This window comes from Trichosurus vulpecula, chromosome 5 (assembly GCF_011100635.1).
Source record: "Trichosurus vulpecula isolate mTriVul1 chromosome 5, mTriVul1.pri, whole genome shotgun sequence".
Lineage (NCBI taxonomy): Eukaryota > Metazoa > Chordata > Mammalia > Diprotodontia > Phalangeridae > Trichosurus > Trichosurus vulpecula.
In genome coordinates, this window is record NC_050577.1 from 267883036 (window position 1) to 267955124 (window position 72089).

Consider the following 72089-nt stretch of genomic DNA (forward strand, 5'->3'; position numbering starts at 1 on the left):
TTGAATTTAGAGTTCAGAGGACATAGTGACTTTCCTTTTTTTAAAAAAAATAATTTATGGAATAAAACAATCAATTCCATAATATAGTACAATAAAAAGATAATTACACATGAAACTGCAAATCTGCTATGCACACCTTGCTATTCCTTTCAAATATACAACAAAATTTTAATGCAAATTTATTATTTTTCCTTTTGCTCTTCCCTATCCCCCCACCCTAGAGATGGTTACAATTATACACAAATACGGATATGTGTATGTATGTATGTGTATGTGTATATATTGGGGATTATTGAGATCAATAGAAAGCAGAATCACTGAGTCACATGGAATCTTGCCATCGACCACCTGAACTATATTCTATTGGCTGTCTCTTCTCCAGCAGGAGAATGTGTGGCTAATTCTCAGACTTGTGTTTGCCTCCTTTGGTAAAGAAAACTCTATAATAACCAAGGATGTTAGCAGCATTAATTACATGTCAATCTATTTTTGTCTCAATTCTTTCAGTACACAAACTGATGGGATGATCCCCATTCCTTTCTTCTTCCATGCCTTCATAAGAATCTTTTGACTGAGAGTTGCTAGGAATCTTAGAGGCAGAGGTGTGTCAGGGTCAGCTTATACAGTCTCAAGAGAGCTTGCTGTTAAATTTTCAGAATGTATATTTATACCTCGAGAAAAGGCAAATGCTACATATAAGGGCTTGATTTATTTTTTAACTGTCTAGATTTAAGAAAATAGAGAAAATGTTAATAATGCAGTTTAAACTCATGTCATGCATATATTTTTCCCCAGAGAGCTGTTTTTTTTTACCAGCACACCATTGTTTAGCAGTCATCCTGAAACCAAGAGAGATGAAGTTACTCCATGTAATAACCAAATATTGTTAATAGCAGACCTGGATTGTGGACAAGGCCACAAACGACTTCAAGGAGATGTTTTGGAGGCTTGAGAAAATTATGAACCCAAAATCCAGTAGTTACTGAGTGTGTTAACAGGTCGATTATATGTAAGATCATAGATTTAACAGTGGAAAGTGTTTCAGAAGACCTAGAGACCTGCCCCTGCCTTTTACAGAAAAGGAAATGGAGGCCCAAGGACACAAAGGCAGAGCTGGGTTTGAAACTAGGTCTCTTGACTTCAGCACCATTGTTTTTTGTCCCCCCACCCCACCCCCGGAGACCGTGATGCCATATCTAGAGACCAAAGGCTTCAATTTAAGATTTTTTGTTTAAAAGGATATTCTAGACCAATTAAAGTTTTTTTTTATAAATACCATCTTCCACTTGTTCCCAGAATGCATTTCCTTCTCTATAGCTAATAGAATAAAGAAATGTGTTCCCCCCTCATAAAGGTAAAATCTGAGAAGATATTTATGCCCCTGCCCAGAAGACATCACACTACCTGAATTTCTTATATAATTCTGTAATTTCTCAGCACTGCACAGTAATTTTTTTTCCCATAAAAAGTTCAAGGAAATATTTCTTAGAGGGGAACAAAAACCAGAATCTCAGACAAAGAGCTATGTATTACTGTTTGATACAAAACAAGAGTATATGAGAGTGTCATTTAGCACCAAAGACTGACATGTCTACCTTTCATGAACAGAAATGCACCATATGAGCCTAGAATAGCACCCTGCCCTGACAAAGCAGCATTAGCCTATTGCTTCTCAGGTTTTAACAAAGAACACTGGGAAACGTAGGCTCTAACTTTTAACTATAGCTAGATTGAAGAGAAAACCCCCTAGGAAATTATGGTTGGGAAAATTTCTTTTAGCAACCAAGTAAAAATTATGTAACACCAGCAGTATTAGAAACTCTTGTGACCATGGTGGCATCTGTGAATAACCCAAATGAAAAATAATTGGGAATTGCATATTTTGTTTTTCCCCCATTCAATAGTATTTTATTTTTTCCAATTACATGTAAAGATAGTTTTTGACATCCACTGTTACAATATTTTGAGTTCTAATTTTTTTCTCCCTCCCTCCTTCTCCCCCTTCCCAAGACAGCACCAATCTGATATAGTCTATCCATGTACAGTCATATTAAACGTATTTCCACATTAGTCATGTTGGGAAAGAATCAGAACAAAAGGGAAAATACCACGAGAAAAGAAAAAAAAGATAAAATAGTATTCTTCAATCTGCATTCAGACTCCATAGTTCTTTCTCTGGATGTGGATAGTATTTTCCATTAAAAGTCTTGGAATTGTCTTAGATCATTGCATTGCTGAGAAGAGCTAAGTCTATCATAGTTAATTATCACACAATATTGCTGTTACTGTGTACAATGTTGCTGTTACAGTGTTCAATGTTCTCCTGGTTCTGCTCACTTCACTCAGCATCAGGCTGTGTAGGTCTTTCCAGGTTTTTCTGAAATCTGCCTGCTCATCATTTCTTATAGCACAATAATATTCAGCCATTCCCAAATTGGTAGATATCCCCTCAATTTCCAATTCTTGGCCACCACAAAAAGAGCTGCTATAGATATTTTTGTACAAATAGATACTTTTCCATTTTTTATGATCTCTTTGGAATACAGACCTGTATTCCAGAGTGGTATTGCAAGGTCTGCGCAGTTTTATAGCCCTTTGGGTATGGTTATGAATTGCTCTCCAGAATGGTTGGATCAGTTCACAGCTCCACCAACAATGCATTACTGTTTTAATATTCCACATCTCCAACATTTATGATTTTCCTTTTATGTTATATTAGCCAGTCTGATCGGTGTGATGTGGTACCTCAGAATTGTTTTAATTTACATTTCTCTAGTCTGTAGTGATTTAGACTCCCACTGCTTCTTAAACCCACATATGTGGTTGTGACCTATAGTTTAAGAACCACTGCAGGTGTCACAAGTGGAAAAAGTTTAAGAAGCACTGAATTTTAGAGCATTTTATATAATTACAGAGAGCTTTAATTTTTTCATCTGAAAGTTGCCTATTCATATCCTTTGACCATTTACCAATTGGTGAATGACTTGTACTCTTATAAATTTGACTCAGTTCTCTATATATTTCAGAAATAAGGCCTTTATCAGAAACAATGGAAGCAAAAATTGTTTCCCAGCTTTTTGCTTTCCTTCTAATCTTAGTTGCATCATTGGCTTTGTCTGTGCAAAAACACTTTAATTTAATGTAATCAAAATTATCCACTTTGAATTTCCTAGTGTTGTCTATCTCATGTTTGGTTATAAATTCCTCCATTCTCCATAAATCTGACAAGTAAACTGTTCCTTGTTCTCCTAATTTGCTTATATGCTATCATTCTTTATGTCTAAATCATGTACCCATTTTGACCTTATCTTGGTATGTGGTGTAAGATGTTGGTCTATACCTATTTCTGCCATACTATTTCCCAGTTTTCCCAGAAGTTTTTGTCAAATAGTGAGTTCTTATCCCAGAAGCTGGAGTCTGGGTTTATCAGACAGTAGATTACGATGGTCATTGACTACTGTGTCTTGTATACCTGACCTATTCCATTGATCTACCACCCTATTTCTTAGCCAGTACTAAAGAGTTTTGATGATTGCTACTTTATAATATAGTTTTAGATGTGGTATGGCTAGGCCACTTTCCTTTGTAAATTTTTTTTTGCTAGAGAATTGCATATTTTGATTGAGAAATTGCTTAAAATATGCAAATCCAGAATACTTCCCCATTTGTTTTGTAAATCACACCTGGAACCAAGCATATACACATGGGTGAAATAAACTGATAATTTACCCAGAAAAGGAATCAGACAGCCTTGTGAACTTTCACTGACATAGGATAAAAGGTATTTTAGTAGACAAGGCCCACTTAAATAAGTAAATAAATAAATAAACAAATAAACGAATGAATGAATGAATAAATAAATAAATGAAATAAAATAAATAAAGACTTTCCCTCAAATACCCTAAACATTCAGGTCCTCAACCTCCTTATTTCCATTGACCTATCCCTTCTCAGTCACACACAGATGAGCACACCCTTAATCCTGTCATCATCCATAAATACAATATTACCATGTTTACGAATTCTGAAATCCCCCCATCTGACTATAATCTATTGTTTCTCCCCCCTCTCCCTCTACCTTCTCTTTCCAAACTCTACTATTTGTACATACAACAGCTTCCAATTCCTCTCCCCTTCAGTTTCCTTTTAAGTCATCTCTCCTGCACTAAACACCCTCTCCTATTGTCCCATCTTGACTGCTTGGTGAAGCAGTTCAATTTTACACTGTCCTCTTCTCAAGTCCCTGCCTCCCTTAGCATATCACTGATCATGCCCTGTCAATCCTCAGCCTTGGATGACTCCCAACAACCAGTGCTTTCAGTCATACAAATGTGCTGTTAAACTTACTTAGAGAAAAGTACAAAACCATTCTAGTACTGATTTATGTTATAAAACTTCAATTGGGCCCTCACTGCTACAAAGCAAACCTTCTATGCCTGCCTTATCAGCTCATTAACCCACTCTTTACAGTAGCTTTAATGAACCTTTTTATCACTCATCAACCTTAGCATGGGTCTCCCTCCCCTCTCACCCTCTCAGCTTAGAATCTTACCTCGTATTTTACTGAAAAAAAAACATTAAGGCTATTGACCAACAGTTACCTTTTCTCTTCTCTTCCTTATCTCACAACACCCACATGTCTTTTGCCATGATCTCTTCCTTCACATCTGTCTCCATGATGAGGTGTCCCTTCTCTTTGCCAGGGACTACCCCTTTACATGCACATTTATTTCTGTTACATCCATCTCTTCCAGAAGGTTTCCCTTGCTTGCATCTCTACTGTCTCACTTATCTTTAATCTCTCTCTGTTGACTAGCTGCTTCCCTACATAGGCTTCATGTCCATATAAACCCCGTCTTTAACAAAAAGCCCTCACTTCATCCTTTTGCCCCATTATCATTTTATCTCTCTTCTGTTCTTTGTGGCAAAAATCATTGAAAATATCATCTCCAATAAATGCTTCCATTTTCTCTCCTCTCACTCACTTCTTAGCCTCTTCTAACTCATTCCACTGAAACTTCCCTCTCTAAACTTACAAGTTGCAGTTTAATTGCCAAATCCAAGGGCCTTTTTTGAATCCACACTTTCCTTGACCTCTCTGAGTTCTTTGACACTGGTGATCATCTCTCCTCCTTGATATTCTCTTCTCTCTAGGTTTTTGGAACAGCACACTCTCCTGGTTCTCCTCCTGCATAACTGAGATCATTGCCTCTCCCCCTAAACCTTTCCCCTAACTCCCTTATTAATGTCAAGAGTAACACCATTTTCCCAGTACCTCAGAAATGCAACATAGATTTCATCCTTGAGTCTTTACTATCTCTGACCCCCTTCTCACTTATCTGACTCATTGTCAAAGTCTATCAATTTCACCTTTGCAACATCTCTGGAACGTGCCTCCTTCTCTTCTTTGATACTGCCACCACTCTAGTGCAAGCCCTCATCAATTCAAGGTTGTACCACTGCAATAGCCTGACGGTAGTTCTATTTGCCTGAAGTCTCTCTCCACTCCAATCCACTACATCCAGCTGCTAAAGTGATTTTCCTAAAGTGGACCCTTCCACACTCCTTCCCCCAACAAACTCCAGTGGCTCCCTATCACTTCTAGGATCATGTACAAAATCCTCTCTTTTGGCATTCAAAGCCCTTCATAACCTAAGCACCCCCCCACCACAAACACCCCCCCCCATACACACACCCAACCCCGCCCCCACACACCCCTTTCCAGTCTTTACATTTCTAGGTTTCTTATACCTTACTCCCTGCCACATTCTCTTCCATCTAGACATGCTGGCCTTCTTCATGTTCCTTGAACAAGGAACTCTAATTCTGAGTTCAGGTATTTTCTCAGGCTGTTCCCCAGCTGTAATGCTCTCTCTCATCATTTCCACCTGCTGCCTTCCCTGGCTTCTTTCAAATCCCAATTAGAATAGAATTTTCAACAGGAAGCCTTTCCCAACCCCTCTTAATTCTAGCGCCTTCCCTCTTTTAATTGTTCCCTATTTTTCATATATAGCTTATTTGTACACATCTGTTTGATTGTTGTTGCTTCAAAGAAACACTTAAAACATAAACATTTAGAATTAAAATGAAGGCCTAAACAGTTTTTGCTATGTCAGAGTTGAATTGCAAAACTTCAGTGGGTGACAATTATGGTCTCAATCGAGGCAGAAGTAAAAAGAAATAAGGTGAGAAATTACATTACATTTAAAGGCACTATAGTTAATAACATAGTGGTATTAAATAAAGATGTATCAAATAGCATGGCATTTACATACATAAAGAAAAGTTAATTGAATTACGTGGAGAAATAAGTGCAAAACCACCCCTTTCAGACTTAAGCCAATATAGTCAAAATAAATGAATAAATAAACAAATAAATAAATGAGAGAAGGTAAAAACTTGCATAGAATTTTTAGAAAAGTTACCACTGGTAGCACTATGGTGATTATAAAATGGGAACCCAAAGCAGTATGTCTATTTCTTAGTTTTACGTTAAATCTTTATAAAGAATGACCATGTTCTGAGGGCTAAAAAGTCTTATAAAAAGACAGCAAAGGAAAAAAAACCACATTAAACTCATGCTTTATTTTCCATTTGACAATAAAAATAAAATTTAAAAATGTAATTTGGTAAAAGGATTCAAACTGGAATATAGACAATACATGTGTGTGTGTGTGTGTGTGTATATATATATATGTGTGTGTGTATATATACCTATACATATACATATATGTGTGTGCGTGTGTGTGTGTGTGTGTGTATAACCCTAAATAACGTGTGGGTCAGAGAATAAATCTGAGCAAGAACATATAATTTAATCAAAGAAAACAGGAAAATTACAATGAAAAAAATAAACAATAACTTTTGAGAGATATACATTAGTAGCAAATGTATATTTCTCAACATTTTTAACAATAAAAGAGATCAGGAACAGATCAATGAGTTGAATATTCTATTAAAAATAGAAAAGAAGAAAAATCAAAATACCCCAACTACGTACAATGATTGAAACTAAAGAAAAGTCACATAAGATTTGTCTAGGCAGTGAAGCAGAATAGTGCCTCTTCCTGGAAGGAAGACCAAGGTCAAATCTGGTCTCAGAGACTCACTAGTTATGTGACCTTGGGCAAGTCATTTAACCTCTATCTCAGTTTCCTCAACTGTGGGTACAATAATAGCATCTAAATCATAGGGGAAATAAAGGTTGGTGTTAGTCAGTCTTTTCAGTCATGTCCTACTCTTCATGCCCTGGGGTCAGATGAGGTAACTGAGGCAAACAGGGTTAAGTGACTTGCCCAGGATCACTCAGCTACTAAGTGTCTGAGGCAAGATGTGAACTCAGGAAGATGAGTGTTTCTGATTTCAGGCCTGGCACTCTCTCCACTATGGCACCACCTAACTGTCCAAAAATAAATTTAACATACTCAAAAATTTAAAAGAATTCACAAGAGATGAATGCAATAAAAGCTCTTAAGAAAGAATCATCCCTTTATTTAAAAAATGTCAAAGAATATTAACAACAATTAAGAACAATTATTTTCTTAATGTGATAAACAGTATCTATCTAAAAGTTAATATGGCCATGATTTGTAATGTAGATTATAGAGGCCTTTCCAATAAGAATAATGTGGAACAAGGACACCCATTGGGGCAGCTAGCTGGAGCAGTAGATAGAGTGCTGGTCCTGGAGACAGGAAGACTCATTTTCCTGAGTTCAAACCTGACCTGAGATACTTACTAGTTTAGTGACTCAGGGCAACTCACTTAGCTCTGTTTGCCTCAGTTTCCCAATCTTTAAAAAAAGAGCTGGAGGAGAAATGGTGAATCACTCCAGTATATTTGCCAAGAAAACTCTAAAGGGATCATGAAGAGTTGGACACAAATAAAAAATGACTAAAACACAAAGGAGATCCATTATTGCCACCATTAGTTCATATGATGATAGAAATGCTAGCTATTACAATTAAACAAGAGATCAAAATTGAGGGGATAAGCAGAGAAAAAAGTAAAATTATTGCCTTTTTGCAGATGATATGTAAAGACATTCAGGCATTCAACTAAAAAAATAATTGAAACAACTTTACCAAAGTAGCAGAATGTGAAATAAGCCCCCATGACTCATTATACTTTCTATATTACAAACAAAACCCATGAAGAGCACAAAGAACAAAACAATTATATTCAAGATAACTACAGCATGTATGAATATCTCACAGTTCACATACCAACATGAATAGGAATTATATGAATATAACTACTAAATACTTTATAAAAATAGAAGGAGACAAATAATTGGAGAAATACTAATCACTCATGGTTGAGCCATGAATGGATTAAAAAAAACATTTATTAAGTAGTTACTACATGCAAACTACTTTGTTAAACACTAGAGAAAAATAGATAATTTTATACAGTCCTACTCTTAGGTACACACACTAATTGGGAGAGAAAACATAAAGGAAAGTTTAGCTATAGATTGGGTGTATGGAAAGACCCATCTGTCCCAAGAGTTCAGCAGCAAGTCAGATGGTAAATCCTAACAGTGCTCAGGTTACATCGGTGGGTTAGTTGATGTCACTGGTTCTCAAGGATCTCAAGGACATAGAGGCAGGGCATATGGTAAGGCTTTGAGTACCTTAGGAGGAAATTGCAGGACACGTAGATGGTAAGGCCTGGTGTTCCTACATCTCACCAGAAGAAATAGAACTGATGACTCCCATCACACCCAAATGATTTAAGAAATCAAGCTGCACAGGTAGGTTTGGGGTGGCTTGGGGCAAAAGGAAGAGGCAAGGGAAGGAAAAAAAAACCCATCCTTTGTAGTGTCTACTTTTTAGTTGTTCCAGATGGGTTCTGGGTGCCAAGAGGCCAGAGAAGGAGGCCTAAATTAATGTATAGGTTCAGTGTCATAACAATCAAACTTCCAAATATGTATTTTATAGAAAATGACAAAATAATAAAATTAACCCAGAGAAACAAGAAGTCTTGAATCTCAAAAGAAATAATGAAAACAAAGCAATAAAAGGTACCACCAGTGTCAGAACTCAAACGATGTATATGTGTGTGTATATGTATGTATGTATTTATGTGTATGTATATTTATATACACACACATACATGCACATATATATATATATATATTTATAGCCACTTTTCAAAATAAGAAATCCAAGATATCAGCATCATATGAAAAGTGCTCCAAATCACTAATAATAAGAGAGAGAATAATTAAAATACCTCAGAAGTACCACCTCACACCCATCAAATTAGTAAGGATGACAAAAGAGGAAAACAAAAATTGTTGGAGGAACTATGGGCATATAGGCACACCATTACACTATTGGTAGAACTGTAAATTGGTCCAATCATTATAGAAAGTAATTTTGAACTATAATCTCAAGGTCATTAAACTTCATCCTCTTTGAACAAATGATATCACTAGCCACATGCCTCAAAGAGGTCATGTACAAAATTATTTATAGGTGCACTTTTTTGTGGTAACTGGAGGGTGTCTGAATAGATTATGGTATATTAATTTAATGGACTATTATTGTGCCATGAAAAATTAAGAAAGGGACAGAAAATCTTAAGAAGACTAGCATGAACTGATATAGAGTAAAGTGAGTAAAACTGGGGAAATTATGTATATATTAACTATAATAACATAATGGAAAACAACTTTGAAAAACCTAAGAACTCTGATCAATAAAAACAATAGATAAAAATAAAATCAATGCAATGACCAATCATGACTACAAAAGACTTAATTATTCATTGCATCTCTTGGTAGAGGGATGATAGATTAGAGGTACGGAATAAAACATACTTCCAAATACAGGCAATGTATAAATTTGCCTTCCTTGTATTTACTTGTTTATTACAATGGAATGGTTTTATTTAGAAGAATGGAGATTGTAGGGAAAGGAAGTTGATGGGTAGTCAGAGTGATGCAAACAACAGAAAAAGAAAGAAGAAAGAAAAGATCATCGTGTACCATTTTTTTAAATGTATAGGAGGGAACACAAGGACATTAAGACATGAACATAGGTAAGTTGTCCAGTGCTGTGTTCATTGTGAGGTGGTTAGCATAAGTATAACATGCTTTTTACAGCATTACTGGATATCATTTGGTCTCACTTGGTCATTATTTTGGCTCTGATGGCTCACAGTGAGTGTAAATAGCAACTGTTTCTTTTTTGACCAGAAACCCTGGGTATCTTCCCCTCCCAGGTTTATTTTATATTCATTCATTCATTCATTGTTTATCTATTTATTTTTGACTAGGTAAAAGAGGCCATTCTTTACCTCGCTTCTTCCCTAGCCTTAATCACTGAATGGGCATTGTCTCAGTCTAACTTAGACCTGGGAACAAAAAAGGCCAGTCTCCCACTACATCTTGGGTCATCTCCAATTGTCTTGATCTATATCTTGCAACTGGGCCCAGATGGCTCTGGAAAAGAGAGTGAGACTGGTGACTTTGGACAGCCCTCCTTCGTTTAAATCCACTTCACTTGCAAGTCGTGACATCACCTGCCTGATGTCATGGTCCTCTTCAAGAAAAAAGGACAAACAATGGATATTGATAGTCTGGTATAGCACAATCTGGGTGGCTAGGTGACACAGTAGATAGAGTGCTAGGCCTGAAGTCAGAAAGCGTCCTCTTTATAAATTCAAATCTCATATCAGAAACTTACTAACTGTGTGACCCTAGGCAAATCACTTAACCCTATTTGCCTCAGTTTCCTCATCAGTAAAATGCTAGAGAAGGAAATTACAAACCACTCCAGTATCTTTAACAAGAAAACCCCAAATGGGAATGTGAAGAGTCAGACATGATTGACACAACTGAACGACAACAAATACCACAATCCAGCCATTGCATGGTCTTCAGGAAAAATCACCTTCCTCTCTCAGTATAGTACATCCTCTATTCAGATGCATTGTTTAATTTAACTTCATATCGAATCTATCCACATTCCCCATCCAGATACCTTCAAAGAGTTTTCTCCTCAAACAAAGATTATTGGAATGTACCAAAGTAAAGAAGTCTCTTGGATACAAGCTATAAAATAGTGCATTCAACTTGGTCATTGACCAGACCACAGAGAGAACATGCATCGTTGTTATCATCATCACTTATACAGCACTAAATTTTGCAGAGAACTTTGCATATGTGATAAAGGTACTATTATCAGCATTTTACAGATGAAGACATTGAGGCTGAGTGACTTGCACGGGATTATACATTGACTCAGTGTCTGATGTAGACTTTGAACCCAGGTCTTTCTAGCTGCAAGTACAGCACATTATCCCTTATACAATCTAGCTCCTATTCGTGTGGGAGTTCTTGGAGAAGATAATGTAAAACAGAATCATTTAGACCTTAGCCTACCTTGCCAAAGACCCAATGCTGTTTATTAAAGAAAAAGAGTAAAGAGATGAGATGATGCTATCACTTTTGAGCCCTGAACACGGTAAATATCTAGGACTGTGGTCTCTTACCTTTCATATTTTACCTGATGGACCAGTTCACAGGAGTACTACGACAAGTTTCGCCAAATATCCTGCAGAGGACATTGACATCAGAAATCAGAATCCAAAATGAATAAGCTCACCTCACTATAGCAACAAGGAGATTATAACAAAATATTCTAGCAGCAAACCAAGCCATACTTGTGCTTCCCCTCGATGTTAGGGCTCTCCTATAAGAAGATCCCTCATGATTCCTAATTCTCTCCTGCAGCTCTGCTGACTCCAAGTTCCTCGATCTGCCTCTTGTGTTCAGCATTCACACCTAATTAGTGAAAGGTGGTGGGCCTGTCTCTAATCAGACCTCCCTTTGTTGGCCCCACCTGAAGCCTTTTCAGTGGGTAGGAAAGATCTTTCACTTACTGATTGGCTTTACACCATAAAATGGACTTTCTAACAAGTATCCATATTGAATTCAAACAGCATAGCCAGCACATAGTTGCACCCTCTGAATTAGAGTTTGAATGCATGGCAGTTTAGTTTGAGAAAGAACTTTGGTGTCTGGCATCTTACCCTGCTAGGTGATCTTCAGAGTCTTCCTAAGACAATTCAAATGGAAGCAATTCAGTTTCCAGGCATGGCACTGGTATAGTGTCCAGGTTTCATAGACAGACAACATGTGATATACTATTGGAAGGAGGTGTGGCATCCCAACATTCTCCACAGTGACTAGAAGAACTTCCAGTATCTTTAGACCATGTGACAGTTCAGCATTGCCGGCCCTTTGTTTTCAGTGGCTTCAACTTCATTATCACCTATGTTCCCAGACACTTCAATATAGGAGCAGATTCATTTTTGTTAATTTCCAAATATAGATACCTGGTCTAACAATCATCCTAACAGGGTCATCTGAGGGACCATAATTTTAGCAGCCACTAACTCCCTCCATCACAGCTATTGGAGCTATATCTACAGAGGCATATGCAGGATGTCTAGATTCAGGTCTTGTTTTCTGCTTATTTTCTAAATGGAGAAAATACTCAAACTTGAAGGAGTAGGATTTCTATACTTCTCTAGAAATATCATAGGTCTCTTCTAGGGAGGCTTGACAAATGGGTTTGCCATGGCAGTTCCGTGAAGGGCTATATGAGCCTAATTAAACAAAATAATGAACAAACATTTATTAAGAACTTTCTGTGTGCCAGGCACTGCACTGAGTGTGTGAGATACAAGTATAAATAATGAAACAATCCCTACATTTAAGAAGTTTACATTGTAATAGAAAAGACACTAAGTACATATATGTGTATATATATATGTGTGTGTGTGTGTGTGTGTGTGTGTGTGTGTGTGTGTCTGTGTGTATGTTTGTGTGCATATGTGTATCTATGTATGTATATACTGTATAGGCAATTAAGGTGAGACTTTCTTACTGTTTTAAAATGATAAATCAATTAAGTCTCTTTGAATGGACCTTACTAGGTGCAAAGCCCAAGGCCCAAACCCCTATCTACTAGGTGCTAAGGCTATGTGGACGTGAAGCTTTCAGGGTCCTAAGGGGAGTTGCTAAGACCAGAGCCAAAAGTAGGAGCCTACTGGTCGCTCAGATGACATTTGATGACAGCTAAAGAGTGTATACAAAGAGAGAACAGAGCTATTTGCTTGGGGCTCTCACTCCCGGAGGAGTGTTGGCATGGGACTCTGGACAGATGCTGTAAGAGCTTCCCAGCTCACCCAGATGTTGATGGTTTTTTGTTAACTATGAATTGCATTTGGTCTGTTTGTAATGTATCTTGGTAATTTGTTTGTATTTGCTCTGAAGTTCAGGGTGCTGGCTTTCCCCCCTGAACTAAGTGAATGATATTTATATGTTGTATAGAAATAAGATTGTTAACCCCCTAACACTACTTTCCTAAGTAAAGCAGATCAAAAGAACCTGTGCTGGCAGTGTCCTTGTTGTTGGGCTTGTGTTGGTCTTTCACTCACACAACAGCTGCTAGCCAAATTGTTACAACAAAATACACATACACATATATACAGAAAAAAATATGAAAAAAATAAATATAAATAAATAAAAGTTTTTTAAGGGAATTAGGGAGAGAAGACACTATCAACTGGGGGAAATAAAGAAATGTTTCATGTAGAAGAAAGTATCTAAAAGAAGAAAGGGATGCTTTGAAGTTGAGGTAAGGAAGGAGGTGCATTCTGGGCATTGGGAACTGCCAATATAAAGGCACAAAGATGGGAAACTGAGTGTTGTATTTGAGAAAATCAAGAAGTACATTTTGGCTACATCTCAGATGCATAAGGAAGAGTAGCATAAGAAAGACAGGTTGGGGGAAGTTGTAAAAGATATTAAATGCTAAGCAGAGGCGTTTATAATTTATTCTTGAGGCAATATAGAGGCACTGAGGTTTTTTGAACATCTACATTTAGAAAGAATATTTTGGCAGCAATGTTAAGGATGGACTAGAGTGGAGAGAGATATGCATATAAAATACTTTGTAAACCCCAAAGCACATATAAATGTCAGATGTTGTACATGACTTTATATACAACCTCCTGTTCTGGTACACAGGTGCAAGTATGATACAATGGTGGAAGGTCTAATGTTTGTGGCTCTGGTCTTTCATAAGTCCTGGTTTTAAGGATTCTCACCTTATTGGTAAAAGAGGGATGAGGTGATGATATTTTTCTCCACAGGAAAAAAGTAAGTAGTGATTCCATGTATAGGTTCTAGGGCAAGAAAGCTTCCAAATACAATATGTAAGACAGACAAGAATACCATGTTCTTGTATGCATTGTTGGCAAGGGGAGGGTAGTTGTTGCAGGAGGACTCTTAGTGTCAGTGGTATGCCCCCCTCCCCCCACCCACAGACACTAACTCACTCATTTTTATTTCCTGAGGTGGTGATGTTTTCTTAGTAGTGGAATACACAGAACAGAACAGGTTGCACTCCCCACTCTCAAGAAGTTTACATTGTAATGGGGCAGAGAATGAGAACACATACAAAAATATATGCAGAATAAAGATAAAAAGAAAAAATATGGGGGGGCGGAGCCAAGATGGGGGCTGGTAAGCACGGACTAGACTGAGCTCCGTACCCGAGTCCCTCCAAAAACCTATAAAAAATGTCTCTGAACCAATTCTAGAACGGCAGAACCCACAGAACAGCAGGGCTCCAGCCCAGGACAGCCTGGATCGTCTCTGGGTGAGGTCTATTCCACACGGAGCTGGGAGCTGGGAACGGAGTGGAGCAGAGCCCAGCCTGAACGGCGTGGACGATCCAGACCAGAAGCCGGGCGGAGGGGGCCCTAGCGCCCTGAATATGTGAGCAGCGGCAGTTACCAGACCCCCCTCGACCCACAAACACCAAAGACTGCGGAGAAGGTTAGTGGGAAAAGCTGCGGGAGTGGAAGGAGTTCGTGGTTCGGCTTCCAGCCCCGGGGGCAGCGGAGGTGGGGCAGCTACAGCTGTTGTTACTTCCGGCTCCAGGCCCACCTGGTGGGAGGAATTAAGTGGCGGATCAGAGCAGGAGTGCAACAGCCTGCTGAAGATCTAAGCCCAGCCTGGACTGGGGGTCCTTGGGGAAGGAGGAGTGCGGCTCTGACAGAGCTGGCACCTCCCCCCCAAACGTAGAACATAGAACTCGTTAGTCTACAAGCAGTCATACCCCACTGAAAAACTCAAGGGTCAAGTTAGTTGGTTGGGAATATGGCCAGGCAGTGAAAACGCGCCCAGACTCAGTCTCAGACTTTGGATTCTTTCTTTGGTGACAAAGAAGACCAAAACATACAGCCGAAAGAAGACAACAAAGTCATAGAGCCTACAACCAAAGCCTCCAAGAAAAACATGAACTGGCCCCAGGCCATAGAAGAACTCAAAAAGGACTTGGAAAAGCAAGTTAGAGAAGTAGAGGAAAAATTGGGAAGAGAAATGAGAAGGATGCGAGAAAACCATGAAAAACAAGTCAATGACGTGCTAAAGGAGACCCAAAAAAATACTGAAAAATACACTGAACTAAACAACACCTTAAAAAACAGACTAACTCAAATGGCAAAAGAGCTCCAAAAAGCCAATGAGGAGAAGAATGCCTTGAAAGGCAGAATTAGCCAAATGGAAAAGGAGGTCCAAAAGACCACTGAAGAAAATACTACCTTAAAAATTAGATTGGAGCAAGTGGAAGCTAGTGACTTTATGAGAAATCAGGATATTATAAAACAGAACCAGAGGAATGAAAAAATGGAAGACAATGTGAAATATCTCCTTGGAAAAACCACTGACCTGGAAAATAGATCCAGGAGAGATAATTTAAAAATTATTGGACTACTTGAAAGCCATGATCAAAAAAAGAGCCTAAATACCATCTTTCAGGAAATTATCAAGGAGAACTGCCCTGATATTCTAGAGCCACAGGGCAAAATAGAAATTGAAAGAATCCATCGATCGCCTCCTCAAATAGATCCCAAAAAGAAATCTCCTAGGAATATTGTTGCCAAATTCCAGAGCTCCCAGATCAAGGAGAAAATATTGCAAGCAGCCAGAAAGAAACAATTTGAGTATTGTGGAAACCCAATCAGAATAACCCAAGATCTGGCAGCTTCTACATTAAGAGATCGAAGGGCTTGGAATGCGATATTCCGGAGGTCAATGGAGCTAGGATTAAAACCTAGAATCACCTACCCAGCAAAACTGAGTATCATGTTCCAAGGCAAAATATGGATTTTCAATAAAATAGAGGACTTTCAAGCTTTCTCAGTGAAAAGACCAGAACTGAATAGAAAATTTGACTTTCAAACACAAGAATCAAGAGAAGCATGAAAAGGTAATCAAGAAACGGAAATTGCAAGGGACTTACTAAAGTTGAACTGTTTTGTTTACATTCCTACATGGAAAGATGATGAGTATGATTCATGAGACCTCAGTATTAGGGTAGTTGAAGGGAATATCCATATATATATATATATATATATATATATATATATATATATATATATATATATATATATGTATATATATATGTATATATATGTATATATTTGTTAATGTATATATATAAGTGAATGTGTATGTATGTATATATCTATATGTATATGTATGTATGTGTATATATATATGTATGTTTATATGTGTGTATATATATATATATATATGTAAAAGAGAGAGAGCAGACACAGGGTGAGTTGAAGATGAAGGGAAGATATCTAAAAGAAATAAAATGAAATTAAGGGATGAGAGAGTAACATACTGAGAGAGGGTGATAGGGAGAGATAGAATGGGGTGGATTATCTCGCATAAAGGTGGCAAGAGGAAGCAGTTCTATGGGAGGAGGGGAGAGGGCAGGTGAGGGGGGAATGAGTGAACCTTGCTCTCATCAGATTTGGCCTGAGGGGGAATACCATACATACTCAGTTGGGTATCTTACCCCACAGGAAAGAAGAGGGAGGAAGATAAAAAAAAATAAAAGGTGGGGGGATGATGGAGGGGAGGGCAGATGGGGGTGGAGGTAATCAAAACAAACACTTTGGAAAGGGGACAGGGTCAAGGGAGAAAATTCAATAAAGCGGGATGGGTTGGGAAGGAGCAAAATGTAGTTAGCCTTTCACAACATGAGTATTGTGGAAGGGTTATACATAATAATACATGTGTGGCCTAGGTTGAATTGCTCAACTTCTTAGGGAGGGTGGGTGGGAAGGGAAGAGGGAAGAGAATTTGGAACTCAAAGTTTTAAAATCAGATGTTCAAAAACAAAAAAAGTTTTTGTATGCAACTAAAAAATAAGATACACAGGCAATGGGGCGTAGAAATTTATCTTGCCCTACAAGAAAGGAAGGGAAAAGGGGATGAGAGGGGAAGGGGGTGATAGAGGGGAGGGCTGACTGGGGAACAGAGCAACCAGAATATAAGCCATCTTGGAGTGGGGGGGAGGGTCGAAATGGGGAGAAAATTTGTAATTCAAAATGTTATGAAAATCAATGCTGGAAACCAAATATGTTAAATAAATAAATTGCATTTAAAAAAAAAAAGTATGTGAGCTCCAAATCCAGAGGATTAATAATGAAACAAGCTCTTGATAGAGAAATGATGAACTTGGAGGGCAGATTGCAACAGACATACTTTTAGGACATGGTCAATGTGGGAATTTGTTTTGCTTGACTATACATGTTTGTAATAGGATTTTGGTTTTTCTTGCTTTCTTTACTGGGGTGGGTGGGGAGGGAAAGGAATGGGAAGGGGAGAATTCAGATCTTCAAATAAATAAAACTGAATTTGAAATTTAAAAAAAAAAAAATAAAATAGTAGCTCAAAAAAAAAATAAAAAAAAAAAGAAAAAATATGAATGAATATAAAGTAGTTTTTGGGTGCTGCCCCCTCCGCACTGAGGGATCAGTGGTAATAGAAAGCTGAGGCATTTTTCTTTCCCCAGATACCAGGATGTTGCAGCAAAGCTTTAAGTATGACAACAAATGAGATGACAAAGAAGTTTCCAATTCAGTCCTTAAAAGGAGTCAAGGCTGCTTGTCACAACCATCCAACCCCACCCTACATACAACATACACCCACACCCATGCGTGCGCACGCACGCACACACACACATGCACACACACACACACATTGAGCCCAACAGGAAGAGGAGTAGATAATTGTCCATGAATAGATATCACAAAGGCAAGGTCTTTTTTACAACAATTTTGCATGGTAAGAGAAAGAAAACATTGTTTTCTTAGCCAGTTTGGTGAAAACAAAAGACTTCCAAGCCAGGCAAGGAGTGGGGAGTATATTACGTTGCAAGGCAAACAATTCCATTTGGTGAAAATTCTAATTATTAGGGAAGTTTTTCTCATATCAAGCCTAAATTTACCTCTTTGCAGTTTTCGCATATTACCAATTGTTCTATACTATAGTTAGGTAAAATAGATCTCATTCCTTTTCCACAAAACAGTCATTTGGACACTTTAACAATCATCCAGACACTTTTGGACCACTATTATGTCACTCATAAGTCATATCTTCTTTAGGCTTGACATCCATAATTTTTTTGACTGATCTTTGTGCACCATGGTCTCCAGTCTTCTTGCTATCTTGTTCACTTGCTTCTGGATGTTCTCCAACTCTTAATTGGGCTTTTGCCCACTATCTATTAAGACTTTGGTGTCTGTGAAGATGCCAATCCTCAATCACAAAATCCAATATATTTTGTTTCAGTGCTCATCTCTCCTGACTTGTCTGGAACTTTTGACATGAACATTTCCTCCTAGTAGAATGAAATTCCTTCTTTGTTTTCAGGAAGACCACATTTTTTTTCTTTTGTTGGCTCCCTCTTAAAGTATGTATTCTATGAGGATCTGCCCTTAGTCTTCCTCTTTTCTATCTTTACACTTTCATTAGGATGCTAAACTCCCTTGGCAATCTTAATCACTCCTGTGGCTTCAACTACCACTTTTATGCACAGGGTTCTTAATATTTGTTTACAGTCTAGACTTTACTTCTGAGCTACAGATCTACATCTTCATTTTCCCACAGGATGTTTCCAACTAAATGTCCCACCTTGACAGAAAAAAAGGAAAGAAAGAAAGAAAGGAAGAAAGAAAGGAAGGAAGGAAGGAAGGAAGGAAGGAAGGAAGGAAGGAAGGAAGGAAGGAAGGAAAAAACAATATGCTTCCATCTGCATTCAGATTCTATCAGTTTTTCAAAGAGATAGCATTTTTCTTCATGAATCCCTTGGAATTGACTTGGATCTTTGTATTGCTGAGAATGGCTAAGTCATTCACATTTGATCATTATACAATATTGTTGTTACACTGAAAAGAAGTTGTAATTACAATGCTACTTGCCACTAATATGGCTGTGTAAAGCCAAAAACACCAGCATACAGAAGGGCTACTAAATGTGCTCCCCCATTTTTCTTATTTCCTTCTGATTTGCTTCATTTGTTTTATTTGTACATAACCTTCTTTGGTTCTTTGATCTGCTTTTCTAAGGAAAGTAACTTTAAGGGGATAACAATCTTACCTTAATTAAATATACATATATTATTCACTTAGTTCTGGGGGGAAAGTCAGCACCTTGAATTTCAGAGAAAATACAAACAGAAATTACAAGCAGAAATTATATAAACAGAGCAAAATAACACAAATCAACAAACAGGCTTCTAGCCATCTGACCAAGACATTGTATACATAGTTACCAGAGAGAAAAGCACCAACATCTGGGTTTTTCAAACCTGGGGGGCTCCAATGGCTACCCAGAGTCTTTACACTGACACTCTTCCAATGAGTGTAACCCCAAAAGCAAAATACCAACCTCAGAGCATATACACCCTGTTTAGGGCCCTGAGGCTTAGTGCTTACTTAGCAAAAGTGTGTGGGAAAGATCTTTAATCACTCTCACCACATTTTATATTGTTTCCAATCAATGACTCTTGATTCAAACAAAGGCAAGACTCAAAGGCACTTGATAGCCTTAGTCCTGAGAAGCACTCCAAAACAAAAGACAACAAAAAAGCCCCAGCGTTTCCCATTACAGAAGTCTACTGGATTCTTCATGTTCTGATCACTTCCTTTTGCATCAGTTCATGTACATCTTTCCAGGTTTTAGTAAAAAATAGTCCAAGTACCATAGATTCTTAGAGATTGAAAGGGTCCTCAGAGGATAGCTAATGCAAGCTGAGTCTCTGAATGAATCTCCTTTATGCCTCTCAGCATACTTGACAAGTTGTTACCCAACCTTTCCTTAAAGCCCTCCAGTAGTGGGAAACCTACTCAGGAAGGGAAACTCACTTTATGGCATAATTGAGAGAAATTTCTAATTAATAGAAAGTTTTTACTGAATCTTAAGCATAAATTTGACTCTGCAATTTTTATCCATTACTTCCTTTCCTGTCTTCTAGGGCCAATCAGAAAAAAAAATAATCTAATATCTCATGCATAGGAAATTCCTTTAGATATATGAAGAGAGTTTTCATTTCCCCTTTAATCACCTCTTCCAGAGACTGTATATCCCCAGTTCCAGATCCTTTGGTGTATTTACATTATAAAAGAAACAACTGGAATTCCAAGGAAGTTCAAATGAACAAAATATTATTCATTTACTCAACATATTAACCCAAACTCTAATTAGCAACAAGCGACTCATTCCACTGATATGTTAAATCCAAAAATTAATTAGAAGCCTTTCACTTTGGTAGAGTATTCTGAATGAATGTAGAGGAAAACTGTCTTGAAACTTTTTGATCTTGTACTTCTTAGGTGCTTGTCTTTCTCTAGGTAAAAATACAATCTATAATGATCAAAAAACTAAACTAGCCCATAATATACCTTAGCTATGGAGAGATAGTATCATATCATCTCATATTAATTAACAATACCTGAGGAATCATCCATCTAACTCTAGAAAAAAAATGTTTCTTTAAATTTGCCTGTGCTTTGAAAAAAGGTCAGAGTGTCTCCCTCTCCTTCTTCCTACTCCCAAGTTTTCTTCCAATTAATTTTTTTCTTCAAGTCAGCTAGCATTAAGTTTTCTGTCTCTAGGGAGAATAACAAAATCTATAATTCCTTATGCTACTTGATGAAATCATTTTTAATAAATCCCAGTGAGAATTATTAAATTTTCCTGCTGCTAGAAAATGAAGAGTGGAGTGGTGTAGAATTATCTCTGAGGTCTCAGAAATCTAAATTTCACCATTTTTCAGAGGGAAAAGGAATCTAGATGTCTTAATAAGCCCTTAAAATCTATTTTTTACCCCCATTGATGGAAACATTAAATAATATGTATGAATAGATAGATCCTTTAAAATCATAAGAAATTAAATAAACTTGCATGGTCTTTGGAGAAAGTTTCCAAGCAACCTCCAGAGATCTGGCTGAATTTCCTAATAAGTCTTAGAAGTCTGGAAAATTCCTAAAAGTCTAAATTAGTAAGGGTATTAGTCAACAATTGGGAAAGATTAGGATGTCTGAACTGAATCCCCTATTGTTTGGTTAGGAGAAGAAGGAACAAGTGTGGGGGAAGAGAGATTAAGAGACAATCTTCATTGTTGCTTCAGTTCTGATTTGCCATCTTTGTTACATATGTGGATGGTTCACAGATAGATATGGCTTTGAAAATAGATGAGTAATTTAGGAAATGTAGTAATCCCTCTAATCAAACTTTCTGGCAGCAAGCCTGGCTATATCTTCCTCTCAGTGGTCTAGGAGTGTCCTTAAGGTATTGAGGTATTACTCTAATAATATTTGCTGAGGCCCCCATTCCAGTTTGTGCCACCCCATAGTTCATTTCCACTTATTAACAGCCCATTTATATTTAATGAATTAACACCAAGAGGGAGAGATTGAAAATAAGAGAGTGGAGATGACAGAGGGGGCATAAAAGGCAGGAGTTGAGATAGAAGGAAATCACTTGAACAATTAAAGGAGTTAGCCTTAGAAAAGTACAAGGTCACTTCATCATGTGAGACAGGGGTCAAGGAGGAGAGAGTGACAAAAGGCAGCTGAAAGATTGAAGATGAGGAAGAGGAGAAAAATAGTTCACAATGAATGACTTCAATTTTTTTTCAGTAAAATATGAGGCACAATTCTCAGCTGAGAGTGTAGGGGGGAGGAAGAGCCATAAAAAAAGTTTGAGGAGGCATGAAAAAGTTTGGAAGGGCCACTGTGGAAAGAGAGAAAATAAGTTGATAAGGGAGGTATAGTAGGATTACCTAGCACCAGTGAGGACACAGTTGAGGTTGCAAAAAAATTTGTAGTGAACCCAGTAAGAATGGTTGTGTGATTTTCTTCCCCTTTGTTCGGCAACATGTTTATAGGAATAAATGTGAGGGAGTGATAATCCAAGACTGAGGCTTGACTAGGCATAATCGGTGATGAGATAGGAGGGTAGGAGGGGAAAGTATACAAGAGATGAGGACAGTGTAGAGTTGAATTGGTTCACCAAAGAGTTAAGATGGGGCAAAGAGAGAATGGCTAATGCAGGGGATATGGTCTGGGGGAGAATTGAGGGATAAAGGGATTAGAGGTCACAATGTGGATGAAGAGAAGGGTCATGTAAAGGAAGGAAGAAGAAGAGGTGAAAAGCCAATAGATTATGGTTGACTAAGATTTCAGAATTTGGTTGAATGTGGAGGTGACAATGAGAAGGGTCCAAAAAGACATTCCACAAGGCATAAATGTTGGACTGGCTAACTGCAAAACTCAGAATGAACTGTACCTCCAGACTTCCTTGTGCCTTGTTCCCTTGATCTTTTGAACGTTATATCACCTGGTTACAGTTATCTGGCATGTTTGCCCCTTCCTGAATATTCTCTGACCTCATATACTCTCATATTCTGGACCTAGGTCTCTTTAACCTCCTTCCCCCTTCATGTATCTTCCTTTTTTTCCTATGAAAAGACTGTTGAGTGCTCAGAATATGCAATTTAGGTCTCACATCTGTTAAGACTGAACATCACTGTTCACAGATTCTACAACCCTCCATGAGCATTGGAACTGGGACCAGTTCCATTTCATTAGCTAGATGTTTGGCTGGAGGTAACCACCTTCAACTCTCTCCCATATTCTCACAATATATAGCATATTCTAGGGCAAATGCCAATATCTTACTAACTACAAGAAATTCCCATATGCCACCTATCTAGACATGACACTATCTCTCAGTTTCTGCGCACTCATGCCAACTCTCTCACAAAACCAGTAATTATTCTGAGGATAATATTAGCACTCTTTGACACCTTGTTTTCCAAACTCCTCAATCTTCAAGGAAATTGTCAGGGATCAGGTTTTGTCTTTCTCAAAAAACACTCATATCATCTTCCAATCATGCCTACTCCATTAATGACCTGTTCCTTTATGACCCAATAGGTAATTCATCATTTCAACATCTTCTAGGTCTGTCATCCTGGGCTGACCCTGAAAAGAAGATCTGGTACTGTAGTATGTTTACTCTGGCAAAGTGAGGTTGAAGACTAGGCGTATGCTAGTAAATGCTTGAAAAAGGGCTTTCTTTTGGGAAAAAAATAGACATACCACACACTTAAGTTTAATCTACCTTATTAATATTTTCTCCATCACTTTATTAAGCATAGAAAATCAATAAAACAATAAATCAAGGGCTGATTTGTAGTGCTTGTCAATTTCCAAGGTATGACTGCTCACACTGATAATTTAATAATTGTCTTGCCAGACTCCAACATTCCTGGCTCCAGCATAATCCTATGTATAGAATCATAGCTGGATCCTAAAAATCCTTGACATAGAAAATATCATCAAAATATCTGTCTTATAGATTTGATGAAATTCTTTACATATTTGAGATATGAGAACCTTTAACTGAGAATCTATCTATAAACCGCTCCCCCATTTTTCTCATTTCCTTCTGATTTGCTTCATTTGTTTTATTTGTACAAAACCTTTTAAATTTAATGCAAAGTTATCCACTTTACATCTCACCATGCTCTCTATCTCTTGTTTATTCATAGATTGTTTGAATATCCATAAGTCTGATAGGTAATATGTTCTATGGTCTTCAAATTTTCCTGTAACATCTCTCTTTATATCTAGGTTATATATCCATTTTGACCTCTTAGTAAATGGTATAAGATACTGGTCTATGCCTGATTTCTGCCAGACTCCTTTGCAGTTCTCCCAACAAGTTTTACCAAATATGAATTCTTATCCCAAAACCTTAAGTCTTTTTGCTTGTCAATTATGGGGATGACCATCAATTCGAGAATGGCTGAACAGGTTGTGCTATATGATTGTGATGGAATACTATAATGCTATAAGAAATGATGAGCAGGATGATCTTAAAAATAATGGATAGACTTGCATGAAATAATGAAGAGGAAAATGAGCAGAATGAAGAGAGCATTGCATAACATAACAGCAATATTATTTTAAGGAAAACTCTGAGTGAATAAGTCATTTTGACTATTGTTGTTTTTGTTTACCCTTTATTCTTGACGAGGACCATGGCATTAGGGAGGTGATGCCATGACTTGCAAGTGAATTGGATTTAAGGGAAGGAAGGCTGTGCAAAGTCTCCAGCCTCACTTTTCTCCTCTGGAGACATCTGGGCCCTATGGCAAGATATAGATCAGTATGACCTTTTTAAGCTAAGGTCTTTCCCAGGTCTTAGTTTGACTGAGGCAATACTCATTCAGTGATTAAGGCTAGGCAAGAAATGAGGCAAACAATGGCCTTTTTCACCCAGTAAAAAAAAATCTATCTAGGGTTTCTGGTCAAAACAGAAATAGTTGCTATTTATATTCACTCTGAGCCATCAAGGCCCAAACAATGACCAGGTGGGCCTTGGGTTGAGGCTTATTATTGGCCAATCAATGACAGCCAGGGTGATCCGGGTTTAAGGCATGGTCCTTAAGAAAGAAATCTAGCCTGTAAACCCCAAGATATCTTTTTGAGGTTTCAGTGACAAAAATGTATATTCCTTTGGGCAGAGAAACCACAGGTAAGAGTATCATACCCCATGTAGACAGAGGGAGAGGAGAGAGGAGGGGAGGAGAGGAGAAAGGAGCTGCATGGCCCAAATGGAACTGGCCAGCTCTGTCCCCCATGGGGCAACCTGTTCTACTTACAGGTTGTTTTTGTCCTTCATTCTAAGCTGATGTCTTTCCCAAGTCTAAGTCTGACTGAGACAATGCTGATTCATTGATTAAGGCTAGGTAAGAAATGTGGCAAAGGATGGCCTCTTCTACCTAGTTTTAAAAAGAAATCAACATGGGAGGGGAACATAGTTAAGTGACTTGCCCAAGGTCACACAGCTAGTAAGAGTCTGAGCCTGGATTTTAACTCAGGTCTCCTAATTCCAAGGCTGGTACTCCATGCACTGCACAATCTAGCTTCCCTACAAATTTAAAATAGCCCATAGTATATGTGAGTTATGAGAGATGGAAGCTGAAGAATCATACTTCTAGCAAAGAAGCTTAACCATAAGAAATGTTTATACATGTTTTGAAAATCAGGGACTACCTTCTCCTGCATTCTACATCTTTACTCTGATGTTTCTTCTTATCTTTTTTTTTTTTGGTACTCTTTGCTGGTGGAAAAAAATAAAAAATGCAGCTAAGAGTGGGGTTATCTCTGAGGTTTCCAGAATCTCTACTTCCCCATTTTACAGAGGGGAGAGGAAGTTAGATGTTTGGACAAGCACTTCAAAATTGCTCATTACCCCCCAATGATGGAAAAATTACTAAATGAAACACATGCATAACCTCTTTAAGATCATCACAAATTAACTAACCTTGAATGCCCTTTGGAGAAAGTCTCCAAGCAAATCCCAAAGGACTTGTCTATTCCCTGTAAGCCTGGGAAGTCTGGAAAATCTCTGAAAGCATAATTTGATAAAAGTATCAATCAAATATTGGGAAAGTTAAGGAAGTTTGAACTGAACCACACATCCCCAATCACATCCTGCTCATCTCCTAAGCCACTGTTGTACCAGAAGGGAGAAAAACACAGCAATATGTCATGCAATCATCTCTAATATCATTTTCCTAGAAACAGGAAAGAATGGACTTAACAGAGACATTAAGTTACAGCATGACAAAGTACTCTCAGCTTCATGACAGCAGGGGGTGAGAGAGGGTGGTGATCCATCCCTATCCAGAGTCCCTCAGTAGCCCATTCCCTTTCTCCAGTCCAGCAAGTCCAAAAAGTTCCTTCACCAAGAGCTTAAAGCCTTAAAAACACTCCAATTTTGGTCCCTTGACCACTCAAAGAGGTTACTATTCATCATTTCACTAGCAAACTGGAACCAATTACAGAATTTATGCATATGTTCCACCTCTCTTTAAAAAATCTATTACTTATCATCATGGCTCTCTGTAAGCAGCCTTCTCTGCCTCATCCATGTAGGGAATCACATCGCCTAAGCATGCTAATGCCTGCTCATCAGCCCCCATTGCAGAAATATCACAAGCAGAAGCATAATATAGAAGTTAAGGGGGATACTTTAGTGGTACAGGCATCTGCTGAAATTCTCTCTGCTAAAAGGTGGGCAACCAATAATGTCTTGATTTGCCTATCATTTAATCCTTCAAAAGACAGAGGAATCAACAAGGGGAAATTCTTTTCTCAATCTGATTTTTCACTAGCAGAAAAGAACTGGTTGCTGGTGTGGAAATGATGGGAAGGCTGGCATTTGTGATAAAGAAGCAGAAATTCAGGCATAGTCTGACACATATGTAGATTTTAGGAAACCAGAATTCAAAGGATTTAGAGAAAAGATAAGTAGGATGCCATGGACAAAAATACGAAAGGGGAAGTCAGCCCAGGAAGGATGAAAGATATTTAATAATGAAGTTATGAAGACACAAACTGAAGCAATTACAATGAGAATTAAAAATAGGATTTGTCTTACAATGTAGGTGTGGACATAGAAGGAACTAGTAAACTAAACTTAAATCCCCAAAAGAAATGTATAGAAGACGGAAGCAAGTACAGGTAACAAAGCATTAATTTCAAAACATGACTCAGTGTTGTAAAAATAGTGTCAGGAATGCTAAGACTCAGAATCATCTGAGGCTGGCAAGGTGAGTGGACCATAGAACTACCACTTCCTTTTGCTTGGAAGCTCTCACCATTAATGTAGACCATAATCACCATTGTTTTTCTGACTTCTTCATCGCATGGGTGATCCATCTTTTTCAGAAAAAAAAAAACCACTATTTGTATGCCCAATGTAAGACGTTTTTTTTTTTTTAATTGAATTTCATCTTAGCAGATTCATCTCAGTACTCAAGCCATCAAGATCTTTTTGGATTCTGATTCTATCATGCAGTACATCAGCTATCCTCATCTCTGTGTCTTCTGCATATTCAAAGATTGTGCTTATCCAAGCTCTTATAAAAGAAACTATAAAAGGTTAAAAAGCACACGGCCCCCACAGTGGCAGAAATTTACAGAGAGGCAGATTTTAACTCAGTTCAAGGAATAGCTGTAGAATAAAAACAATCCAAAGGTACTGCTTATGGTAATGAGGTTTACTAATAAAGACCTTCAAGCAAAAAAACTAATTTACAAATTGTCATGGATAGAATCTACCAACTACCTTTCTCAACTCTTCTCCTATCCATATCTGAGGAGGAATCTTCTTTCCAACATCCCAAAATTTTCCTATGAAATAAATCACCAGATAAATTTATTATCTTATTGGAAGTATAAGAACCTACTGATGATCCTATAGCAAGAACAACCAAGCATGCTACTCTACTCTCTTACTCACTAGTATGGAGAGAAGGATATCAAAGAAAAGAATCCACATTTCTACCATACCTGAATTGATGAGAGCAGAGACGTAGGAAGTCAAACTGTTAGGACAAATCTTTTTGTTTTGGGTTTGTTTGCTTGTTTGTTTTTACTAATTATTGTCTTTGCCCCAAGGTCAAGTTTATGCAGCTTGGCTAAGAGGGTGCCTCCTGGCTATTCTCCAAAAGGCTCCTTTCACTTCTTTGTTTCTTAGGGTATAGATGACTGGGTTGAGTGCAGGGGTCACTACTGTGTACATGAGGGCAGTTGCTTTGTCTGTGTCTGGAGTATGGGCAGCCTTGGGTTGAAGGTAGGTAAAGAGGGCTGTGCCATAGAAGAGAGAGACAACCAGAAGATGGGAGGAACAAGTAGAGAAAGCTTTGCGCCTGCCAGCAGCAGAGGGCATTCTCAAAATGGAAATGAGAATGCGGGCATAGGAGCAGAGAATGAGCAGGCAGGGGCTCATAATGAAGAGCACAGAAACAGAAAACATCACAATCTCATTGTGGGAGGTATCTACACAGGCCAATTGCACCACAGGCATGATGTCACAAAAAAAGTGCTGGATTTGTCCTGTGCCACAGAAGGGGAGAGTAAAGATCCAGGTGGTCTGGGCTGATTCCACAACCACTCCTGTTGTCCAGGAGACTGCAGCCAATTGCAAGCACACCCTAGTGTTCATCAATAAGGTGTAGCGTAGTGGGTAGCAGATAGCAACAAAGCGATCATAAGCCATGGCTGCCAGCAGACAGCACTCTGTCAGCCCCAGGATGGTGAAGACATACATCTGAGCTGCACAACATGCCACACTCATTGTCTTGGGCTCCACCAACAGGTGCACCAGCATCTGAGGCACCACACTAGTGATATAGCACATCTCCAGAAAGGATAGATTTGCCAGGAAGAAATACATGGGAGTGTGGAGGGTGGGGCTCACCCAGATCAGACAGATGATCACCAGGTTTCCTACCACAGTGAATGTGTATATGGCTAAGAATACCACAAAGAGCATGGGCTGCAGCTCACCGAGAGAGGAGAAAGCCACAAAGGAGAATTTGGTGCAGAGGGTCTGGTTTTCCTTCATTTCTGGCTCAGAGATTGACATCTACAGAGACAACCAAGAATTATTTGATAGGTGGATAAGTGCATCCTTATATGCATGTGCAAACACAAACACATAAATATATGCACAAAGCTGCTTCCTAGAGCTATGCACTGGGCTAGGAACTATGCAAACTAGTTCCTGATGCTAAATATTTATTAATATTACCTAATATATTACACAGTAAGCACACTTAAGCATTGTTTAATTAATTAATTAAAAAGGTATGTCACAAATAAATCTAACAAGGCTCAGCTTTCAGCATGGCCTGTTGATATCTTTATCATAATGTAAAATAAATGGTTGAAATAAAAATTATCTTTACATAATTAAAATGTAACTTGATGCTCATTTCAGCTCATCAGGATAAGACCCAAAGGGCATTCATTGACAGTATACAAAAAGAAACCATCATTTGCTGCCCACAAACCCCTTTTGACTAGCTCTCTAAGCATTGAGTTTTGCCTTTAGAAATGAATATCATGCCTACCTACATGCACAATGTAAATGTCTTTTTTGTTCTATCTCTTTCCTCCTCTATTGAGGCCTCTAAACACAAACAGCCCAGTAGAATGGGAGATGGCAGCATTTCTACTCTTGTTGAAGTCCTCTGGGACCAGAGGCCCAATAGTCCTTTGACTTTGTCCCAGAGGAATGTGTGAAGAAACAATAACATTAATCTGGGTACAATTTACATTTTTTTTCACACTACATTTGAGATGCACAGTTTTTGCATGTAACATCATTTCACTTTTCTATTGAATACTCACTCCATAGAATTCAAATCACCATTAATCCCTCATCCACACATAAATTTTGAAAAGAATCATGGATCTGGTCCAGCTAGTGAATGCCCTATGTGACATAATGATGGAGGAGAAAATAAAATTATCACAAATTCTTTCTCTAGGTCAAAAAAATCCTCACCTTGGATCAACGTCTTCACATTCTTCTGGTGCTTCAGGGTTGTTTCATATAAAAACAGATAATTACAAGCCCAGAGTGTATGTTCACTGACTTCTATGGAGTCTACATCTACATGGCTCTCAGAGAAAGACACAAACCAGTCCTTGCTCTCAAGGAGTTGAAAGTCTAATGGTATTGGAATACATGTAGAGATAAACTTGATCTTGGGATCTTTTAACTCAGATGCTCATCCATCTCTAGATGAAAATACAATTAATGTTCATGGGATTAAAAATCCAAATTTATATATATAGTATATATCCATAATATATACTAGTTATGGAGAGATGGAAACTGAGGGATAATACTTCTATCAAAGAAAGCTCAACCACAAGTGACTGTTCTTGTTTGTATGTGCTTTAGAAAGGTCAGAGAGTGACCTTTCCCTGCTTCCTACTTTTCTATATACTCTTTTATTTCTTCCAAAATTTTTTTAATTCAACAAGCAGAAAGTTTTCTATTTCTAGAGAGAATATAAAAATTAATCATTTCTTGTAGATACTGATGAAATTATTTTATTGATTTCTAGTAAGGATTCTTAAGGTTTTCTTTGGTACTCTTTACTACTGAAAAATAATGGATCTAAACTTAGGGTTATCCCTGAGATCTCCAAAATATCAACTTCTCCATTTTACAGAGGGGAAAAGAAGTCAGATGTTTTGACAAGTACTTCAAAGCTATCCCTTACTCCTGCCAATGAAAACATTATCAAATGAAACATGTGCATAATCTCTTTAAGATAATAAGAAATTAACTACCCTTAAGTGTTCTTTGGAGAAAGTCTGCAAACAATCCCAAAGGACTTGTCCATTTCCTGTAAGCCTGTGAAGTCTGGAAAAATACAATTTGATAAGAGTATCAATCAACTATTGGGAAAGTTAAGGAAATCTGAACTGAATCACACACCCTCAATCACATCCTGCCCAACTCCTAAGCCTATGTTGTATCAGAAAGGAGAGGAACATAACAATATAACATGGAATTGCCAGGGCAAAATTTGATCCAGTTTTCTGAAGCCTTCTTTAAGTTATTGCTCTTGATTTGTCTTATTTTTAAGTAAATTGGAATCCCCAATGCCTTATAATCTAGTTAAACTTAATTGTTTGCTTAAATTATATTCCCATGTAAATGCGTGTTGTCTTGTTATAAATTAATATATTGAAAAAGTTAATGGGGGGGTGGAGTCAAGGGGGCATCTAAAAAGCAGGGATAGGAGTGAGCTCCTACCCAGGTCACTCCAAACACCTATAAAAATGGCTCTGAACAAATTTTAGAACTTCAGAATTGACGAAATAGCAGAGCGAAGCAGGGCTCCAGCCCAGGACAGCTTGGATGGTCAAGGGGTAAGGTCTATTGCAGAGTGGAGCAGAGCCCAGCATGGACCAAACAGACTGGGAGCCAGGTGGAACAGGCCCTAGTGCCCTGAATCAGTGAGCTATGGCAGTTACCAGACTTCTCAACCCACAAACACCAAAGACAACAGAGAAGGTTAGTGGGAAAAGCTGCTGGGACAGAGTTGAAAGGGTTTGCAGTTTGGCCACCACCCCAGGGACAGTGGAGGTGGTGCAGCTACAGAACTACAGCTGCAGTTGCTTCCAGCCCCAGGCCCATGTGGTAGGAGGAATAAAGTGGTGGATCTGAGCTGGAGTGCAGAGCCAGCTTAGATCTGAATCTGATTTGGGTTGGCGGTTCTTGGGGGAGGAGCAGCACTGCTGTGGCAGAGGTTGCTGTGCAGCTCTGAAAACAACAGCACAGCCCCGCAAGCTTGGGACAAAGTACTCTATACTCCACAAGCAGTGATACCCCAGTGAAAAACTCAAAGGTCAAGTAAGTTGTCTGGGAACATGGCCAGGCAGCGAAAACAGACTGATTCAGACTCAGACTTTGGAATCTTTTTTTGGTAACAAAGAAGACCAAAACATACAGCCAGAAAAAGTCAACAAAGTCAAGAGCCTATGTCAAAAGCCACCAAGAAAAATATGAACTGGTCTCAGGCCATGGAAGAGCTCAAAAAGGATTTGGAAAAGCAAGTTAGAGAAATAGAGGAAAAATTGGGAGGAGAAATGAGAGTGATGTGAGAAAACCATGAAAAACAAGTCAATGACTTGCTAAAGGAGACCCCCCAAAAAATAATGAAGAAAATAAGACCTTAAAAAATAGAGTAACTCAAAAGGCAAAAGAGCTCCAAAAAGCCAATGAGGAGAAGAATGCCTTGAAAGGCAGAATTAGCCAAATGGAAAAGGAGGTCCAAAAGACCACTGAAGAAAACACTACCTTGAAAATTAGATTGGAGCAAGTGGAAGCTAGTGACTTTATGAGAAATCAAGATATCATAAAACAGAACCAAAGGAATGAAAAAATGGAAGACAGTGTTAAATATCTCATTGTAAAAACCACTGACCTGGAAAATAGATCCAGGAGAGATAACTTAAAAATCATTGGACTATCTGAAAGCCATGATCAAAAAAGAGCCTAGATACCATCTTTCAAGAAATTATCAAGGAGAACTTTCCCTAATATTCTGGAACCAGAGGGTAAAATACAAATTGAAAGAATCCACCTATTGCCTCCTGACAAAGATCCCAAAAAGAAATCCCCTAGGAATATTGTTACCAAATTCCAGAGCTCCCAGATCAAGGAGAAAATACTGCAAGCAGCTAAAAAGAAACAATTTGAGAACTGTCGAAACACAAGATCTAGCAGCTTCTACATTAAGGGATCACAGGGCTTGGAATATGATATTCCAGAGATCAATGGAGCTAGGATTAAAATCAAGAATCACCTACCCAGCAAAACTGAGTATGATGCTCCAAGGCAAAATATGGATTTTCAATAAAATAGAGGGCTCTCAAGCTTTCTCACTGAAAAGACCAGAGCTGAATAGAAAATTTGACTTTGAAACACAAGAATCAAAAGAAGCATGAAAAGGTAAACAAGAAAGAGAAATCAAAAAGGACTTACTAATGTCGAACTCTTTTGTTTACATTCCTACATGGAAAAATGATGTGTATAATTCATGAGACCTCAGTATTAGGGTAGCTGAAGGGAATGTACATACATACATACATACATACATACATATATGTATATATACATATATATACACACACACACACACACAGAGGGCACAGGGTGAGTTGAATACGAAGGGATGATATCTAAAAGAAATAAAATCAAATTAAGGGATGAGAGAGAAATAAATTGAGAGAGGGAGAAAGGGAGAGACAGAACGGGGTAAATTATCTTGTATAAAAGTGGCAAGAAAAATCAGTTCTGTAGGAAGGGAAGAGAGGGCAGGTGAGTGGGAATGAGTGAATCTTGCTCTCATTGGATTTGACTTGAGGAGTGAATAATATACACACTCAATTGGGTATCTTACCCCACAGGAAAGAAGGAGGAAGGAGATTAAAAGGGGGGATGATAGAAGGGAGGGCAGATAGTGGGAGGAGGTAATCAAAAGCATGCACTTCTGAAAAGGCACAAGGTCAAGGGAGAAAATTGAATAAAGGGGGATAGGATAGGAAGGAGCAAAATATAGTTAGTCTTTCACAACATGAGCATTGTGAAAGGGTTTTACATAATGACACACATGTGGCCTGTGTTGAATTGCTTGCCTTCTTAGGGAGGGTGGGTGGGGAGGGAAGAGGGGAGAGAATTTGGAACTCAAAGTTTTAAAAGCAGATGTTCAAAAAAAAGTTTTTGTATGCAAGTAGGAAATAAGATATACAGGCAATGGGGCATAGAAATCTATCTTGCCCTACAAGAAAGTCAAGGAAAAGGGGATTGGGGGGAAGTGGGGTGACAGTAGGGAGAGCTGACTGGGGAACAGGGCAATCAGAATATATGCCATCTTGGAGTGGGGGGGAGAGTAGAAGTGGGGGGAAAAATTGAAATTCAAACTCTTGTCAAAATAAATGCTGAAAACTAAAAATATTAGATAAATTAAAAACAAACAAACAAACAAACAAAAATAAATAAATTAATTAATGTCTAAACCAAAAAAAAAAACAAAAAAAGAAGAAGAAGAAAGAAAGATGAGTCTTCTGACTCTAGGACCAGCACCCTATCCACTGTACCACCTAGTTGCCCCAGGTATATTTGTCTAAAGCCTTCTCCACATCTAAGTATTAAATATCTTTGTTTGCCTAAATCAACAACTCTCTAGGTTTAAACTTCCGTTTGAATTCATCCTGGCTAATTGTAAAAGTTAATATATTTCTTGTTTCTCATCTTAATTATAGTGAATCTTTCTAACATTTATATATCAGGCAAACAGCTCTATAGGCATTTTGTATCTGAATTTCATTTTGATTCTTCTATATTTTGTCATAACCAGAATTTAACCTAGTGTTACTAAAGTTTTGCAGGAACTTTCTCCTGAGCTTACTTATTTTTATATTATGAGAACTTGACCTTTTAGCATTTGATGAAATTCCAGGTGTTTGTAACTATTCTCTGCATGATTCTGCAGTATTTGAGAAAATAGCAAAATTTCAGAAAAATCACTGATATTTTTGACAGAATAATTTCTAGATAGAAAAACTGGCACTGAGAATGGTTATCTTGCAAAAATATTCAGTATATTCCATAGGCAGCACCATTTGCAATATGCTGGCAGGAGTAATAAAAATGAAATTAGCAGAGGAAAGTTTCAATTCAGGAATGTAATGAGGGAAGAGATATTAGAAAGTACAGAGGAGGGCAGAGAAGTAAAAGGCTCAGTGTGTCCTATTGTAGATCATAGGAACTTTGGGTTGTTGGTGAGCATTAGAGGCCTTTGAATCTAGATCCCCCATTTTCCATCTTGAGAAAATAAACTCAGTGAGGAAAAGCAACTTTCTTGGTGTCACACAGCTAGAAAGATGCGAAGGTGCTATTTTAATTGAATTCTGAAGAATGCTACCTCTTAATACTTCTGTTTAACTTGTCATTATGCACTTATCTGTGAAACACCTAGTTATGTAAGACCTGGTTTCCAATCCCTCTCCTAACACTTGCAATCTGAGTGAAGTTGGGCAAGTTTTTTTCAATCCACCTTCTGCTCATCTGATAAATGGGGAGGTTGAGATATCTTGTAGCTTTAGCTTTAGAATACAAAGTGTACATTCCCCACCCCACCCCAAGAAAAATGTTACTTCCTTAACAATTGAGATGCAATTATATTTGTTCTTTGTTTCCTCAACATAACACTTACAGCTGGGTGACCCATGGCAAATCACTTAACCCTGTTTTGCTTCAGGTTCCTCATCTGTAAAATGAAGAGGAGAAGGAAATAGCAAACCACCCCACTATTTTTTCCCCAATAGTGGGTTTATTGCCATCTCTGAAGACCTTGTGACAGATAGTTGAGCCAGGCCTTCAGGGATGGGGGCTCCTCCATGTGGCTGATAGCTGATGAAGGTGTTTGGGGATGAAGGCTCTTCCATGTGGCTGATGGCTGATGAAGGCCTTCAGGGATGGATGCTCTTCCATGTGATAGATAGCTGAGCCAGGCCTTCAGGGGTGGGGCTCCTCCATGTGGCTGATAGCTGATGAAGGTCTTCGGGGGTGGGGGCTCCTCCATGTGGCCGATAGCTGAGTGGGCCTTCAAGGGTGGGGGCTCACTTCTCCAGGGGTGCGTAGTTGAGAAGCTTCTCTATCAGGTCCACATGGGTCAGCAGTATCCGACGGCAGCAGTAGCACTTCAGTGCATCTAGGGCATCCCCTTCAGTGTACTCCACTTGCAGCAGCCCCAGGTAGGCCTCCCACTTATTGCCCACGATCTTGCCACATGTGAAGCAGCACACTGGGATGATCATGGCGACGGCGGGGAGGTGGCAGCACCGGCGGTAGGCACACGCTCGGACCCTTCTGCTCCTGCCGTTCCGCCCCCTATCCCACTATTTTTGCTAAGAAAACCTTAAATGGGGTCACAAAGAGTCAGATATGACTGAAACAACTGAACATTCCTCAACATGTGGCCTCAGGCCCCTGTCCTTGGCAAGTGCTTAATACGTGCTTCTTAGCTTGCAGTGAATTCAGATTTCAAATCTAGTGCTCAAAATTCAACTATCCACAGGTACATGGTTGAATTTATGTCACTCAAATATCCTGAGTTTTAATTGGTTGACAATTGACAACAGCTATACTTTAGGGGAAAAAATGCTGAGAATAGTTGAGTCATTCACAGCTGATTATCTTACAATATTGTTGTTACTTTGTACATTTCACTTTGCATCAGCTCATGTGAGTCTTTCCAGGCTTTTCTGAGAGCATCCTGCTCATCATTTCTTACAGCCCAATAGTATTCCACATAATCACATACCCAAATTTGCTCAGCCATTCCCCAATTCATGGACATCCCCTCAATTTCTAATTCTTTGCCCCCAGAAAAGAGCTGTTATAAATATTTTTGTGTATATAGATCCTTTTCCTTTATATTTTTTTTTAGCTCTTTGGGGTTACAAACCTAGTAGTAATATTGCTAGGTCAAAGAGTATGTTCTTTGGGCATACCAAATTGCTTTATAGAAAGGCTGAATCAGTTCACAACTCCACCAACAATACAGTAATGCCTCATGTTTCCCACATTCCCTCTAACACTTGTCATTTTCCTTTTCTGTCCTGTTAGCCAAACTAATAGGTATAAGGCAGTACCTCAGAATTGTTTTGATGTGCATTTCTCCAATTAATAGAGCATTTTTTCATATGTCTATAGATAGCTTTGACTGCTTCATCCAGAACTTTTCAGAAGTGAATAGTCCCTGATAAGGAATGGACACTTTTTTAGAGAAATTTTTTATTGGCCTGAGAACAGAGGAAGTTTCCTAGTCAGAATGGATGAGATAAGGATAGAGCTCTATGAAGACCTTGACAGAGGTGTAATTCTGAGAGAGAGAGAGAGAGAGAGAGAGAGAGAGAGAGAGAGAGAGAGAGAGAGAGAGAGAGAGAGAAAGAGAGAGAGAGAGAGAGAGAGAGAGAGAGAGAGAGAGAGAGAGAGAGAGAGAGAGAGAAACCATGGCATTTTAAAATAACCACTTAATAGGGAAAGTTCAGAAAAGAATGAAATTTCAAAATTGCTCTCCAAGCTGTAAATAATATCAACCACAGTCTTAGTCTTACTGACTTTTTAAAATTACACTTTCTGGGAAATAGGAAGTGTAAGTTATTCTTGGTTATAATCCTGGCTCCTTTGCCTTTTGCAATATCATATTCCAAGCCTTCCACTCTTTTCATGTAGAAGCTCCTAAAATTTGTGTTATTCTGACTGTGACTTCATGGCATATGAATGGTTTCTTTGTGGCTGCTTGCAATATTTTCTTCTTGACCTGAGAGCTCTGGAATTTGGCTAAAATAATTCTGGGAGTTTTCACTTTGGGATCTCTTTCAGGAGGTTATTGAGAATTCCCTTCCTTTTCCTGTTGTGGCCTGAAAACAACCACACCTAAGTTTGAATATTCCCCTACCATAACTGAGCCAAGGTTGTCCCCATGTGCCTGTAGTCTCTTCCTTCCTCTCCACTCAGGCACCACATTTCTGATGGCATCAGATTAGGTCTCAAGCCTTTCCTTGTGAGTTGAGTTGTAACTGCAATCAAAGCATTTTAATTTTAGCATCACTGGCCAAACCATCTCTAAAGGAAGGCATCTGTTTTTTAAAGCCATGTCAAAGGATTGGAACACAATTGAGAGACTAAAGTGATTAGTTAAATTAATGAGGGAATATAACCACTGCTTTTTGAGGAATCAGCTCTCCTTTCCAGAAAGAGCAGCTTTGGTGCCAAGTTTCCCTTGAATCCGTTAATATCCCTGTCACTGTCCCCACTCTACTGCAGTCCTCGTCACCTCATCCCTGGATTAGAGCAATAGTCTGCCGGTAGGTTTGCCTGGTTCAGCCATTTAAGTAATTTTCCTACAGTGCAGTTCTGATCATGTCACCCTTCCCTACTTAGTAAACTCCCTGTTGCAGTCAGGAACAGGAATACAAATGCTCAGTTTGGCATTCAAAGCCTTTCATAATCTATCCCCCTCCTACCTTTCCAGTCTTCTAACTCCCAACTTCTTGACACATACTCTTTGATTCAATGACACTGGCCTCTTTCCTGTTTCATGAACAAGACCTTCCATCTCTTAACTCTGAGCATTTTCTCTGGCTATCCCCTATTCTTGGAATGTTCTCCCTCCTCCACTCTGACTTCTGACTTCCCTGGCTTCTTTTAAATCCCTTCTACATGAAATCTTCCTCAACCCTTCTTAATTCCAATGCTCACATTTTCTTGATTATTTAATTTTCCTGTATGTAGTTTGCTTTGAATATATTTGTTGGCATGTTGTCTCTCCCATTAGATTCCAGGTTTCTTGAGGAAGGGACTGTCTTTTGCCTCTTGGTGTTTCTTAAGTATTTAGTACAGGTCCGGGCACATAGTAGGTGTAATAATTGTTTATTAATTGAGGAGTCTGATCTCCCTCCCAAAAGACCAACTTTGGTGCCAAGCTGCCCTTTGAAGATGCTGAGAAGTGCCTCAGTAGCAGGTGACAACTCCAAAGCCCTCAACATTAACCTCAGAGCCCAGAAAGATCATAATTTTATATTTCCCAATGAAAAAAAATATACTGAGTGCCCTAGGGTGAATGGAGATCAACCAAGAATGCATTCTCTTAAGGACAGAACTGGCTGAGGTGGCTCTTGAAACCTGTTTGTAAAAGGGACTGTTTTAGCTGCAAAGAGTATATCTGAACATTCAAAAATGAAACATCTAGGTGATGAGCAGTGACTGGAGACTAACTGGGGTTGTGGCATATATAGTGTAAATAGAATTTTAGGACAGGTTAGACAATCATGCTCTGTTATGTCTTGCACTCCATTCCGGAACTATTGGAATTAGAGTTACCCATAATTATGAGCACTATGGAAAAAAATATAGAATTAATCAGCAATTAATATGATGATTAGAACCTGTGAGTGGGAAATAGTGCCTAGCATTAGTCGTGAAACTTGGTGGGCAAAATGTGTTTTCTGTTTGGTTTCCAAGCAGAATGAACTGGGATTACCCTCAATCTAGTTAAGTGGGCTGATGCTGGGAAATCTGTCTCCACAAGAGGATTGAAAAAAAATATAGCTTGTAGTCCTGCTTAGGGCAGGGAATTAAGAGATTGAAGAAAATATCCAGACGAGACATTTCCTTCCCATATTTGATCAAGGATCATCATTCATAGCATGAACAGGAAAAGAAGCCAGATGTTGCTGCTGTCAGCACTGCTGCTCTTTTGCTGCATCCTACATATAGTCAAAGGATGATGTGCTGGTTACATTATCCTAAGGCATCCAGGGAGGAATATGGCTCCCATGCTCTCCTGGCTGGACTTTGAGTCTTAGGACCTAAAGTCTACCTGAACTAAAATTTTACCAAAATTGATTATGATAGAGATTCATCTATGTCCCTAATATTCATCTCTGGAGAGGAAAGCTGGAGGGGACTTTTTCCCTCCATTGTTTGCTCTAATAAATACCCCTGAGAATATGGAGAACAAAACAAATAAAAGTAAATTGTCCTCCTGAGGAGATTTTATGAGCATTGCATTTCTCATGATCATGAAACTTATGAAATGGAGGATCTTCCAATATTTTCTTCCCTTTAACTATCTAATATTCAGAGGGGAAAATTAACATTTGATATTAGGTGAGTTTCCAGCATCTCAGTTTGAGTAATTTTTAAATTTGTAGAGAAATGGGTTAAGAAAAAAGACAATGTTCCTTTGACTAGTTCTAGTAAAGAGACAATTGGGAAAGTCTTTACAATTTTAGTCCTCTACATTGATACGTATAAGGATGTATATTTGCATGAGAGTTACGGCAGAAGAAAATGGTACATTTCTGGAAAGCCTTCCCCTTGTCTAGTACTGCATCTCCTATCTCAGTTTACCCAAAGAAACTAGATTTCCCAGTTTAAACCTCCATCTGAATCTGTCTAGGCTAATCCTAAAAGTGAGTATATTTCCTATTTCTCATCTTAATTATAGTGAATCTTGCTAACTTTTGTACGTCAGGTAAACAGATGTCTAGGTATTTCTTCTTTTGTGGAACTTTGTTTACTCATTCGGCCAAAACAAGAATTAAAACAACTGTTACTTGAAGTCTTTCCAGAACTGTATCTTGAAAACATTTACTTTTCATATGATGAGAACTTGACATTTTAGTATTTGATGAGATTCCAGGTGTTTATGATTATTCTCTACATGATTCCATAGTATTTGAGAAGATACCAAAATTTCAGAAAAATCATATTTTCAACAGAATAATTTCTAGATAGAAAAGCAGGGGCTGAGCATAGTTACTTAATGTAATATTAAGAATATTCCATGTTTGTTGTTTAGTTGTTTCAGTCATGTCAGACTGTTTGTGACCCCATTTGGGATTTTCTTAGCAAAGATACTGGAGAGATTTGCCATTTCCTTCTCCAGCTCGTTTTATAGATGAGAAAACTGAGGCTAATAAGTCTAAGTGACTTGCTTAGAGTCACACAGCTACTAAGAATCTGAGGTGGGATTTGAACTCAAGTCTTCCTTACACCAGGCCTGGTGCTATATCCACTGCTCTACCTAGCTGCCCCTAAGAATATTCTGTAGGAAGCAACAGTTGTGGAAGCCAGAAAGGTATAAGAAAAATGAAGTTACTAGAGAATTTTTTAAAACATAGAAGCATAAATGGGGGAGGGCAATATTAAAAGATTCAGAAAATGGAATGAAAGTAAAAGGTTCACAGTAGATCATTGTTGGTCATAGGAACTTAGGGTTGTACTTGAGCTTAGAGACCACTTAGTGCAAGTCTTCATTGTACACATGACAGAACAGCCTTAGAGAATTTAAGTGACTTTCTTAATGTCACAGAGCTAGGAATTTGCAAAGGTGAGATTAGAACCCAGGTCACTCCTCCATCCTCTGTTTGACTTTTCATTACTTAACAATGAGGGAGATGAAAAAGATAGCCTTTGAGACACCTTGCAGTTCTAGCTCTGTCATCTAAAATGGACATCCTCTGTGGGAAAAATGGTTGTGAACTGATTCAACAATTCTGTAGAGAAATTTGGAACTGTGCCCAAAGGGCTATAAAACCATGGACCTATCAATACCACTACCAGTGCTATACCTAAAAAGAGATAATAAACAAAAAGAAAGGATCTATATGTACAAACATATTTATAGCAGCTCTTTTCTGGTGGCAAAGAATTGGAAATTGAGGGGATGTCCATCAATGGCTGAACAAATTGTGATATGTGATTGTGATGGAATATTAATTGTGCTACAAGAAATGATGAGCAGGAAGTTCTCAGAAAAACTGAGAAAGACTTGCAGAAGCTGATGCAAGATGACATGGACTGTGTACAAAGTGACAGCAATATTTGTAAGATGATCAGCTGTGAATGACTTAGCTCCTCTTAGTAATGCAATGATCTAAGACAACCCTGAAACACTTAGGATGAAAAATGCTATCCATCCCCAGAGAAGGAACTATGGTGTCTGAATGCAGATTGAAGCACACATTTTTTGCTTTATTTTTCTTTCAGATTTTTGTCTATGTTTTCTTTCACAACATGACTAAAATGGAAATATGTTTTGCATGACTACATATGTATAACTTGCTTGCCTTCTCAATGAGGGGGGCATGGGGAGGGAGGAAAAGAGAAAATTTGGAACTCAACGTTTTAAAAACTAATTTTTAAAAAATGTTTTTTGCATATAATTGTAGGAAAATAAAATACCAAACAAAAAATTGAAAATAAAATGAATATCCCCGCCTGATCCCGGTATATAATATAAGTTTGACTACAGCGGAAATGCTTTTGCATTTGCTCTTTTTGTCCTCAACATGGAGACCAAGGCCCTGCGCTTGGCAGTCACTCAATGCATGGTTCCTGGCTGGAATTGAATTATGATTCCAAATACAACCATTGTCAGTGACATCATATGACTCACATTTCCTGAGTTTTTATTGATTGATATATATATATATATATATATATATATATATATATATATATAGTTATCTTTTAGACTAAAAAAAAATTAAAATGTGTTCAAGCAATTGTAAACATATAGCTGTAAATTATGGAACAGTTTTTCACATATATTTATATGATAATTGCTAGCATTCCTATATTACTTACTATGTGCCAGACATTGTGCTAAGACCATTACAACTATTATTTCATTTGATTTTCACAACAACCCTGAGAGGTAGATGCTATTATTGCCCCCATTTTGCAGAGAAAGAAACTGAGGCAAACAGAGGTTAGAAGACTTGCCTGGGGTTATCCAGGGAACAGGTATCTGAGACCAGATTTGAGCTCACGTCTTCCCAACTCCAGACACTGCACCGTATATCCTCTATGAGACCGAGCCACCCCTTTACATATCTAAATATATTCAGATGTACATTGGATGATTTGATCTTCACATCAGCCACCTTGAGATTACTGGGACAAGTTAAATGACTTGTTCAAGACTGTCTAAAAAGAAGTGACCCTGAATCCTAGTCTTACATATCCTGATACAGACTAATGTTTTTTCCACCAGTAATGTAAGTCTAGTATTAACCTAAAATCCAATCTTCCAGGTAGATAGAATGAGTGTTTATTGTATTTTTGGCTCCAAAATGCTAGCCTTCAGTTGACTCTTGAAACTCTCCCTTCTTAGTATCTTGTTTGACAGTAGGTAAAGCAGACGTCCTCATTAGAAGGATCCAAGATCTCTCACTGAGTTGTTGATTTCCTTCTGTTTCCCTTGCAGATTTGGCAGAAGTGAAGAGTGAGCCATGAGAAATCGCACATTGGTAACAGAGTTCATCCTCCTAGGACTAACAGATGATCCAGACTTACAGGTCTTAATTTTCCTCTTTCTGTTTTTCACCTACATATTAAGTGCAACTGGCAACCTGACCATCATCACTCTTACCTTGCTGGACTCTCGCCTTAAGACTCCCATGTATTTCTTTCTCAGGAATTTCTCCTTCTTAGAAATATCATTTACATCTGTCTGCATTCCACGATTCTTGGTCACTATTTTAACTGGGGACAGGACAATTTCCTATAATTCTTGTGTAGCTCAGTTATTTTTTTTAATCCTCCTGGGTTCGACAGAATTTTTTCTGCTGGCTGCCATGTCCTATGACCGCTATGTGGCCATCTGCAAACCCCTACACTACATAAGTATTATGAACCCCAAAGTCTGTGGTCAGCTTGTAATCAGCTCTTGGCTGGCAAGTTTTCTCATTATCTTTCCACCAGTCATTATGGGCCTCCAATTGGAGTTCTGTGACTCCAATGTCATTGATCACTTCACCTGTGATTCTTTTCCCATGCTGATGATCTCTTGCACAGACACCAGAGTCTTAGAAGTCATGAGTTTTTGCTTAGCTTTGTTCACACTCATGGTCACTTTATCTTTAGTGATTCTCTCTTATGGATACATCCTCAGAGCCATTCTGAAAATTCCTTCTGCCCAGCAAAGAAAAAGGGCTTTTTCTACTTGTTCCTCCCACATGATTGTTGTCTCCCTCTCTTATGGAAGCTGCATCTTTATATACCTCAAACCCTCAGCAAAGGAAGGGGTGGCAATGATCAAAGGGGTAGCAGTGCTGAATACTTCTGTTGCCCCCATGCTGAACCCCTTCATTTACACCCTGAGGAACCAGCAAGTGAAAGAAGCCTTTAAGGACATGGTCAAAAAGATCCTTTTTCTCAAATAAATGACCATTTTACTGAAAATCAAAAGTGTCACCTACATAAACAAGAAAAGACTTCCAAAGATTTCATTAACACATTTCACTTCCAGTCTCCCTTTTCCTACTATTTACATTCAATCTCCTTTCTCCTCATTCCTTAATTTTGCCTGCCCATTTTTAATTTCTTCAACCAGCAATCATCTGGGTAACCTTCCCTAAATACATAATGCAATATTATAATGAAAGATTTTTTAAGCATATCTCTCATTTGGTCAATAAGATTTTTCAACATAATCATGGCTGACAGGTGAATTATTTCAGTGATTTTCTCAACACCCATGGCATTTGTGGAATTTTTGGTTGGGAATTGACTTCATATTTGTAAACCGTGCAAAAAATAATTTCAAGATTCTCTTGCCCTTCCTAATGTCTGAATTAAAACATTAACACGTGTTTTCTCAACTTGTCCACAAATTGTCTAACATTTTCAAAAGTCAATTTCATAATCATGTGATTAAAATTCGTCATCTTTTAAAATATTCCTAAGTGATATACTTCCATCCACACACCTTTACTGAGGTCAGAGGTACATAAGCATTGCATATTTCACATATTTTTAGTCTCTTTTTCAATGTAATGAAGAGCAATGCTTAGTTTTTCCTTTTCTTTTTCTTTTCCTGACTTTAAGAAATACTGTTTGTTACAAGGGATGTCTCTCTGGGAATTGTAGGGAGAGAGATACAGGAGAAAACCTGTACTAGTATTAAAAATGTATCAATAAGAAACCTTTAAAAATAAAAGGTGAAAAAGCAGTGAAGGCCAGTAGGATAAAAATTAGAGTGGTATTCAGAAATCTTAGCATAATCATCTAGGGTCTCCATTCTAAATCCCTTTGTAGTTTTGGTTTTTTGCTTTCTCTTAATAAGAGTGGATAGTAGGTAGAAATGAGGTGCAGAAGCCCACCTTATTCATTTATAATGAATATTAAGGTGGCCAATATTATCTTAATTAGTCAAAAGGTATTAAGGACTATTCCTGCTTGAGAGGGATTAAAGGCTGAATGGAAATCATTCTTAAGGACTTTTGATAAAATGATAGACAAGAGTCTTGCAGCCACATATGAGTAAAGGAAAACACATGGAATTATTTCTCTTCATTCCTAGATGAGAACTACAACTGGGTGAGACAGGTGATTGTAAAAGTTTAATAAGAAAGGAAGCTCATTACATTTTGAGTCATTTCAATCATATCCCACTCTCTGTGACCCTATTTGGGGATTTTTTTTTGAAAAGGTACTGGAGTGGTTTGTCTTCTCAATCTCTATCTCATTTTATGGATGAGGAACTGAATCCAACAGGGTTGAGTTAATTGTCCAGGGTCAAAAAGCTAGTAAGTGTGTAAGGTGAGATTTGAATTCAGGTCTTCCTGACTCCAGGGTAGGCATTCTATTCATTGCACACCTAGGTGCCCTTAATTGTACTTAAGTGTTTCCATTTCATTGATAACTAATGCAATGGTAGTACCTTCCCATCTTTGAGGATGTCTATCTTATAGCTTCCTCTTAAAAGTCATACCTACATTGATTACATTGCTAATTCATTAGTAAATGTGAATACAGTATTTCTTTAAAAGATATATCAACCTTTTAAATATTGAATTACTGGTAATTTATGGTGTGCTATTTTTAAAATTTTGCTTTCTGATTTCTAAATGAAATTATAATTCTTCTCTGAAGAATTTAGGTTACATGTCAGTCATAGAACATAGGAATGACAACTAAGGATGAGAGTAAGTAAAATAACCAACAGCAAATGATTCTGGATTAATTACATGCAAAAAGATAACATAAAAAGATGTATGGTCCAAAAAGAGGAGGACAGCATTTACCAAAAGCAAAGAATTTATACACACACACACATATGTGTGCATACATATATATGTATATATGTGTGTATAGTTATACATACATATATCTGTGTAACTTGTATATGTCACATGTTTCCTTGTAATATCAAGAGACTTCATAGAATGCCTCCCACACTTTTGATGAAGTCTCTTTGGAGGAATGCAAAATTTGCCAAAAATGAAAAGGTATGGATCTGATGTAACCTTCCCCATTGAAGAAAGATCATAAATACATTGAACTTCAGAAGAAGATAATTTCATTATATAGCAGTTTATATTTACTTTGATAGCATTAATCAGTCATCTGAGAATCTTTATCATTTACCATTAATATCTTAACCCTCAGCTCCCAAAGGTGGGCACTTGAAAAAAAATTGATTCTAAATATTTTTGAGTGGTCGATTCATCAGTGCCTTCCTACCATCTGTCATCAAAAACATTTCCATTTCCCTCTGAAGCTCCACAAAGCACATTATGATGAAGTTAAGCTTTCCTCCTAGAAACTGTCTTCCTAGGAATCAGATCTATATATGAGGTTTTCTAATTCCTGTCCTCTTAAGGTACACGTTGCCAGGGTCTTCAGAGAAGGCAAGATCACTGAGAAGACTCTGACTAAGCAGAATTCAGGATCTCTCAACTTCATAGGGTCATAAATTTAAAAGTCGGAGAGCTTTGGCTGACAGTTGAACACTTACATTTGTTCTGAGGAAACCAAACCATTGCTTGATAAACTAAAGCCTACCAACTGAAACTCAGACACAATTGTCTCCACTGCTAAATGTTGACAGAAATAAATTCTGACTGAAGGAAGACACAAACTTCTTCATTAAGAATTAACCTGACCATTACTGGCCTGGGTCCTTGGAACTTGAATGGAATCTGCCTGAGGGGAAGCGAGTTGAGGGGAGGAGGGACCATGAACTCAAAGAAATAAAAAAAAGTGAAGTTTTGTTTCAGGATGCAGGGGTGGTACTACTAAACCAGCATCTCTAGGTTCAGTCTTTTACTGAACTCCAGGACCAATACTTAGAAATGGAAGGATTTCAAGGATTTAAAGCCCAGACTAAATATAAATGAAATGCATTGGTTTGATATAATAAGGTGAAATTTAAAAGGAACAAATGTAAAATCTTGTGTTTGGGTTCAAATAGTAAATTCATAAGTATAAGATGGGAAAGCAGGGATAAGCAGCAGTTTTTCTAGCAGTGATCTAGGGATTTTAGTGGGCTGTTTAATAGGAGTGAGCAGTGTGATGTGGAAGCAAAAAAAACCAAAAAACAAAAAACAACGCAATCTTGGGCTATATTAAGAATGGCAGAGCTTCTAGGAACAGAGAGATTATGGTTCTTTTATAGTGTACTGTCTTGAAATTCTCACTGTGATATTGTATTCATTTCTGGGAACAACAGTTTAAGACATTGAGAAGATAGAAAGCATGAAAAGAAGGTAACAAGGAAGTTAAAGGTCCTTGAGTCCATATCGTATGAGGATCAGTTGAAAGAATGAAGAATACTCAGCCTGGGGGAAGAAAAAGATGTGAAGAAACATGATATGTATCTTCAAGCATTTAAAGGGCTGGTTCTGAGTTATATGTAGCATCAGAGGTACTGGTAACTACGAGTCTAAGTTACAAAGAGAAGAATGTAAGTTTGAAGTTAGGAGAAAAAACATAGAAAAAAATTATATCTATGCAAAGGTGGCCTGTTTTGCCTTTAGAGTTGCTGGGTTCCACTCCCAGCCCTTCAAAGTCTTTAAGCAGAGGCAAGATGATCATTTGTCCTGTATGCTTTACTAAGAGTTTCTTCGGTATATTTGTTGGACCAGATGGCCATTAAAATCCCTTCCAGCAATCAAATTCTGTGATTTTGTCAGTTGACCATTGATTTGTTGCTTAATTTTATCTTTTGGATGGAGACCAAGATAGAACTGAAGCCAATGATCTTCCTTAATGACTTGACTGAGGTGTAGTTATCAATCTGACTCCTGAAGAGGCATCTCATTCAGTGCATTGCATCCTACCTGCTTGCTCAGAGCACCCTGATAGATAACAACATAAGATTTGGAGGACCACCACTAGAAACAGTCTATTCTCCTTAGGACTATAAAATAATAATCTAGCCATTCCATGTTAATATTCTTTAATCTACAAAATGCTATTCTTCTCTCATGACAAAGTCTAACTCGTATCACCTTGACTATCAAAATCTATTCATTCTCATTGGGAAACGTTGAAGCCTTTATTTCTCATTCTCTTGATTCTGTAGGTCCATATCTGATTGAACTAGAAATACAGTAACAGGTCCTAGGCAGGCCAATCACTAGAAATCTCTTCCCTTTTCAGAGACTTTAATACATGCATATCTAGTTTTATAGAATCTTCTGGTCTGAATCTCCCTATGAATGTAGGGAGCCATATTCACTTATTCTCTACAATCCACCTAATCCTTCCTATGTTTACTTGTGGCAGGAAACCAAGAGGCTGTGCTCATGAATGAATGAAAAGCATTTATTAAGCACTTACTCTATGGGGCATATGGTTGAAAAAGCACCACTGAAATAGGTTTCTAAGACTGAAATTACAGAATTAAATCCACCCCTGGAGGGCTAAGACAACAGACTGATTGGCCTTTGGTCCTGATAAGTGAATAAATGGGACTTTGGGAAACACTATGTAGACATGGTCAATGATGGAAGACTTAGCTTTCTGACTGCTAGTAAATGTAGTTAGCACATAGGTCTCCTTTGTGCATTGTGACCTCTTAAGACCATACCTGGGGTGTGAGTCTTGGAACAGCAGTCTCACATCTAACTCAGAACTTTTGCAGCCTGACTAGCAACCTCAATATTTTCCCAGATATCCCCCCAAATGGTATCTACTGTCAAGGATCAGCTGATTTTGAATGGCCTAAAGGAAGACCAGGTTCCCCAGAACAAGATCACTGTTGTTGAGTTTGGTGCAGCTGGCATGGCATGTGCCATCAGTATCTTAACAAAGGAGTTGACTGATGAACTTGCCTAGTTGATGTAGTAGAAGACAAAATATAGGGAGAGATGATGGAACTCCAACATGGCAGCCTTTTCCTCAAAATGCCAAATATTGTTTCTGGCAAAGACTACAGTGTGACTGCAAACTCAAAACTGGTCATTGTTATGGCTGGGAAATGTCAATAGGAGGGAGAAATCATCTTAATTTGGTCCAGAATAATATGAATATCTTTAAATTCATTATTCACAATATTATTAAATACAACCCTAATTGCAAGCTGCTTCTTGTTTCCAATCCAGTGGCTATTTTGACATATGTGTCCTGGAAACTAAGTGACTTCCTTAAAAATCATGTTATTAGAAGTTATATATGGGATGTTATATATTGGAAGTTATTATATGGGATTCTGCCCATTTATGTTACCTAATGGGGGAGAGACTTGGTGTCCATTCTTCAAGTTGTCATGGATGAATCCTTGGGGAACATGGAGACTCCAATGTTTCTGTGTGGAGTGCTGTGAATATTGCCAGTGTATCTCTGAAGAATCTTCATCCTCCTTTGGGAACTGATGCTGATTCAGAGAACTGGAAAGATGTTCATAAACAGGTGGTGGAAAGTGCTTATGAGGTGATCAAACTGAAGGGATACACTTCCTGGGCCATCGATTTATCTGTAGCACATCTGGCAGAAAACACTATGAAGAATCTTAGGAGAGTGCATCCAATCTCCACTATGATTAAGGGACTATATGGCATTAATGAGGATGTCTTCCTTAGTGTTCCATGCATCTTGGGGCAGAAGGGCATTTCAGATGTGATTAAGGTAAACCTGAATCCAGAGGAGGAGAGCCATTTAAAGAAGAGCACAGATATTCTTTGGGGAATCCAGAAGGAGCTGCAATTTTAAAACCTTTTAATGTGATGCCATCAAGAGAGAACATGACAATGGTTAAGGGGTTATGCATGATGTACTTTTCAAATAGGTTAAATCCTTCCTCTGATCAGTGATTGAACACCAGAAATGTAAAACCCATGAACACACTTAATGTATCAGTAAGGCAATAAACACAACATCAACGATAATCATGAATATGCCTATGAAGCTCTGTATCACAAAGTATGAGAGACTCTCCAGATAGAAGGTAAAGGAAGTATAACATTTATTCAGATACCAGAGAGTCATATCCTATAACCAAATGTTCAGCTCCTATAGCCAGTTAGCCCACTTTATCATAACAGCAAGGAACTTAAAATACCATATCACAGCCTGGAGCCTGACCATCCCAAAACCTCTCTGACCCCCTTCTGGGGTCTTCCCCAAAACAAACTCACAGTACAGCTAAGTCAGCCTGTTCAGTTCTGACCATCATGAGGGCAGCCATTAGCAGCCATTAGCAACCATAACTGCTCTCTCTCTCCCTCTCTCTCTCCATTTCCTGTGAAATAACTTCCTTTTCCTGCCAGGAAGCTCCTCCCACCACATGTGACTTAGGTTTCCTGTGATATAAGCAGGTCACATGGCCTATTAATGGTTGGGAAAGATCTTCAAATCTAAATTGCTATTATAACACTCTAGTTTCTTCCTAAAGTTAGAAATGAAGACTAATACAGTGTGACTACTATTGGATAAACCCTGTTGTTTGCAAATGATGCTCTATATGACTTGTATAGTCTCATTAACTGGTGTCAAGCAGAGCCAGTGCTCCACAGTTATATAAACTACTTGCCTCATATGTAGGTACTATAGGTTCCTGTAGGTCCAAAAGACAACACTCCTGGATATAAAACACCACACAGTAGTAATTCTTTATTTATACATTGATTACTTTTGTGCTCCCCATCATTAGGGTTCTATAGTATGTTCCCATGTATCACCTTTCCAGCAGACCTGATTTTGTTTGTATGTATGTATGTATGTATGTATGTGTGTATGTATGTATATATATGTATGTATATATGTATATACACAAACACACACAGGCACGCATATATTTATATATGTGTATATGCATATATATAGTATATATGTATTTATATATACATACATACACATACACACATTTACATCATATACACATTTACATATATACATATACATATATACACACATATATATCCATAGTTGTAAATTTCCATATTATATAAGAAGATCTGTACATGTACAATGATGCAACCAATTCCTCAAGTGTCATACTAAACCTAAATACTGAATAAACAACAAATAACTGATAAAAAAAGACCATACCTGGATTAGTTAACACACCCATATCCAAGGCTCAAGAGCCACCCACTCTGCACTCCTGTTTCATAAGTGTGGCAAGTTTGACTCCTTGTCCTTCTATTGCTTTAGACATGGTGCATTTTTGCATTGTACTCTTCTTCTTTGCTCTCTACTCCTCTAATGTCATGGTGGAGATTGTGTCTTATTAAATCTCAAGACTCTATTTGTGAATTAAGATGCACCTGTAATCAAGGTCTTTTCATCTCATAATCCTTGACCAAGATACCTTTTAAGGAAAAATCTATGTCCCCATGATTGAAATTCCCCAAAGAGATTAGAATGGCTATACAGGGGGCCATACTCACTGCTTTTAAGGAGTCTAATGTCTTTGGATTAGTTAAGGACCTTGAACTATCCTGAGAAATGACTAAGTAACAGATGTATCCAAAAGCCCTCAACATGAGCCTCAGAGCCCAAAAATATCAGAATTGTATGTTTCAAAGGACAAAACTGAGTTTTATGATGGGTTGAAGCAAATTTGAAATCTATTCCCTTAAGGCCAGAGCTGCCTGATGTGGCCATTGAAATCTGTTTGTAAAAAGGATTGTTCTAGCTGTAAAACTCATACCTGAACATTCAAAGTTGAGATCCTCTGGGAAGAACAACAAATGGGGATATCTTGGTGTCATGACACAGAGTATAAGCAGAATTTTTGGACATGAAAGAAACTTATTCCCTGCCCTGCCCTGCTCTTCCCTGCTATGCCATGTCCTTTGCTCCATTCTGAAACAATCAGAGAACTTGAGTTAGAGATACCTACATTTGTGAATATTATTTAGGAACCTTGAGGAAAAATCAATGATACGATAATTAGAACTTGTGTGAGAAGAATAGTGCCTAATACCAGTAATGAAACTCATTGGGCAAAGGACCTTTTCTCTCTGATTTCCAAGGAGAATGAACTGAGATTACCCCTAACCAAGTCAACTGGGCTGATGCTAGGAATCATGGCTGTCTAGGGGAACTTGGAAAAGCCACAATATACATGCAACTAGTCCTGTAAACTTTGGGGCATTATTGGCTTGAAGGAAATATCAAAATTAAACTTTCCATCCCCATCTTTAATAAAGGATCATTGGAATCATATGAACAAGTGTTTCAATAACCTGGCTAGCAGCTTCTGTGGGGGTATAAGATTCACCCACAACCAGCACCCAGAAAGCTGCCAACAGCACAGGTTCTTCTGATCTGCTTAATTAAGGAAAGCAAGGTGAAGGGGTTGACAGGCTTACTGTTAATTCAGCATAAATATCACTCAGTTAGTTCAGGGGAAAAAGCCAGCATTCTGAACTTCAAAACAAAATGCAAACAAATTTAAAACACCAACAGACTTTGTCTGATTCAAATCCTAACACAGTTACCAGAGTTCAACAAAGTTTCAGCATCCAGGTTTACAAGCTGGAGGGCTCCATAGCTACAGCTGCCCGGAATCTCCTCATCAACACCATCTCCAGAGCCCCACACAAATGGCTCTGTCCTCCCTTCTTATAGGGCTTCAGACATCAAACATCATCTGAATCACCAGAGCTCAGGCTCTGGTGATTGGTTCTTGAGTTGGCCCCTCCCCTTAGGACCCTGGGAGGTTCACATCCACATGGATTATATTAACACCTAATGGGGTTTGGGCCTGGGGCTTAGCACCTAGTAAAGCTCACTGAGATAAATTGAGTCACTCAAAGAAAACAAAGGTCATTCTGGTTACAAGAAGACAGACTCAAGGTAGTGGAATATAGAAAAAGTAATTAAATAGGGAGTCCAGTGCCAGGAAGTAGTGGAGGTGCTAGGCAAGGGGAAAGGGGAAAAACAATTAGATGCCAGGGGGAAGCATTAGAGGATGGTTAGGCAACATTTTTATAATTGAGACTTTTCTTAAACTAACTCTTCCCTTCTGTTCTTTGAAAGGTCTCAAAGATAAAAAAGAACAGAGCACATTCAGGAAGTACAGAAGAGAAGAGCCAATGTGTTAAGGTAATAGGTTTGCTGTTCAATCAGGTGCAACTCTTCAGGACCCAATGGGCCACACTGTCAGTGGAATTTTGTTGTAGAAGAAACTGGAATGATTTGCCATTTCCTTCCCAAGAGGATCCTTTTGTCAAACAAACAGAGGTTAAGTGACTTGTCCAAGGTCACACAAGTAAGAAGATTCTGAGGTTGGATTTGAACTCAATTCTTCCTGACTCCAGGCCTAGCTGTCTATATACTGAACTACCACTAAGGTAAGAGAGAAGCATGCAGAAAAGTTGGTTCACAATCAAAATAACTTCGCAACTAGATAGGAGGCAAAAAAGGAGTGATAGAGCTGAGAGTCTGAAGCTGGTGGTGGAGATGAAATAGCCTTACACTTGTCCAGGGAGAGTAATTTTCTTTGCTCCCAATATAAGTTGGAACAAAGGAGTCAAGGAAATGACTTGAATAGTTGGAGAATCTCATTGGGTGTGGAAAGATGGCTTCTAAGAGAGACTTTCTTAAAATGAATGGCATTAAGGCAAATGGGCTTGTGTCCTTGGATGTCTTCATCTGGAATGGGTGTGGGGGAAACAGGTGTGTTCCTCCCTAACTGGGGTGCCTCCTCTCTAGGAGATTTTGCTTCCTCCTTACAGAATTACTATTTCACCACATCACCTAGGCCTCCTCTAGCAACATGTTGCACAACTTTGCCTCCCTCCACTTCCTGGGTCCTATTGACATTGTCCACCTCTCCTAAGTGTTCTTCCCTCTCCTACCCTGCACTGAGCTAATTCCCAAAGCAGTTGATGATTTAACTTTCTATAGGAAAACACTCACATCCTTTGACACTAGCACCTGTGGAAATACTGTCCTCTGCTCCACCACCACACTTTCCAATAAAAAAATTTGTATCAGATACCATAATGGTTCTACTTCCCATATGGAGCTAGAGGATTGATTTCCTCTAACTGTCCTTGTTAGTCTGGGATTGTAAGGCCATGTCTTGGTGAAGTATTTTTTGAGAGAACATATAGTCAGAAAGAGTAGAATGGAACTAAGAGATCAGGTATCCTAGTTATTAAACATGGCACCAATGAGCATGGATGAAAGATAGTACATAGTAGACTGAGTCAGGTGATGGTGGCTTCAGAAAGAGATTCCTAATGGACTTCAGCTTCTTTATCTACATGTTCCTAAAGGATGTTGGGATGTGGAGAGAGTGGCTATTGGGTTCGGATGCTTTCCATTGAGACTTCAAACTCAACATTTATTGTTGCTCTAAATCCCAGCCTCAATTTCTTCGTCCCTCAACACCCCACCCAAACAAAGCATTGCCTTGGTTATCATTGATAAACCCTGGACAGATAGTATGTCTGGGATGCTCTGTTCTGACCTCTGTCACATTAAGAGAAGATAGAGCCTCCTCAAGGAGAAGACACAAAGACCTAGAGCAATGTAAAGGTTCTGTGGTTGATTGCATCAAATTCTGGTTTTATGATACAGAAAAGTGACCAGAGGGGGTGTGAAAGTGAGGAGAAGAAACTGGGCTTTTAGACGAGGTGCATGAATGCACAAAATTTCCCATGGAGCCAGTTAGTTAAGTCCAAAGACTATACATATTGCAAATATAACACCAAGAATCATTTCTCCTGTTTAACCATAAGTTCACAAGATAAAAATTGAAAATTAACAATAACCATTAAAATAGTATAGAATTCTATGTAAAAGAAATTCAAATTAAAAGAACCCATTAAGACTCTGAGGTTTGAACTCACAGAGCATATTTAGTGACAAAGGTCAAAAAATGAAGCTACACCATTTGGAAAGGATCTGGAAAACTAAGCACACTAATGTTTGATTGCTAGAAGTAAAGACTGATCAAATGGATCTATAAAATATTTGAAATTTTCTGACAAAAGTGAAGAAAATGTTCATAGTCTGTGATCCAGCAATCTCACCATTGTGCATTTATCCAAAGGAGGTCAAAGACAGGAAGAGACATCACATGTATTCCAAGGTATCGTGGTACTTTCTGTGGTAGTAACAAAGTGGATACCAAGTGAGCATCGGACAGGTAATGACTGAAAACTTTGTGGGAGGTGAACAGAAGTGTATTTGGCATACACTGGCACAGATGGTCACTTTATTGGTCTTGCTTAACTTTTTTTCTAGGTCACCAAGGCATTCAGTGAAGGAGATGTATCTGGAAATAAGTATGGTGGGAAAACAAAAGGAATCAGCACAACCCTTTTAAACAATACAAAGTTGATTTGGAAGGAATGGTATGAAGGTAAGAAAGTGGGGGAAAAAGAAAAATTGATTTGGGACAAAAGTCTTTACAAAATGCTACGCTCAGTGGCTGATAAACAGCTCAAAGCCATTGAGAATAACAATGTTGGCATGATTTTTTTAGTCAGTGAAAGAAAAAAGGGCCCAAAAGTGACTTCTGAGAATTTATATCCAAATTGCTTTGCTAACTTATTTTAAGATGGTTCTTCTCATCTCCAATGTCTTCCTTCCTTCCTTTCTTCCTTCCTTCCTTCCTTCTTTCTTTCTTTCTTTCTTCTTTCTTTCTTTCTTCTTTCTTTCTTTCTTTCTTTCTTTCTTCTTCCTTTCTTTCTCTTTTTTTCTTTCTTTCTCTTTCTTTCTTTCTTCTTTCTTTCTTTTTCTTTCTTCTTTCTTCCTTCCTTCCTTCCTTCCTTCCTTCCTTCCTTCTTCTTTCTTTCTTTCTTCCTTCCTTCCTTCCTTCCTTCCTTCCTTCCTTCTTTCTTTCTTTTTCTTTCTTTCTTTCTTTCTTTCTTTCTCTCTCTCTCTCTCTCTTCTGAGAATTTATATCCAAATTGCTTTGCTAATTTATTTTAAGATGGCTCTTCTCATCTCCAATCTCTCTGTCTCTCTGTCTCTCTCTGTCTCTGTCTCTCTCTGTCTCTCTCTCTGTCTCTCTCTCTGTCTCTCTGTCTCTGTCTCTCCCTCTCTCTCTCTTTTACAGAAATATTGGAAGACAGAGGTCACAAATGAGAAACCACACAGGGATAAACTGAAGGTTCTGATTTTTATCTTTCTGTCTCTGACCTACATGATGAGTGTAACTGGGAATTTGACCATCACTACTCTCACTTTGTTAGATCCCCATCTTAAAACCCACATGAGGTTTTTTCTTAGGAACTATTCCTTCTTAGAATTGTCATTCACAACTGTCTTTATTCCCAGATTTCTGTACATGTCATCTGGGGACTATACTGTGACCTATAATGCATGTTTCACTCAATTATTTTTTGCTGTCTTCCTTGGGGCCTCAGAATTTTTACTCTTGGCTGCCATGTCTTATGGCTGCTATGTAGGCATCTGCAAAACCCTATACTATACAACCATCATATACAACAGAGTCTGTAACCAGCTCTTCCTGGGTTGTTGGTTGTATGGGTTAATGATCATCCTTCCACCACGTGGTATGGGTCTTGATGTAGAATTCTGTGACTCCAATATTATTGACCATTTTGCCTGTGATGCAGCACCGTTGCTGGACATCACATGCTGTGATACACAGGTACTAGAAAGAATGATTTTAGTCTCTGCTGTATTGACTCTCATCATCACCTTAGTGTTAGTGGTTCTATCTTGTGCCTATATAGTCAGGACTATTCTGAGATTGCCTTCTGCCCAGCGAAGGAGAAAAGCCTTTTCCACTTGTTCCTTCCACATGATTGTTGTCTCCATGACTTATGGAACCTTCATCTTCATGTATATCAAACCTTCTGAAAAAGATGGGGTGGCTTTGAATAACGTGGTGTCCGTACTTGTGACCTCTGTGGCACCAGTAATAAACCCCTTTATATACACCCTGAGAAATAAACATGTGATGCAAGCTTTTAGGGACACATTCATAAGGATTACATTGATTTCGAAGCTATAAGAGGTAATGAAACTCAGATGTAATTAGTAAAAGAAAACCTTAATAGTTTTGAATTCTTTGTTCTGGGTTCCATGACCAAATTTTATTCTCTTACTAACGCCCTCTTACCCACAGACCCAAATCTGAATGTTCCTTTTCTTTCTTACCCAGAAATAGTCACTGATTGAGGTTTTCCCCTCCCCTCTCCATCCTTCAAAGGTTTTCACTTGCTTTCAAGCCCCTCACTCATCACTTCATTTTTATAAAATCTACGGAATTTTTAGGACCAACTATTTCTAAGACACTTATAATCAAAGAAGTCTCTGGTCCCCTACTTAATAGTCAATATATATATATTTTTAAATACCTACATTGAATTGAGGTACTGTGCTAAGCATAACGATACAGATATAAAAAAAGAAAGACAATCTCTGCCCCATAAGAAGTTTAACTTAATTAGGAAGATGACATACAAAAGAAAGCTGAAAACTGCAAGGAAGAGGAAAGGTACCTTGCATGAAGGAATGGTGAGATGTCAATCAAAGAATACTCAAAGTAGTGTAGTAAAGTGAGTAATCAATTTTGCCTGATAAAATCCCAAATACTGAGGTCTCCTGCCTGAACACTGAAATTAGGCTGTGTAAATTGTCATATGGGGCTTTCGGCTTAAAACCTTAGAAGGTGAAGCCAAAGCCTCAAAATAAAACTTATATTTAAGGCTGAAAGTCTGGAGGTTGCCCTGAAATAAGGAATTAGAAGTTATTACCTTTCAGCTTTTACTAACATTTCTATTTTTTCCTCAGTGGCAACCTATGGATTTTTGTCCCATCTTTAAAAATAATGACAGGAATGACAGATTGTTTTTTTTTCTTCTGTCTAAGACAATTACTTAAGGCAAAAGCTGATGTGATTCCTAGCTCTACATACGTGTAACACTTGGAGGCATTACTCTAGCCTGCATAGTGGGCACACTACTTAGATATCTGGGGGGGCAATAAAGGGGAAAATATTTTGTTTTTACTTTCTTTTTATTCTATCCCATTAAATGCCTTTATTTTGAATTAATTGTATCTGTTGCCTGACTAATAAAGGCAAACGCATATTTGGGGGCTCATAAGTTATTATGACATATGCTTTTAAGTGAAGGCACACCTATTCTGCAGTACCTGGAGGTACCCATCTAACTCATAAAATAGGTCCCAACACTCAGCTACATAAAGTTTGATGTACTCTCTAGGTTTGCATCCACTCATAACTATAATTCCTTAACTTGCACCAATATATTTAGTTTTATTACTCAGGAAGAGAAGATAATTAGTTTAAATCCAAAATATGTAATAAGATAGCCCATTAGTAAAAGTAATAATAAAACATTCCTCACATAAAACTTAAACACAAATAACCACATTATCCATGGGAAGAATAAATATATGCCTAAAGGAGCCTATAGGAAGGAGACATATACAGCCCTTGCAAATGCATGGATAGGTGACTCAAGCCTCTAATGCTGCAGGACTACTGTCCTTACTTAATGATACCATTACTTAATGATATTATTACTGCCCTGTTCCCATTACATTTGCTCCCTGCTTGTCTCTGCTAGGTTCATTGATCACTACTGATTAGAGAAATGCAAATCAAAACAACTCTTAGATACCACATCTCTCCTGTAAGATTGGCTAAAATAACAAAGCAGGAGGATGATAAATCCTGGAGAGGATGTGGGAAAATTGGAACATTGTTACAATGCTGGTGGAGTTGTGAGATGATCCAGCCATTTTGGAGAGTAATTTGGAACTACGCCCAAAGAGCCATAGGAATGTTCATACCCTTTGACCCAGCAATACCACTTCTAGGGTTGTATCCCAAAGAAATTACACAAGAGGGGAAGGGACCCATATGTACAAGAATATTTATAGCAGCTCTTTTTGTGGTAGCCAAGAATTGGAAATCAAAGGGATGCCCATCAATTGGGGAATGGCTGAACAAGCTGTGGTATATGAAGGTAATGGAATACTATTGTGCCATAAGAAATGGGGATGATGCGGACTTCATAACAACCTGGAAAAACCTACACTACATAATGCTGAGTGAGCAGAGCAGAGCCAGAAGAACATTATACACAACCACAGATATATGGATTCCGTGAGGACCAACCCTGACAGACTTCGCTGTTCTCAGCAACCTAAGGTGCAAGGACAACTCCAAGGGACTCACGATGGAGAATGCTATCTACACCCAGAGAAAGAAGTGTGAAGTTTGAATGCAGATTGAGGCACACTACATGCTCACCTTTTTTCTTCTCTTTTGTTTTTGTTTTTGGTTTTTTTTTTTTGTTCTGTTTCTTCTTTCTCATTATTCATTCCATTGGTCATAATTCTTCTCCACAACTTGACTAGTGTATAAATTAATTCAATGCAAAGTTATACATGGTAGTTATATGAGATTCCATGCTGTCTTGGGGAGGGAGGGGGGAGGAAGGGGAGAAAATCTGGAACTCAAAATTATGTAGAACCGTGTGTTGTAAACTAAAAATAAAAAAAATAATAAAAAACTGAAAAAAAGTGACTTAGTGCTCTGCATTTTTCTGGCTTATCTAAGACATTTCACTTTATTATTTATAATTTAAAAGGGAGAGATATTCAAGCACAGATATACAGTCTTAGTGTCATTGTGTTTTTCTCCCAGATAGAACAAAGATGTAATTTTAATTACTCTGTCAAAAAAATATGAAAATGAGTGGTTGAGAATGAAACTGGGAGAGAGAAATACAAAATAAGTAAATTTATGAGAGTAAACAATGCTGAAAGTTAGTCATCTTCAGTAACTAAGTGGGGCTTTTGGAATATTCTAAAAAAGATACAATATTAACACAAATGATTATAGCAGATCAAATAGGTGTTTCTCCAATATTATGTGTAGAAGTAATAATATTTTCCATGGAAGAGAAGTTTCCTTTAATCATTGGCTGTTATTTGAAGGGATGGAGGCAGTGGGACATAATATCAAGCCCTCTAGAAATACAATAGTCAGCCAGGGCTAGAATTCCGATTCTATATTAGCTTTGAAATATCCTTTGCCAGAGAAGTTTCTCCAACATATGTATCATCTCTGTTCAATGAATGCATTGTCTCTACTGTTTGCTTTGTTCCTGACAAACTCTCCTTTATTAAATGCTAAAGCAATTCAATGAATGCATTGTCTCTACTGGTTGCATTCCTTCTGACAAACCATCCTTCATTAAATGAAGAACAATTCTGGATGATTTGTCATGGAATTTGTCATCACCAATGGGTAAAACTCCATTGCATTTGTGATTACAAGGCTCCCCTCTGATTCCATGTTCCATTTTCATCTAGACTCCTTACTTTAGGTTATCATCTTCTTTATTGAAAGGTTGAACTTTGCCATGATATTTTAGCCCACAGGTTGATTTGAACTCATTGTGTTCTCTGACTTTTCCTAGCTCTTTTATAATTTTTTGTTGTTCAGTTATTTCAGTCATGTCTGAAACATTGTGTACTTTTCTGGAGTTTTCTTGTAAAAGATAATAGAGTGGTTTGGTATTTCCTTCTCCAGTTAATATTACAAATAAAGAAACTGTAGTAAAGAGGGTTGAGTGACTTGCCTAGTTTCTCATAGAAAGCAGGTGCTGAGACTGTTTTTCTACTCAAGAAGATGAGTCTTCCTGGCTTCAGGTTCTGGTCTATACTCACTGTACTGACTAGCAGCCCTCATAAGAGTCATTAGCCTACACCATCAATCAGAAGAGTCTTTCACAGATGGGGGAAAACATTCCCACCTTTTCTCTTATTATTATTTTTTTCCTTTCTTTTCTTTTACTGCATGATAAGACAACGTTAATTTCACCTCACCAAAAATGCAGAAGATGCAAAAGGGTCAGGGGAGGCCACAAACAAAAACTGAAAGACACAAATAGTCCATTAGCTCCTCTGAGAAGGGAACTGAACATGATATTTTGGTGGATTTCAAGTCTTTTCAGTGTCCTTATATAATTCCACCCAAACTCATCCTATAACTATGTAATTCTGGATTCCTCCCATAAGGCAAACACCCTTTGGGGTGGCTGCACAAGCATTCTCCTTCCTAGCAGAACTCTTCCATCTGTATAACTTATTGGCTTTGCTTGTCAAATAAAACATTTCTCAGGAACTAAGTAAGTGATCCCCTTTCTCCAAAGAGCAGGACACATCAGGAAATCCACTTCTGTATAGCCATTAATTAGTCTTTTGGACCAAGAGAGGTATGTTACTCTGCCTCTTCCGTGACTTTCCACAGGAAATCTTTCAGGGCCCTGATTGTTGCCATCTCTTGGTCTGGACTTATTTATTCCAAGGCTGCCTACAAACACAGTACAATAACTATATAACTGTGCCTCAAGGCAACCCTTTCCAATTTGTGGGATAAGAGACTATTCCTATATAGGCGTATCTTCTTTACAACACAGGACTGTTATACTACACATTGGTCTGAGTTCTGAACAGGACAAGGCAACAGAGAATTATAACAATAAGAATAACTATTGGGTCTCCAGAGAGAGTGAAGAGTGGGGAACACATCTTATACTTCTTCACTGAGGAGTGTCTTTCTGTGCTGGACACAAGGATAGATGGCCAGTTTCAGACTTGGGAACAGCCTAGGAACAAAAAATGGAGTCATATTCTTTCATTTTTTCATCCTCATGCTAGATCCCTGGGGAAAATAACTTAAAGTTTAGGTTTAGCTCTTAAGTATAATCTCACCCCCCAAAAATGTGAAATAAAAAGGCAGTCAGTATAGTAGAGGGTGTCCCTAAAGTCTGGACACATAGGCAAAAATGCGTATTTGGCAATATTTGGAATATTAACAGACCTTAGCCCTCTTGATTTCTTTTTCTGGGTTATGCTAAAGGAGAAGATGTACTTAATGAAAATCACAGATGCAACATGCTTGATTACATGCATATAGAGTGAATTTGGGAAAATTGATGGCAATGTGGAGTTCTTGCATCGAGTTCAGATGAATCTTGCAAAGCACATCGACCTTTGCATTACAAACGATGGAAATCATATTGAAGACATTATTTGTTAATATTCTGATTAAATAAAATGTTGTTGGAAATTTCATTCATTTCTTGAAAATATGCATTTTTGCATATCTGTCAAGATTTTAGGAACACCTTCCCTGTATATGACTGTGCATAGTATTTTGTATATATGTATATTATAGGACAGCAATTTATTTCTTCTATACACAAGAGTCACAAGCACTCACAGACCAAAACCAATAGAAACATAAACATAAAACAATGAGTCCTAACTACTAGTATACACTCCTGAGACACTAAGTCTTAAAATATAAAAACAAAATTATTTTTTAGGAGTACTGAATTGGGATTTCAACTTTAATTTGGATCTGTAGTATCCAAACACTTCCATCTTAATCTGTCTTTTTTTTCCTTTTTTCTTCCCTTCCCCCCCACCCCCACCAGTCAGCTGAGAATTGATTTCATCTTCTTGAGTCCTGTCCAAAAAGCGCTGGAGTAGGTACTTCTTATCTTCACAAAGTGAAGTCAAAACTAACTGAGGATAGAAAGCTAGGAGGTGGGGCCATTTTTTAAAGTCCTTGAGAAGGGCTACACCCCCTCATCCAGTGGCCAATCACCTTGATCCAGATACCTCTTGCTATGATGACCAGATCTGAGGTCGGTCCAATAAGAGAATGATTTCCTGAAATCACTGGGACCTAGTCCTTCATAAGTGAGCCAGAAAACATGGCCCCTGGAACCAGCCAAAGGAGTTCAATGAATTCTCCATGAGATAAAGTCCAATTTACTATTGAAGCAGTGAACTATGAATTCATGGCTCATACTGTCATTTGTTCCTTTAAGTGTATCTCTGAGCTAAAGTTGGAGCAGAAGAGTCAGCATCTTTCAGTTTTACTCTCAGACAAGAGATATATTGGTTGTAGGCATCTACAGCCACTCCATCCTCAGAGACATCATAAGCATAGGTCAAGGGGTAGGTGTGGTCCTCACCCAAACAGCAGAACATTGTCTTTCTTCTAAAGGCAAGCTTTATGCTATTCCTCACCCTGGATCCCCCATCTCCCAACTCAGTGACATTGCCCTGGGATTCCCCCAAGCCTGGAACACAGTTCCCCCCTCAGCTCCATCTCTTAGCTTCCCAGATACTGCTCAAATTCCACCTTCAGCAAGAAGCCTCATCTGCTCCTATTTCAACTTCCCTACCCAAAAGCCTTCCTACTGAGATTACCTTCCATCTACTTTACATATAGCTTATACATGCAGTCATTTGAATATTGTCCCCTCCATTAAAATGTATCTTAGGACAAGGAAAATGATTTTATCCTCCTTTGTAACCCAGCCTTCAGTCTAATGCTAGTTTACTAGTTGAATTCCTAATACATTAATAAAATAGTAAGTTGAATAACATACAAGTCTATGTGTATATAGATATATATTTATACTTAAGGAGAGAGAGAGAGCATACTCAGTTTTTTAAATGATGGAGATGGTAGATAAAATAATTTTGGAGGCCACTATCTTAGACAATGTGGGAAGGAGCATGAGATATCCTTCTTCTTCCATCACCTGACTTACTGCTGTGTACCAGGCCTGTGTCTGATGGTATTGATACTTCTTCCGTTCCCAATGGGAACTGGTCACACAGCTGCCTACTTTATGTCTTTTGCCAAAATTGATTACAATAGAGATTCATTAGTGATGTTAAACTTGGGTTCCTCAAGGGTACTTTTGTATGTGAACTCGGTTGGTCCCCATGCACTTGCAGAACATTGGACATATGAAAGAAATATCCTCTGCTGTTAGTGTGCAGTTTGGAAGGAAAACAGGCTCCCTGTCCAGAAAGGTCAGATCAGGAGAGTCAAAGAAAGGCAGGACCTGAGAATCCATTCTTTTTCTAATGTTTCCGTCTTTCTTTCAGCAACATGCACCACGTCAAAATATTTCCTGCATTTAAAGCAGGGCAGGATCTCTAATGCAGCATCATTATAGAGCTGGTAAAGAGAGAGAGGGAAGATTGGTGAGTTCTAGAATATGGGAAGATAGAAGAACTCCATCCTGTCTGTTAGGGTAAGATCATGGATTTGTGGAGTTGTGTGGCCAGCAGTATATATATGCATTTCCAGCAATTAATCGCTACTCAGGTTGAAGCATTCCAGGAACTTTTGGGCAAAAACTGCTTACTGAGACCTGAAGTATAGGCATAAAAGTATGTAAGATAATGGCTTGTCATAGCAATACTTTTCCCTTTTTTTTTGATCTGTGGGGATAGAATAGATGTGGCTGGTTCCATATATGAGAACACAGAAAGTAGATTTATCAGAAGGAAGGAAGGAAGAAGGGAGCGGGAGAGAGAGAGAGAGAGAGAGAGAGAGAGAGAGAGAGAGAGAGAGAGAGAGAGAGAGAGAGAGAAAGAAAATCTTTCAATTACAATATGTTGCAGACAGAAAATGAATAGTCGTTTCTGAGACTCTACTTTTATTCTGTATCACATGTACTCTTTAGAGAGAGTATTTTCATAAGGCCAGCTTTATGTCTGCATGGATTACATAATGGTCTTTGCAATTTGAGGAGTGCATGAAAGCCTTCCACCAAAAGCTACCTCCCCCACTGGCATGCTGCATACTTCCTAAAATTTCACATTTGGAGATATTTCCTTTGAATGAACAAGCTTTCTTACTGAATAAATAAGCATCCCTGAGAGGATTAAAACATAAAGTAATCAGTTAGTTTCACAAAAAATGAATTACCTAATAGATCATTTGTAGCCAATTAGCTTGAAACTGAACTCAGACATAGGGAAGAGAGGAAGAAGGGGAAGATAACTTTGAAAATAGGACATTTACACCCTAGGGAGGTCAAAAATGGGATAAGGTCCAGAATTGGCCATGTGAGGTCACTAGGCTCCTTGAGATGGGGCTTATAGAAAGAGACAGTAGGCAGGTCCAAAGAGGTTATAGCTTTGGCACAGGTGGTCTCTATGTGATCTTCCTTTGAAGCACTAGTGATGGGGGGATATTTCATCTTTCATCTAATCATGACTCTAGTGAACCTAGGTCAGAGCACCTTGCTTCTGAGGGTGCCTTTAACTTTGGATCTGCTCTATATGACATGGACACTTAGCCCAAGATGATCCAAACAGTCTTGGCGATAAGGGAGAAGCTCTGTTTACATATATTGGATAATATATTACAACACCTGAGAAATCCTATCCCAATAAGTAATTAGAGTGTCCTAAGGAAGTCTATTGCAAAGCAGAATGGACAAAAAATAACTGAAGTGAAGATGGGAAATATTTGTTTAGCTACTGAATATCATTAATTGGTCATTATTAAAAGGCTACAGTGGAGCGCAATAGATAAAGCATTGGCCCTGGAGTCAAAAGGACCTGAGTTGAAATCCAGCCTCAGATACTTACTGGCTGTGCAACCTTGGGCAAGTCACAAACAAATAAACAAACAGAGAGACAGACAAGCAAACAAGGAAATAAAGAAGGAAGGGAGAGAGAGAGAAAAGAAAGAAAGAAAGAGACAGAGAGAAAGAAAGAAGACAGACAGAAAGAAAGAAAGGAAGAGAGAAAGAAAGAAAGAAAAGAAAACAACTGTGACCACATCCTACACCAAACTGAGGGAAATTTTTTGTCTTCTGGCCTTATAATGACTTTAGAAATAAACTGATCAGAGGCAACATCAAGAAAAGGACAAAATCATCAGTGAAAGGTTATGCCTAACTATATCTGTGGTCAATTGCAATGGCAACAATAATGAGAGAGATAAGCCATTTCTGTCTTAGAACAGGGTATATAACTAAATTATCAGATAGACTGACACAAATCATAAGTATCAGGGCATGCTTTCAGAATCTCCTTTATTATATCATCACACAGGCCGTCCGTCAACTCCATGGAGAAAAAAGAGACCTCTGTGCTCAGCACAGACAAAAACTCTATTTTAAAAATCCAAAAATCATCATGGATTTTCTAGAATGAAAATTTATCATCTGCATCTGCAATATTCTTTTGAATTACATAGACATTGACTTCTGCCCTTTGATGGAAGCTGGATCAAGCTTAGAGCTGCATAAATAGGTGAGTTACCTGTGTGATCTCAGGGTTGCAGGGAGCTTTCTCTTTTACCCCGTGCTGCACATTTCTTCAGCATCCTCTTTTGTAGTTATTTCCTTTGAATGAAAGTTTCCTTACTGAAAAGGAAAGGAACCCAAAGAGACTTGATACATGAAGGTACAATTTTTCCATCCTAACAGTATAAATTACTGAGAGGAAGGGCTTACTGTTGGAGGAAGAAGGAAAGGTAATACTTCTCAGGGAAGAACAAATGTTTTAAGGTGGCTCAGTGAGCTCTGGAGGATCAGAGGAGAGAATTTGTAAAGAAGACAAAATCAGAGACAAATTTCTACTAGACCATAACTCTGACTCTAGCTGTCACTGAATGTGGAATCTTTCCTACAAAACTTAAGCAAAAGAGAAAATGCCTCTCCAATAATTATTAATCCAATGATCCAAGATCACTGTTCCAGAATTTGTTGGTCTCTGCAACCCTGCATTCTGCACTGCGTGAGCTGGTCATTGTGGGATACAGAATCCCCATTTCTCAGGACCTAGGAGAAATTCCCCTTAGGGGTCTTTGTAGGGAATATTTTACAGCAAGCAAGCAAAATCTATTTGTACCATTAATTGGGTTCCCCTAAGGGAGCCTAATTTAGGGGAGCAAAGAGGAAAATAGAATGAAGATGGGAAACATTTATATAGCTACTTAATAGAATTAGCTTGTGATTAATGAGAAACAATTGTAACTCGAACCTGGTCAAAGCAAGTTAGATTCCCTGTCCTTACTCTTAGAATCACAGGGACAGAGTGAGCAGACAGAGACCACATCTACAGAGACTCAAAGTATCTCTGGCAAAAGGTGATGATGACTACGATTAGGTCTCACTGCAATGTTCCACCGTGATGGAGCAAATGAACTGTTCCTGTCTGAAATGAAGCTAGAATATACAATGATCACAAGGATCCTAAAATACAGGGGGATGCCCATCAGGAATTTTACAACAATATATAAGTTGTCACCTCTATGTAGGGATAGAAAAAATTCTAGTTTTCACTCTCCAATATTCAGAGCCTTTGCATAAATAAACCCACTTCAACTTCCCTGCCCAAAGGACTAAAGATACTAGGATTTATACTTCCTCCATGGCTGTTCCTATCTCTGAACATGGCCTCCATCATTGTACATAGAAATTGGTTAACACACTGTTACCTTAAAAAATAGGAAGAGGGACAGCAGGGGAGAAATGTCAAATAACCAATACTGAGGTCACTCTACATAGTGGTCTACATGGTGGAGTTATAAATGCATTATATCCACTTTTAAAAACTCCACTGTTTGCTCTAAATAATAACATTATATCACCTCCTAAAAGATTGGCTACTCTTTGGAAGGGGCCATTATCAGCTGTTTATTACTTACTATGGTTTCCTTTATTCAGTTTTCTGTCACTTCACTACAGAAAGAAGAAATTAAATAGGAAGTCCAGTGCCAGGATGTTAGGTAGGGAGAAATGGTTAAAAAAGGATTAGAAACCAAGGAAAAGCATGAGGAGACAGTTAGGAGAGTTGAGAGAACCCTCCATAAAACTCTAATGGCAACCTTTAGTAATTGGAATTTTTTTAAGCTAAATCTTCTCATCTGTTCTGTGAAACTCATAGATAAAGTCCTGAGGACTTCCAGGATGACAGAAAAGAGCAGCTGATGAACTAAGGCAATAGAGTTTTATTCAATTATGTCCAACTCTTCAGGATCCAATGGACGTTACTGTCAATGGGGTTTTCTTGTAAAAGAAACTAGAATGATTGGCCATTTCCCCCTCCTAGTGAATCCTTTTGTTAAGCAAACAGGTTAAATGAGATGTCCAGGGTCACACACCTAGGAATAGTCTGAGACTTTTCTCAGCACTTCCTGCCTCCAGGCCTAGTCCTCTATCCAAAGAGCTGCCACCTGCCTCCAAAGTAAGAGAGAAGCATACAGAAAAATTGTTTCACAATCAAAATAATGTGGCACGTATTTTTGAGAGAACATGTAGTCAGAGTAGAATAGAACTAGGAGGTCAGTTCTTCTAGGTATAAGACAGGGCAGCAATGAGCACGGATGCAGGAGAGTGCATGGTAGACTCAGTTGGGTGCAGGTGGTTACAGGTAGAGATTCCTAATGGACTTCAGCTCCCTAAAGGATATTGGGATGTGGAGAGAATGGTTGCTGGGGCGGATGAGCCCTAATGCTTTCCACTAAGACTCCAACCTCAACATTTATTTTTGGTCCAAATCCCAGCCCTAAGTTCTCTTCCCAAAACCTCCCCTCCCCAACAACAAGCTCAGCATTGTCTTGGGTATAGGAGATAAACCTTGGAAAAATAAGATCTCTGTGATGCTCTTTTCTGAGCTCCTTCTCCTTAACAGAAGATAAAATGTGCTCAAGGAAAAGCCACAAGGAACTGGAACAAGGTAAAGGATGTGTGGTGTGCTTGTATAGAAGCCTGATTTTATGGTAGAGAAAAAACACCCACAGATGGTGTGAAGCTGAAGAGAAAAGAAATGGACTTTTAGAGGAGGTACATGAATGTACAGAATTTTCCATGGAACCAGTTATTAAGTTCAAAGAGTGAACACTATGTAAATACATAACACAAGAACCATTTCTCCTGTTTAACCAACTGTTCACAAGATAAAAATAGAAAGTCACCAATAAACATAAAAAATACCATGAAACATTAAATAAAAGAAATTCAAATTAAAATAACTTATTTAACTTTGAGGTTTTACCTCCCATTGCTCATATTTTGGCAAAGGACAAAGATAAATGAAACTATACCATTTGGAAGGAATCTGGGACAATAAGCACACTAATGTTTGATTACTAGAAGTAAAGTTTGATCAAAAGGATCCATAAAAGAATTTTAAATATTCTGACAAAGATGAAGGAAATATTCATAGTCTTTTAGCCAGTAATCTCATCATTGAACTTATATCCAAAGGAGGTCAAAGACAGAAAAAGACAACACATGTATTCCAAGATATTTTGGTACTTTTTAGTAGCAACAAAATCTATATGAAGTGAGGGTCAGACAGTTGGAGAATGGCTGAAAACTTTGTGGGGTATGAACAGATGTGTATTTGACATACAGTGTCATAGGTGGTCAATGAGTTGGTCTTGCTTAACTTTTTTTTTCTAGGTGACAAAGGGATTCAGTGAAGGAAGTATATCCAGAAATGAGTATGTGGGAAAAAAAAGGAATCAACATTATCTTTTTAGATAATACATAATAAAGTTGATTGGGAAGGAATGTGGTGGAGGCAAGGAACGGGGGAGGAGGCGAGAAAGAGGGGAAAAAGTCTTTATGGAAATGCTATGTTCAGTAGCTGATACACATCTCAAAGTCATTGAGGTAGCACAGTGATTGGATAATATTCTTTTTTAGCCAATGAAAGGAAAAAAAAGGGATCAAGAGTCACTTCTGAGTATTTGTATCCAAATTACATTGCTAAGGTTTTTTTTTATGATGGCTCTTGTCAGCTCCAAATTCTGTCTCTGTCTCTCTGTCTCTCTGTCTGTGTTTCTTTCTCTGTCTCTCTCTGTCTCTCTCTCTCTGTCTCTTTGTCTTACAGATCCATTGAAAGACAGAGGTCACAAATGAGAAACCATACGGGGATAACATTATTCGTTCTCAGGGGACTGACAGATGACACACACCTGAAGGTTCTGATTTTTATCTTTCTGTTTCTGACCTACATGCTGAGTGTAACTGGGAATTTGACCATCATCACCCTCACTTTGGTGGATCCCCACCTTAAATCCCCCATGTATTTTTTCCTTAGAAACTATTCCTTCTTAGAATTGTCATTCACAACTGTCTGTATTCCTAGATACCTATACAACCTGTCAACTGGAGACTACACTGTGACTTATAATGCATGTTTCACTCAATTATTTTTTGGTGTTCTCCTTGGGTCCTCAGAATTTTTTCTCTTGGCTGCCATGTCTTATGACCATTATGTAGCCATCTGCAAACCCCTGCACTATACCACCATAATAAACAACAGAGTCTGTAACCAGCTCCTCCTGGGTTGTTGGCTGTCTGGGCTAATGATCATCATTCCACCACTTGGTATTTGTCTTGAGTTAGAATTCTGTGACTCCAATATAATTGACCATTTTGCCTGTGATGCAGCACCATTGCTGGACATCACATGTTCAGATACACAGGTAGTAGAAAAAATGATTTTAGCCTTGGCTGTGTTGACACTCATGATCACCTTGCTGTTAGTGGTTCTGTCTTATGCCTATATAGTCAGGACTATTCTGAGATTCCCTTCTGCCCAGCAAAGGAAAAAGGCCTTTTCCACTTGCTCCTCCCACATGATTGTAATCTCCATGACGTATGGCACCTGCATTTTCATCTATATCAAACCTTCTGCAAAGGAAGGGGTGGCTTTGAATAAGGTTGTAATATTGCTTGCAACCTCAGTGGCACCAGTAATGAACCCCTTTATTTACACCCTGAGGAATAAACAAGTGATACAAGCTTTTAGAGACATATTCAAAAGGATCATATTGATTTCAAAGCAATAAGAGGCAACTGAGTGTCTTACCAAACTCCTTTTATGACACAAATATACTGCTGATACCTTAACTATGAAGAACTAAAACAGAAAAAGAAAATTATAGACCATTTTCCCTAATGAATATCACTTCAAAAATTTTGAACAAAACACTAGCTAGATGATTACAGCAATATATCACAAGGATCATACACTGTTGCCAGGTATGATTTATACCTGGAATGCAAGGCTGATTCAATATTAGTAAAACTATCAACTTATTTGACTATGTCAATAAAAAACGAACAGAAATAATATGATTATCTCAATAGATGTAGAAAAATATTTTGACAAAATACAGCACCCTTTCCTATTAAAAAAATAGGGAGCATAGGAATAAAGGGAGTATTTCCTAAAATGATAAACATTACCTGTCTAAAAACATTAGCATGCATTATATGTAATGGTCATAAGCTAGAAGCTTTCCCAGTAAGATCGGGGTGAAACAAGGATGCTCATTATCACCACTATTATTATGCTAGAAATGTTAGATATAGCAATAGGAGATGAAAAAGAAGTTGAAGAAATTAGCATAGGCAATGAGCAAACAAAACTATACCTCTTTTCAGATGGTATTATCGTATACTTAGAGAACCCTAGAGATTCAACTAAAAAATTTTGAAATAATTAACAACTTTAGCAAAATTGTAAGACATAATATAAACTCACATAAATCATGAGCATTTCTATATATAACCAATAAAGCACAGGTGCAAAAATTAGAAAGACCTATTCCATTTAAAATAATTATTAACAGTATAAAACACTTGGGAGTCTACATGCAAAGGCAAACCCAGGAACAATGTGAACACAATTATAAAACACTTTTTACAGAAGGTCAGATCTAAACAATTGGAAATATATCAATTGCTCATGGATTTGCTAAGCCAATATATTAAAAATGGCAATTCTGCCTAAACTAATTTACTTATTCAGTGCTATGCCAATCAAACTACCAAAAGTTGTTTGATAGAGCTAGAAAAAAATTACAAAATTCATCTAGATGAACTAAAGGTCAAGAATATCAAGGGAACCAATGAAAAATGTACAAAGGAATATGGCCTAGCAATAATAGATCTTAAATTGTATTATAAAGCAGTGATCAGTGGTAGCTAGGTGGTGCGATGAGTATAGCACTGTTTCTGGAGTCAGGAGGACCTGAGTTCAAATCTGGCCTCAGATTCTTCACTCATTTACTAGCTGTGTGACCTTGGGCAAGTCACTTAACCCCAATTGCCCTGCCAAAAATACCCAGAAAACCTAAGAACATAAAGCAGTAATCATCAAAACTACCTGATGAGCAAGAAATTGTCTAACTGTCAGATCTATGAAGAAGGGAAGAATTCATGACCAAGCATGAGAGAAAAAGCATTATAAAATGTAAAATAGATAATTTTGATTATATTAAATAAAAAGGCTTTTGTAGAAAAAAACCCACTATAAACAAGATTTGCAGAAAAGCAGAAATCTGTGAAAATCTCTTACAGCAACTGTCTCTGGAAAAGGCCTCATTTCTTAGAGATATATACATAGAGAATTATATATATATATGTATATATATATATATATAGTATATGTATATATATATTTGTGTATGCATTTGTAAGTATAAAGAACTGAATCAAATTTGTAAGAATTCAAGCCATTCCCCAAATGATAAATGCCCAAAGGATATGAATAGTCAGTTTTCAGATGAAGAAATCAATTCTATCTATATGAAGAAGTCCTCTAAATGACTTTTGATTAGAGAAATGCAAATTAAAATAACTGTGAGGGGACAACTCATACCTGTCTGATGGACTAATATGACAAAAAAAGGAAAATGATAAATATTAGAGAGGATGTGGAAAAAATGGGACACTAAAGCATT

General features: G+C 38.1%; 5 protein-coding genes and 1 pseudogene across 5 annotated transcripts; 4 read left to right on the forward strand and 2 right to left on the reverse strand.

The window, feature by feature from the left end:
- Nucleotides 1-27871: 27871 nt before the first annotated feature.
- On the reverse strand, nt 27872-35360 carry LOC118851299 (olfactory receptor 10C1-like). The gene is given in 3 exon segments (XM_036760762.1): nt 27872-28834; nt 29326-29470; nt 35116-35360. Coding segments are annotated over 3 exon segments (1353 nt in total).
- A 37-nt stretch (nt 35361-35397) lies between these two features.
- Nucleotides 35398-35595, reverse strand: LOC118849582 (DNA-directed RNA polymerases I, II, and III subunit RPABC5-like). Its single transcript, XM_036758494.1, has one exon. It carries the CDS (start codon nt 35593-35595, stop codon nt 35398-35400), a length of 198 nt encoding a protein of 65 aa, XP_036614389.1.
- A 6656-nt stretch (nt 35596-42251) lies between these two features.
- Nucleotides 42252-43518, forward strand: LOC118850636 (olfactory receptor 6C76-like). The gene has a single exon (XM_036760189.1). The coding sequence runs from the start codon at nt 42586-42588 to the stop codon at nt 43516-43518; it is 933 nt and encodes a 310-aa protein (XP_036616084.1). The 5' UTR covers nt 42252-42585.
- Nucleotides 43519-48435: 4917 nt separating this feature from the next.
- Nucleotides 48436-49291, forward strand: LOC118852199 (annotated as a pseudogene).
- A 5605-nt stretch (nt 49292-54896) lies between these two features.
- Nucleotides 54897-56525, forward strand: LOC118851300 (olfactory receptor 6C2-like). The gene is made up of 2 exons (XM_036760763.1): nt 54897-54902; nt 55602-56525. The coding sequence occupies exons 1-2, from the start codon at nt 54897-54899 to the stop codon at nt 56523-56525; spliced, it is 930 nt and encodes a 309-aa protein (XP_036616658.1).
- A 12720-nt stretch (nt 56526-69245) lies between these two features.
- Nucleotides 69246-70190, forward strand: LOC118851472 (olfactory receptor 6C2-like). Its single transcript, XM_036760931.1, has one exon. It carries the CDS (start codon nt 69252-69254, stop codon nt 70188-70190), a length of 939 nt encoding a protein of 312 aa, XP_036616826.1. The 5' UTR covers nt 69246-69251.
- The last annotated feature ends 1899 nt before the right edge of the window (nt 70191-72089 follow it).

Coding starts and splice junctions, on each gene's coding strand:
- LOC118851472 (XM_036760931.1), top strand. CDS start 69,252: ATGAGAAACCATACGGGGATAACATTATTCGTTCTCAGGGGACTGACA.
- LOC118850636 (XM_036760189.1), top strand. CDS start 42,586: ATGAGAAATCGCACATTGGTAACAGAGTTCATCCTCCTAGGACTAACA.
- LOC118849582 (XM_036758494.1), bottom strand. CDS start 35,595: ATGATCATCCCAGTGTGCTGCTTCACATGTGGCAAGATCGTGGGCAAT.